The 72,089-nt window shown below is 33.3% G+C and overlaps 1 protein-coding gene across 2 annotated transcripts; it reads right to left on the bottom strand.

Moving 5' to 3' along the window:
- Window positions 1-33,474: 33,474 nt before the first annotated feature.
- Window positions 33,475-71,044, bottom strand: LOC143049681 (uncharacterized). 2 transcript variants are annotated; one of them, XM_076223338.1, is made up of 21 exons: window positions 70,899-71,044; window positions 68,406-68,628; window positions 66,152-68,082; window positions 63,587-63,677; window positions 61,612-61,716; window positions 60,879-60,925; window positions 60,162-60,205; window positions 58,309-58,648; window positions 57,399-57,595; window positions 55,799-56,051; window positions 51,071-51,250; window positions 49,500-49,848; window positions 47,072-47,188; window positions 46,592-46,720; window positions 45,012-45,104; window positions 43,558-43,822; window positions 42,320-42,400; window positions 40,879-40,958; window positions 39,507-39,575; window positions 36,944-37,091; window positions 33,475-36,284 (listed from the first exon to the last, which is right to left on the bottom strand). In XM_076223338.1, the coding sequence occupies exons 1-21, from the start codon at window positions 70,915-70,917 to the stop codon at window positions 36,141-36,143; spliced, it is 4,905 nt and encodes a 1,634-aa protein (XP_076079453.1). In that variant the 5' UTR covers window positions 70,918-71,044; the 3' UTR covers window positions 33,475-36,140. The 2 variants fall into 2 exon arrangements, with proteins under 2 accessions (XP_076079453.1, XP_076079452.1); XM_076223337.1 differs by having other exon boundaries at window positions 66,140-68,082; window positions 70,899-71,042.
- Window positions 71,045-72,089: the final 1,045 nt, after the last annotated feature.

The raw sequence follows: 72,089 nt of genomic DNA, 5'->3' as shown, positions 1-72,089 counted from the left end.
GTGCTCCGGAATGGTAAGCAGATCCTGCTCCACATGCGGCACCCGTCGTGTTGCTTATGTGATAACAAATCCGGTAAATAGTCTAATTTGGTAGGTCACATTCAGGAAAGGGAAGGGGATTGTAGTTACGACGTAAGGAACATATCCGATAAAAAATATGTCTTTTACTATTAAAATCACATCTCATTGAAATTACTGTCAAACAGCACTGTGTATCTCTGATAAACATTAAGATTTTTGTAAATATCATATAATACTGCAGTCAGAATCCTCTAAGTTGGTCGAATATTTCATACATTAGGCATATGATACCTTCGTAAATTACTTTTATTAAATAATGCCTTGAAGGAATTTATTCCACACGATGTATACAAACTATTTTTGGAGTAATCCGCGATATTTATTGAGGGAATCACTACGGACTGATCCTTCGTAGGAACTTCCCATCGTGACAATCTGTCTCGTGCACTTTATTAGGTGCAAAGAGTGATCCGCGCATATTCGGCAGTTGTAATAAAGTAAATTACTATTAACCAACATACCAAACTTAGCGGGAAATTTAAAACGCAAAGTCCCTTCTCAAATGTAAATTCATAAAAAAGGAAACACACCAAACGAAAAGAAAACTACAGTCATATTCCTGACTTGGTGCAGACATTTCCATATGTAGATCATGTTGGATTAAACCTGATTTTATAGCTAGCTATAACTCTCACTAGTATGTCAGTTGCATTGAATGATATCATATTGACAACAATCTGTGAGCAATACAAGCAGTTGTTAGTAGCACTTCTGGTTTAATTTTACAATGCTGTATGCAATCCCTTAAATGTTGGTTGTTAGTAATAGGACACCCTCAATACATATGAAAGTGAATTGAAAATACTTCACTTAATGCTTTGTTTGCGACTGTACAAGAACTCTAAGGCTCACACAATGCACGAGACGTCCTTAAGAATATGAGCGCATACACCCTTAAGCATGTCTACCTATATTTTCTAATTCTAACTCTTTCTTGTTTGTTAACGAATGAAATATTTTAAAACTAATTTTCTTGATGAACATTTTGACAAAGTTTATTAACATTGGGTTCAGGTGTTTCACTTAAGACGACGCTTACGGCAACGGAGAGACGGATGAACGACGATGCCATTCATCTATAGATCAGGGGCCGGTAACAAGAAGCATTCTTATGTCTTACGAACATCTAAAGAGTGTCTTAAGATTTAAGAGTGTAACAAGACCCAACCTCAGACCTATCTTAGAATGATTGACAGCCATTAATGTTTTGAAAAAATGCATGATTTAAGAACGAGTCTTAGGTCTAACTTAAAGCGATCTTACTAATTCTGGTAACACGAAATCATTCTTAAATTTTGGTCAGTTATTAAGTGTTCTTAAAACAAACTTAGCAACTTAGGGATGTACCAAGAACAATTCGCAACAGCTTCTCTTGATATTTTTTATAAGAGTGGTCCCGACTACTCTTAGCTGCACATTCATTTGTTAATCTAACAAGTTGCTTTTTGAAAAAAGACAAAACGTGAACCTTGGAACTTTTTATTCTAATAATTAAAACAACTAGATAAGAATATATATAAGTGTTATCTTGGCCATGTATGTAGAGGATAATATTTTCTATAAATCATAACAATTTTGGCATGTTGAGAGAAGTGTTAAATAAAAGGCTTAAGCAAGGAGAAAAAAGATGTTGTAAGACGTATATATATATATATATATATATAATTTCTTCAGGAATGATAAAAATTCAAAACATGGGGGACACATGTACCTTTTTCCAAAAATTCATAAAATTAATCTAGAAATAAGAAATGAGGCATTGCTGGCCAGCTAGCAGGACATATTGATGTTTGGTACCGACAAATCATCAATAAGTGTAACTCACCCGCGAGAGATACTGACTTGATCTAATTATAAAATTTTAAACCATTATTGAAGAGGCATAACTTTATTGCCCCCACTGCGCTGACTCTGTCCACTATTGTGCCCAACAACTTTTTCTTCCTCTCGTTTTTTTACTGTATCTGTGAATTTTCACAGGAAGAAGATTTAATTCTTTTCAACCTCGTCAACTAGTATCTAATACTTATCAGAATTAAAGTTTGGTTTCATTGGCTTAGCGGGCTCTTCCCCTTTCGATATTTCATTCTGAGCCATGCTGTTTTGAAAAGTGTTTTATTTACAGCAAAGAGAAAATTGTGATTTTTTTTCAATTTTGAACCAAGAGTTCGAATGATTTATGTTGAAATCATCACTTCTTAAATTTACGGACGCCGTTATGAGTTGGATGAACGTTATGGAGTATCCGTTTCATAGATGATATCGGTTATGTCGTAACTACAACCCCATTCCCATGTCACGAATGTGACCTACCGAATTAGACTATTGACTGGCTACGTATAATGAGCAACACGACGGGCGAGCAGGATCCGCTTACCCTTCCGAAGCACCTGAAATCATCCCAAGTTTTTAGTGGGGTTTTCGTGTTGCTGTTTGTGACATTTTTATGTCTATGGTGTCTGTTTTGTTCACGCATAGTGTTCAATATAATGGAATTTGATAAAACTGCCAAACAATGAGAGGTTTAGCGCTAGAAAACCAGGTTCAATCCACCATCTACTGTTGAAAATGCCTGTAACATGTCAGGAATATGATAGTTGTTGTCAATTCGTTTGATGTGCTTTATCATTTGATTTCGCCATTTGATAAGGGACTTTCCATTTTGAATTTTCCTCGGAGTTCAGTATTTTGTGATTTTACTTTTTGTTAGAAGGCTTCAGACCACAATTAATGATGGTCTTCTGTTTTTTCTTTGAAAAGTTGACTATTTATGTGGTCCTATGAGTTGTCTATATATTGAAATAAGTAAAAAGATGTGGAAAAAAATATTGTTAAAAGTGTGTATATATATAAGTACTAATTTGGCCGAAATGAAACAAAGTAGGATAGAACTTAGCTTTCGTCATTTATTCAAGTTGCAAATCCTACCATTGTCATGTTCTTTGGGCTCTCAAAAGAAAAAGCACCGATGGATTGTCCTGGGACAAGAATATTTTAATAGAGTTACAATCAATTTTTTTTTATTCAATTTGACTTTTATTTAAAATGCTTTGTAGCAAAGGGGGATAATATATGAGGTCTGAAGCCAGAATTGGTTTCCTTAATACGTTAAATAGGAAGTTGATTGTTGTCTGCATTTTATCGTTCGTTAAAACGTTTGTATGATTCATTTCAGGCAATTCTAATTTCTTTGAGAGGAACCCAACACGGACACGCCGGATAATTATTAAGAACTCGTAACTTGAAAACTATTACGATTCAACTTAAGGGGGAAATAAGACCGATCTACGAGCAACCTGAGGGAGCTTTGATTTACACTCTTTGAATGATCTTAGGATTATCTTATCTTCCCCTTAATTCAATACTTACGATCTCTCTTAATATAATTTCTTGTTACCGGCCCCAGGTAAGCTCAACACCGGCACTGTCAAGCTAACAATAGCATGACCACTGAATTGAACCAAAAAATAAAGGAAATACACGATACGACAAGCAGGGATTTTTAAAAATGTTAATATAACTTACTTTATTTTATTTTGTGTTTGTTTTTCTATCCCAACTGATGAGAATAAAATTATAAATAAGCTGCGGGTAGGGAAGCCAAGGCTTCAGAACCTAACTACCAAAAATGAGTGTTATTCCCAAGATAAAAAAAAATAGCTTCAAGGAAAGTCGAGAAACTCTACCCGTGTTTAGCTTATTTCCGATTGTGACATTTTGCCTGAATGCAGAGAAGCAGATGTATGCATAACAGGAGATCTTTAATCTGTCGACATACCCGGTTTCTCTCTTTTTTTATACCTTTGAGTTGATGTGATTTCCTCATGTTATATGTTTGTTTGCTTGATTTGCACCTACTTAATAGATTCTTAAGTTTTGAACGTCGATAAATAAAGGCAACAGTAGTATACCGCTGTTCAAAACTCATAAATCCATGGACAAAAAACAAAATCGGGGTAACAAACTAAAACCGAGGGAAACGCATTAAATATAAGAGGAGAACAACGACATAACACCGAAACGTAACACACACAGAAACGGACCAAGCATCAGACAAAACACCACGAGAATAACAAATATAACATGAAAACCAAATACATGAATTTGGGATAGACAAGTACCGTGCCACGTCTTATCTCAATTTCTCAAAAATAAGAGAAAACACAAACGACTCAACGTTAAAATGCAACACACACAGAAACGAACAATAATATAACAATGGCCATCTTCCTGACTTGGTACAGGACACTTTTAAAGGGGAATAAAAGTGGTGGGTTGAACCTGGTTTTATGGCATGCCAAACCTCGCACTTTAATGGCAAAGTTAAATATAACATTGAAATGACAACATAATATTACAGGACTACAATACAGATAAACTATTGCTGCATACATGAAATGACATACAAGTTTCTACGGGAAGTTTTTCTCTTTCTACTGTCCATTTCTCTTCTTTTTATACGACCGCAAAAATTAAAAAAATTTTGCGTCGTCGTCGTCTGTGGCGTCCGAATACCTTTAGTTTTCGCACTCTAACTTTAGTAAAAGTGAATAGAAATCTATGTAATTTTAACACAAGGTTTATGACCACAAAAGGAAGGTTGGGATTGGTTTTGGTCTCAACATTTTAGGAATTAGGGGCCAAAAAGGGCCCAAATAAGCATTTTCTTGGTTTTCGCACTATAACTTTAGTTTAAGTAAATAGAAATCTATGAAATTTTGACATAAGGTTTATGACCACAAAAGAAAGGTTGGGATTGATTTTGGAAGTTTTGGTTCCAACAGTTTAGGAATTAGGGGCCAAAAAAGGGCCCAAATAAGCATTATTCTTGGTTTTCGCACAATAACTTAAGTATAAGTAAATAGAAATCAATGAAATTTAAACACAAGGTTTATGACCACAAAAGAAAGGTTGGGATTAATTTTGGGAGTTGAGGTCCGAACAGTTTAGGAATTAGGGGCCAAAAAGGGTCCCAAATAAGCATTTTTCTTGGTTTTCGCACCATAAATTTAGTATAAGTTAATAGAAATCTATGAAATTTAAACACAAGGTTTATGACCATAAAAGGAAGGTTGGGATTGATTTTGGGAGTTTTGGTCCCAACAGCTTAGGAATAAGGGGCCAAAAAGGGTCCAAAGTTAAACTTTGTTTGATTTCATCAAAAATTAAATAATTCGCGTTCTTTAATATGCCGAATCTAACTGTGTATGTATATTCTTAATTTTTGGTCCTATTTTCAAATTGGTCTACATTAAGGTCCAAAGGGTCCAACATTAAACTTAGTTTGATTTTAACAAAAGTTGAATCGTTGGGGTTCTTTGATATGCTGAATCTAAAAATGTACTTAGATTTTTGATTATTGGCCCAGTTTTCAAGTTGGTCCAAATCGGGCTCCAAAATTAAACTTTGTTTGATTTCATCAAAAATTGAATAATTGGCGTTCTTTGATATGCCAAATCTAACTGTGTATGTAGATTCTTAATTTTTGGTCCCGTTTTCAAATTGGTCTACATTAAGGTCCAAAGGGTCCAAAATAAAACTTAGTTTGATTTTAACAAAAATTGAATCCTTGGGGTTCTTTGATATGCTGAATCTAAAAATGTACTTGATTTTTTGTTATTGGCCCAGTTTTCAAGTTGGCCCAAATCGGGGTCCAAAATTAAACTTTGTTTGATTTCATCAAAAATTGAATAATTGGGGTTCTTTGATATGCCAAATCTAACTGTGTATGTAGATTCTTAATTTTTGGTCCCGTTTTCAAATTGGTCTACATTAAAGTCCAAAGGGTCCAAAATTAAATTAAGTTTGATTTTAACAAAAATTGAATTCTTGGGCTTCTTTGATATGCTGAATCTAAACATGTACTTAGATTTTTTATTATGGGCCCAGTTTTCAAGTTGGTCCAAATCAGGATCCAAAATTATCATATTAAGTATTGTGCAATAGCAAGAAATTTTCAATTGCATAGTATTCGGCAATAGCAAGAAATCTTCAATTGCACAGTATTGTGCAATAGTAAGAAATTTTCAATTGCACAGTATTGCGCATAATAGCAAGTAATCTTCAATTGCACGGTATTGGGTAATGGCAAGTATTTTCAATTGCACAGTATTGCGCAATGGCAAGAAATATCTAATTGTGCAATATTGTGCAATAGCAAGAAATTTTCAATAGTCTTTGAAAATTTGAGTTATCTTTCTTTGTCCAGAATTGTAGTTGAATCAACTTAAATCATTGTTTTATACAATGTACAATGTATATTCACTTTTACTACCAACTGATAAATTAAAACAATCTTTACCATTCAGTGATAACAAGCACTTTTTTACATTTTAATATTTTATGATGTATTTAAATGAGTAGTTATTGTTAGGGGCCATTAGAAATTTAAATTGAGATCAGTTTTGGAATAAGGGAAAGGGGGATGTGAAAAAAATTTATTAATATTCAACAGCATAGTGAATTGCTCAAAGACAAAACAAAAAATTTAAGTTCATTATACCACATTCATTCTGTGTCAGAAACCTATGCTGTGTCAACTATTTAATCACAATCCAAATTTAGAGCTGAATCCAGCTTGAATGTTGTGTCCATACTTGCCCCAACCGTTCAGGGTTCAACCTCTGCGGTCGTATAAAGCTGCGCCCTGTGGAGCATCTGGTTTATTGTGTTTTGTTTTCTCTTCAAATTTCTAATGCACTTCCTTTATACATACAGTTGTTTTATATTTTTCTGAATCCCCATTTCAATAAATCCCCATTTTCAGGTCTTCCAATACTTTGACAACCTTATATATTGTATTGAAATATTGTATGTTTTGCAGCTCTACACGGCATGTGTATGTTGTATCAACACACGCAAGAACAAATACACAAGATTTTGATTAAGTTTGAATATTCAAATAGTTTGATCTCGAGCATCACTGAAAAGATATTAATTGTCGAATGCACATCTTGTGCAGTAAAATAAGTATCGTTTGTGTTATTTTTAGGTTACAAGGAAGTAATTATTTACATAGGCGACAATGGTAGCCTTATTTGATCCTGCCTTTTCACTATCAAAGATCCATTAAAAAAAATTCAAATTCTGAATTATCAACACCTTTGGGTGTAATTGCAATGGTCAAACACATATGGTGCCGCAGCTTTTTTGATAGAAAAATGGCATTTTTTAAGGGTACTCAACGGTTCCGGAATTTTCGAAATAGTATGAATGAAGAACACCCCTTGCTTAATTTGGCACAGAAAATCTTGTTAGTCTTAGAGAGTTTTCTCTAAATTTCTCGCTATTTCTATACCAATGGCCAACACTCATTTCTCACTATTTCAATTTTAATTTCTTATTACCAAGGCAGCAGAAAATAAATTTACTTCTACCTATTATCTTGGATGTAAAATCGAGACGGCGCCAGCGATCTATATTTACTTTCTTTTAACCTAAAACAATCCATATAAAAGCAATCATTTGTAAAAGGTAAAATAAAAAATACTGAACTCCGAGGAAAATTCAAAACGGAAAGTCCCTACTATAATGGTACAATCAAAAGCTCAAACACATCAAACGAATGGACAACTGTCATATTCCTGACTTGGTATATACATCTTGTTATGTAGAAAATTGTGGATTATACCAGGTTTTAAAGCTAGCTTAACCTCTCACTTGTAGGACATAATAGGTAAAATAACCTCATCATAGATACCAGGACTAAATTCTATATATACGCCAGACGCGCGTTTCGTCTACAAAAGACTCATCAGTGACACTCGAATAAAAAAAAAACAAAAAAAAACAAATAAAGTACGAAGTTGAAGAGCATTGAGATCCAAAATTCCTAAAAGTGTTGCCAAATACAGCTAAGGTAATCTATGCCTGAGGTAGAAAAGCCTTAGTATTTCAAAAAATTCAAAATTTTGTAAACAGTTAATTTATAAATATAACAATATCAATGACAATTCATGTCAGCAAAAAAACACAAAAAGTGCTGACTACTGGGCTCGGGGAAATAATGTTATCAAAATTAATCAATTATAGTCTATTTATCACATGAAACGATCTGCGATCTTCACGACATAAATTTTTCCAAATTGACCATCCACTCCTCTACAGCCGATTAATAAATGTCTTTCATTGTCAATACACAATGCACTCGCTATTACTATGTTTAACTTGACAAGAGACTGTAAAGCCAGGAGAATTCCATTTGGATTCAATACATGTAAAGCATTGTTTAGGTTGTCCAGCAGAACGATATTATCTATTGGTGTAATAGCAAATGAATGCGGACAGAATACACCTAAACTAGGTGGTCCTCTGTATGAAAATTTCAAGCGCTCAGTTCTATTTATCGCTAGTAGCCTTCCTGTAAAGTCTAATGTGTCCATATCAGCAACATACAAAACGTTTTCCGAATCAGTTCTGATGAAAGAAGGATAAGTAAACATTTTTCTTCCTTTTGTATCCTTTTCTAAATTAGTTTGGCGTTGATAGTCACTACCAAATATTGTAATTCGCCGCACGGACAGTTCACTTACTGGAAATGCTGGTCCTTGTTCTCGTAAACCAATCACCAATTCGTTATAAATATTTACATGCAGAGCAGTTATTTGCATGGGGTTAGGGTCCATGACAGTTCTAATTTCATCCGAATATGAAATCATACGAAGAGGACTTTCCTTTTCATAAGATATATTAGTAAACATAACCTCGTCATTCATGTTTAAGGTAAAGTTAAACATTGGAAGTGGATAACTTTTTAGTACCTTAAATGATGGTTTCAGTATCTTCCCTTTGATAAATACGCATTCCGTTAGTTTAACGTTGTAGAGAATGTAAACAATATCATCACTTGAACATGCTAAGTAAGAAACTGTCGGTACGGAAGTAGTATAAGAATTGAGAACCGAATTAATTATTTCAGATGGCACTTCGTTCGAATCCACAAGAGTATCCTGAGTATCATTAATGGTAGCTACTTCGTGGCCTTGAGAACATTTCAATTTTCCATGATCTTTTTCTTTGCAGGCCCTACACATAAATCCATCGAATTCCTCACATTTCCATTTAGCCCCTGGTCCGTTACAAACATGACAAGAAACGGGTACTTGTGCTTTTCTCATACTGTCGGATTTGATAGATTTTTCCATGGGCATTTAGGTGATAATCGCATGTTAAATAATTTTCAAATTTATAAAACTCTTTTTCAATCATCACATCCTTGTGAAACTGGAAAATTTTCTTGAACAAAAAATAGTATTTAGTTTTGACAAAAGCTACGATCTTTATCAAAAATCTTAGAAATCAGGAACCAGGAAAATATATCGTCCATAATGAAACTGTACATTACTGTTATTCGTTATAAGTGGGAGGTTAAGCTAGCTATAAAACCAGGTTTTACCCACAATTTTCATCGGAATCCCAGAATTTGGCAGTTGTTTTCACTTGTTCAGTTGATCGACAGCGTTTGATTCTGCCAGTTTCTATGAATTTCACTCATACATTTGCGTGGGAGTTTGATATTTTTATTATATCTATTTTTACTTTATCAATCTATATGAAACATTACAAAAATACATGTATGAGGAAATTTACAAAATTTCATCACACAACTATACTTAATTGATTAGTTAAAATTAGTAATTTTATCTTTAAATGTCAATCAAAGGAAACCGGAAAATTTGTCAAATGAATCGAATGTAAATGAAGATTTTATTATAAGATTACCCAACATATGTTTTTGTGATAATTTAATCACAATCTGGAAAACCAAATACAATGTACATGTATCTGTTTTAAAAATATTGCAGCAGTTCTCTAAATGATTTTATTCTTTATAGTATTATACAATGTTATATCGGAATCAATTGAGGATGAACAGAAAATAATTATGCATTGCCCTAAAATGCTGTAATGAAGAATTAATAATTGAAAATTACTAGTTTGGATGTAACATTTATAATCTAGTATTTAGTTACCAATCTGTGTAACATGAACACTAATGAATTACTTGAAATTACTTCAACAGATACACAAATCTTACATGTAAAATTAATTACTGAACTGAGATGTACAAACAAGCTTACATTTTAATTCTGAGTTGAACCAACAATGTCCGTGTATTTGTTTCACAGTGTAAAATTTTTTAAAAATTGTCAAATCCTACTTGAATTTATAATGAGTTTTATCATATACTAAAAAATAGCGTTTCATTTATACATATTTCCATATAATCAAAATGTTGTTTACCGAAACATATAGCTATTGAAGTAATTTGGATACAAAATTGTTGCATTGTTGGAAATCGCTAAACAAAATGAACAGATTTGTATTCTAAGACAATAACTTCAATGGGTATTACCAGCCCAGTAGTCAACACTTCTGTGTTGACATGGGTTATCATTGATATAGTCATACTTATAAATTAACTGTTTACAATACGTTGATTTTTTTAAATACTGAGGCTTTTCAACCTCAGGAATTGATTACCTATCAGATCTTAGCAGAATTTGGCAAAACATTTAGGAACGTTTGGTCCTCAATGCTTTTCAACTTCGTAGTTTATTTTGACTTTTTAACTTTCTTGATAAGAGCGTCACTGATGATTCTTTTGTGGACGAAACGCGCGTGTGGCACATGTACACATATCTATTGTTAAAGTCAGCATGTCAAATTTCAGATTTGTTTTGGTTATTTGTTTTGCTGTGTTGCAAATTCATCATGTCATTGATACATAAACACTGGATATCTTGATTCGACAAGAAGAGGAAACACGACTCCTTCAGAATTAAATTATGAACCACTTTGTTGAAATACCCATATTTTTAGCAGTGCTATCAAACTATCAATGTGTTATATCTACAAATAATGGCGTGTAACTTTTAAGAGCAAATGAGAAAAACATTTACTTCATCGAACAATAAAAGAGGACGACAGATACCAGATGGACAGTCAAGCTCATAGATTGAAAATAAACTAACAACGCCATGGCTTAAAATAAAAAGACAAACAGAGAAATAATACTACAAAAGACAAAACATAGAAAATTAAAGACTAAAGACTAATCAACCAGAACCCCATTTAAACCTGGGGGTGATCTAAGGTGCTCCGGAAGGGTCAGTATCAGGCGCGTAGCTGCCTATACGCTAACACGCAGTTGCGTGCACATCGATTCGGCATGCAAAAAAAAAAGGCAAAATAAAAATTTATAGATTGAATGTTAAAGGAAACAGCTATGAGGGGGGATAGGAGGGGTCTTGATCCCGAAATCCCGGACTTAAAAAAATGAAATCCCCGAGGTCCCGAATTTAAATAAAGCAAATCCCGACATCCCGAAATCCGAAAAAAAGGATTCCCGGATCCCGAAAGGATCAATCCCGAAATCCCAAGCTTAAAAACACCCGATCCCGGAGTCCCGATAAAGGTCCTATCCCCCCTCACCTATGTTGTCACTTTTTAATTGATGAAATATCATTAAATAACGGCATTAGGTTTCAAAATAAAAGTTTCATTGGAGATTATGACAAAATCGGACAGTAACTTGTATCTTTTACTAGATTTGAATTTGTAATACTCAGTCTAAGACATGTAGTTTTGGAGCACATATTACAGTGCACGGTTCATCAGTTTGGAATGAGATGTACCAATCGGCATTAGAATTATCAGAACCCCTCGATATCGTTCAGTGAAAATATGCCGAGGCGATGTGGTCGACAGACTACCAGAGCCAATCACCCTGCAAACACGCCAAAACAGTATTGGAAAGTCTCATTATTTTTTGCGTTCATAGACAATCTGATATGATAAGGGAACTGGAGAGTGGAGTCGCGTCTAGTATTATCAGAAAATCGCACTTTTTGCGCTGTATCTGCTCCATCGTGTTGTAAGAAATATAACAAACGAAAAAATCTCAACATTATCTGAGACATACGAAACTGACCTGGCATGTGATTTTGACGAATTCAATTGGGAGGTCGCTCGATGCTGAACACGTACGCTGGTTCATAACATCTCGCGAGTGCTACCATGGAGATCTATCAGTGTACTAAGTATGTTGAAAACAAATGTACGATCATCAATGAACGACAGTTACTAGCATTACTGCATTACTGCATATTCATCGGGATTTCAGTGTAAATATTGACAATTAAAGTAATACAGAAGTTAGTTTCTGCCTAGACCCGAAGAGCAGATTTTGGACAATTTTGAGAAATTCTGTATCACAAATATGTGTTGTTTATGTATTACTCTATTCAGAAGATTTATTAATAGTTTTACATTCATAATTTTTTTATAAGTCCTATCTACATATAGCTCCTCTTTTAACAGTCCTATGACCGAAAACCGAAAAAAAACATTTTTCTGCATAAAAGGGTCCCAAAATTTTTTCGCCTCGCTCCGCTCGGCGGTGGTTGCTTGCACATCGTTTCTTTCTAGCTACGCCCCTGAGTATGCTGGAGTTAATAGCAACTTATATGGTTAATTTTTCTCCAGATTCTCGTCTTTTCTATGGGACCAACTCAATCTATGTACACCCCAATTCCGACTTTTTCAAATTTCATATTAGTCGATGTTCCGTCAAACAGTTATATCGGATATGTTCCTTACGTCGTAACTACAATCCCCTTCCCTTTCATGAATATGACCTACCGAATTAGACTATTTACCGGATTTGTAATCACTTAAGCAACACGACGGGTGCCACATGTGGAGCAGGATCTGCTTACCCTTCCGGAGCACCTGAGATCACCCCTAGTTTTTGGTGGGGTTCGTGTTGTTTATTCTTTAGTTTTCTATGTTGTGTCGTGTGTACTATTGTTTTTTCTGTTTGTCTTTTTTAATTTTAGCCATGGCGTTGTCAGTTTGTTTTAGATTTATGAGTTTGACTGTCCCTTTGGTATCTTTCGTCCCTCTTTTATACAAAACAAGATGCTCAAAGAAGCGAGATCATTTTATTTCACATACAGGTATCTATCTATACTACTAAAGGAAGAGACCACTTTCATTACGCTTCAACTCCTCTGAAACCATACAAAATTGGACATATTTGTGATATGACGCATAAAATGTAGTGTTTTTACTTCCATAAATATGTCTTTGAAACAAACCCTTTTTTTTCCTTTGAAAACGCCAATTTTTGAGAAAATATCAAATTCGGAGACCGATATCGATCCTCATCTTATACGATTTCGCTCATGCTTAGACGACGTACTGCCCGCGAAATTTAAAAACTCTGTGTGTTAACACTTCCCCAATTGTGATTTCGCGGGCATCTTCTAGTATTGATTATGTTTTATTCATTAACAATCCCAAAATTTCCTGATTGAATCCATTATCATTTCTTTCTGAACTAGAAATCAAACAAATTACAATTTCTTCTGCCCGATTTTCTATACATTATATTAACCTTCAATTTGACAACATCAGTCATCTCAGTATCAGAAGCTATGACAAACGAGACCAGGTAAATATTTAAATTTAAAATTTTACTCACCTAAGCAGCAATATATCAACTTCGCCCGCGTATGAGGTTTACATTTCTCATACAACATTGAAGAACTTGCAGCTGCTACTCAGACTTTGTAAAACGTCATCGGTGTCTGAACGCAAAATTTATGAGCAAGGGCTTTGTCAAAGAACGTCTCGTGTTTTTTTCTTCAAAAAGTTCATCGAAAAGTACCAAGACTGTGTGGATCAATATTCAGTTTCTACGTCACAATTATATAAAAGAGAATAACAAAAATAACAATATCAAAGGAAAATTCAAAAATGGAAGATAATTATCAAATGGCGAATCCAAAAGCTCAAACACATCAAACGAATGGAAAACAACTGTCCTATTCCTAAACATAAACTGTTATCACAGAGATATGTCTCGCCTTTTTGTAATTTTCATATTGCAAATGTTGAAATCAAAATAGCAATACTTTAACATCTTACACAAGTTATGCAAATATTCTCCAAGTCAATGAAACATGACTAAGTTACATGGCTAAACAATCTCCAATCAACATTGGCCTACCACTAATGGTTCCCCTTGAAATGACCTAATCACATACTAATACATGATAACTAAGAAAAATATCAAAGTCAATAGACCATGACTAAGGGGGCGGAGCCAAATCATCTCCATGGAAATGAGATATGCCAATGCTTATACAACTGCATACCAAATATCATTGACCTACCACTTGTGGTTCCCCATAAACTGACCTAATCACAAACTAATACATATAGAATAATCAACAGTTTCTAAGTCAATAGACCATGACTGAGGGAGCAGGGCCAAATAATCTCCATGGAAATGAGATGTGCCAATACTTATGCAACTGCATACCAAATATGAGTGACCTACCACTTGTGGTTCACCATAAACTATACCTAATCACAAACTAATACATTATTGACGCCGTCGCCGCCGCCAACGCCGGAAACAGCATACATGTACCTATGTCTTGCTTTTTGACTCTGTCAAGGCGAGACAAAAACGTATTTGAAGGGGTTCTTTGATATGCTGAATCTAACCATGTATTTAGATTTTGGATTTTGGGCCCTGTTATATAAAAGGTCCACATAGAGGTTCACAGGGTCCACAACTAACCTTGATTGATTTCATCAAATTATTAATTCTTGGGGTTCTTTGTATGCTGAATCTTATCATGTATTTAAATTTAGGATTTTGTTCCCTGTTATATTAAAGGTCCACATAGAGGTTTACAGGGTCCACAACTAACCTTGATTGATTTCATCAAATTATTAATTATTGGGGTTCTTTGTATGATGAATCTTATCATGTATTTAGATTTTTTAGATAGGTAAATGCCCAATTTCAAAGTTCAGATTTTAGACAACATTCATTCTGTGTAGGAAGCCTATTATGTGTCAAATATTTAATTACAATCCTAATTCATTTATTTCCCCGAGGGTATCACCAGTCCAGTAGTCAGCACTTCTGTGTTGACTTGAGTTATCATTGATATGTTCATTTTTATAAATTAGCTGTTAACAAAACTTTGAATTTTTGAAATATTAAGACTTTTCTACCGCAGGAAGAGATTACCTTAGCTGTACGGTGTCTTCAACCTATGCCAACATTTGATAAAAAAAATATATTCAACCTATGCCTGCAAACAAAATAAAATAGGCGTTGTTATAACAATTATTAATTAATAAAAGGTCAAATACAGTCAGTATATTTAAGCATTAAATATTACTCTTTAAAAATTCATAAACAAAAATAAAGTACTTGCAGAATTGAGTTGAAATTAATATTAAATTAATTTAAAATTGGACTAAATTTTTAAAAGTTACACACTTAAATATAACAATACTTTAGAAAAAAGAGACAAAAAGCTATTTCATTTGTGCAAATTTTTAATTTTTGTTCATTATTTTGTTGTATTTAATATGAAACATACTTCAACAAGCAACACAATATACAAATTTACATACAACAGAAGTTTTTTTTATAAATCAAATTAATTTTGCAATATAAAATTTTAAATTAATATAAAAAAAATAAGATTTTTTGGTTCATTTTTAGGTAGTAACTTTCCAGTGGGACAGTGCACCATTTATTTACTAATAAAACATCCGGTTGCATATGATTTTAGTTTTTAAAAAATCAAGTTCTCAATGTTTGTTTTTATTCATTATATTGACTCCTGAGATAGTTTTGTGAACTGGCCCCAGACACTCAAGGATAACCACTTGACACCAGGGCCTTGTTCAAGATCGTAGCTGCTACGTACGTAGTGCTACGTAGATTTTGACTATTGAACATGTAGCTATAGAATAGCTGCTATATAGATATTGATAGCAGCTACGTAGCCGCTACGTAGCTGCTACGATATTGAACTCAACACAGTTGATTGTGCAGATGCACCATCGTATCTTAAAGTGTGACTTTTTGTCTTATTATCTGTATGTGTTGGAATTCATAGTGAACATTCTAAAAATAGATATTTTACATGAGTCAGTATTTAAGGATGTCTGCTTGTCATGATTTGTATTTTTTGTCAGATTTTCGGAATCCTCTGGTTTTATCCATTTTAATGCCTTAAAAAAAATTCCCCATGGACCCCCATTTTTCTTTTTATAAATCTTTTACATGTATAATAATAAGTCATTTGTGAAAGTCTTATAAAATTTTATTTATTTTTTAATAGTATTTGAGCACTTGAACTGGTCAATGATAAAGCTATGAAAAATCAAGAGAGAACATTTTCCCGCTAAAATTCCAATGGCTAATATCTTGAAAACAAGCGCATGTACCCTTATATTTTTTTTGCTATTTTGATTCCTTAATTTATTCCCTATCAATACATACTAGTTTTATGAAAAGTTATTTATTTTGAAACTAAGCAGCGAACATCCTTAAGAAATGCACGACTTTCAATTGTGTCGTATGTCATTGTATTGGATGGAATCTATTTTATATAAGATTTAATATTTTTATCATATATTTTTATATTATTCATGAGAATGACACTGATAGATATTTATCATGACTAGATGATTGTTCCTTAAATAAAAATTCACAAAACACCTTTTTTCCCCTATTATTTCATTAAATCAATTTCAAACTAATTCCTTTATGAAATAGAGATCCTCGACACACACAATTACCTACATTTTCATTTTCACTAGTACTTGTAAAAGAAATTGTATAATTGAGTATACTTTAACGCTAGCTTTAAACTTGTTGTAGATTGATTAGCCCCTAATTAATTTATGTTTTTTTATAACACTTAATCTGTAACAAATTATTCAACCTATGCCAACATTTTTTCACATAATTTTATACCTAAATTTTAAAATGTTGGCATAGGTTGAATGAACCTGTACTTGGCAAAACTTTTAGGAAATTTTGGTCCTTAATGCTCTTCAACTTCATACTTCATTTGGCCTTTTCAACATTTTTTATTTCAGCGTCACTGATGAGTCTGGTAGACGAAACGCGCGAGTGGCGTAAATATAAAATTTTAATCCTGGTATCTATGATATGAGTTTATTTAGAACTGTATCAAGCTTGAAAGTACTGTCCAAACTTACCCCATTTGTTCAGGTTTCTACCTCTGCGGCGGTCGTATAAAGCTGCGCCCCGCATCAGTGTTTGATACAGGTTAACTGTCACTTTGCCTAGAACCATAAAGAAAAAAAAAAACCAAAGAACTTTTTTGTCATAAACACTGTCAAACATCCAATTTGAAACAAACTATCAACACTGATCTGTTTCCACACTTGAATCTTTTACAATATATATCAAATGAAATTATATTGTATAATGTTTCTTGTTTTTTGCTTATTTTGTGTATGTAACTAATTATAACTGTTGCTAGATTATCATGCACAGCAAAAAAAAACACCACTAAGATCATTTAACAAATGGTAAAATAACAACGAAATACGAACTCCGAGGAAAATTCTAAACGGAAAGTCATTCGAATGACTCAAATGAATAAACCAAAATTTCAAATACACCAAACGAACAGAAAACAACTACTAGTATAGCATATTCCAGACTTGGTACAGACATTTCCTTATGTATAAAATGGTGGATTTTTAGCTAGCTTAACCTTTCACTTGTATGGCAGTCACATAGAATTCCATTTTATGACAATAATGTGTGACCAAAACAAAAGACTAAAATAGGTAAAGATGTCAAAAATGGGGAAACAGCAATAAACATCATCCATCTGATGAGTTGAGCCCTTCTTTGACTGATTCTCATGATGTACTGTTACACCAATGTATTAGGTTAGGGGAGGGTTGAGCGCCAACAAACATGTTTAACCCCGCCATATTCTTTATGCGCATGTCCAAAGTCAGAAGCCTGAAGTTCAGTAGTTGTCGCTGGTTCATATCTGTCATATCTGTTTTTCGTTAAAAAAAATGTTTTAAATAATGCCGTTCGTTTTCTTATTTGAATTGTTTCATATGTTGCATGACTGAGCCTTTTAAAGCCGACTTTACAGTATGGTTTTTTATCACTGTTGAAGGCCGTACGGTTTACTATAATTGCTTTCATTTGAGATTTGGTGGATAGTTAATAAAATTAAGAATGGAACTGGGGAATGTGCCAAAGAGACAACAACCCGACCATAGAACAGACAACAGCAGAAGGTCACCAATAGTTATTCAATGCAGCGAGAAACTCCCGCATCTGGAGGCGTCCTTCAGCAATTGCCAGTAAGCAATTGTCTTACTGGCAATCCTACAACATCTCCTTATTTTTTCTATTGATGTATAATCTTTATCACTATAAACACATTTTAGCTACCCTTGATACAAAGGTGACGATCCTCTGGAGAGGGGGGAACTGGATCGAAGCCCATATCACAAACAATTTTGTCAATGAAGAAAAACAAAATAGCGTATAGATACTCTATTAGAGAAAGCACATAAGCAGAATGCAAAATATGGCAGTAGCACAAAAACAACATTGCAGGATGTATAAATATCGATTCACGCCAAATAATATACTAGTAACCAAACATGGACTCAACACTAAACGTTAAAAATAACCAAAGACAAATTAAAAAAAAACACTATAAAACGAGATTAAGATGTTAAACAACGTCAGTATCTAGAATCTATACCATGTATGATTGGTGAATAAAAAGAGAATAAGTTACTTATAATAACAGACGAGTAACCTAATTTTTAAATGAACCCGTCTGCTATCTTCATGACATGCATTTTTCCATTTTCATCATCCTTTCCTCTACATCCGATTAGCAAAAATCCCTCATTGTCAATGCACACTGCATCGGATGTTTCCATACTGAAATCGCTAAGAAACTGAAACGCAAGAAGAATTCCCTTTTGATTTAAAACAATTAAAACATTGTTTAGATAATCCAACAGTACAATGGTATCTTTGATGTAACAGCCACCGCAGTCGGTCGGAAATGTTCGAAACTAGACGGTCCGCTTTCTAACTCTAGTAGCTTTCCATCCATGGTTACATTCTCCGAATCAACTACATATATAACGTTTTTCGAATCCGTACGGATACGTGCAGGGTAGAAAAACAACTCTCTCCACTTAGTCTCATGTTCAACAGTAACTTTTCGTCGATAGTCACTACCAAATTTCACAATTTGACGCACAGAAAACTCGTGTACTGGAAAAGGTGGACCTTGTTCTCGTAAACCACATATTAATTCATTATCTCCGTTTACATGTAAGGCAAGAAATCGCATCGGTTTGGGGTCCAAAACTGTTTTGATTTCGCATGAAGAAATCAAACGAACGGGACTTTCTTCTTCATGCGATAAATTAGTAAAAAGAACATCGTCGTTTCGGTTAAATGTAAATTCAAACATTGGAAGAGTATGGGTTTCCAGTATCCTAATTGATGCGTTCAGTAATTTTCCCTGAATAAGATTGGTTTCCGGTCGGGTTTGGTAGAGAATGTATACAACATCATCATTTGAGTATAACAAAACAGAATTTTTTGGCACGGAAGTAGTGTACGATTTCAATATAGCTGTTACTACCTCGGATTCAACCTTGTTGGAAGCAGGCGTATCCCTTGAATAATCATTACAATTGAAACTAATTCGAGTGTTTCGTGAATTTTCTCTTTGCATGGACTACTTATAATAACATCACACTCTGCACATCTTCATTTTGCCCCTAGTCCGCCGCAAAAGTGATCGACATGACATTGGTACTTGTACCTTTCCAATACTGACTGATTTAGTCGATTTAGTTATCGTAAATTGGATGGATAATTATGTAGGTTTGTTATCTTTTTACTTCATAATACTAGTATAAGGGTATGAGTCATTGAATGTATACAACTTAAGGGGGTTCGCGGGTCTAAATCATTTATATAGGATTTCTCTATATTTTTCTATAAATGAACTTTATCTTATAGTTAATAGAAAAATAATATAAAACTAGAGGCTCTAAAGAGCCTGTGTCGCTCACCTTGGTCTATGTGAATATTAAACAATGGACACAGATGGATTCATGACAAAATTGTGTTTTGGTGATGGTGATGTGTTTGTAGATCTTACTTTACTAAACATTCTTGCTGCTTACAATTATCTCTATCTATAACAGTACTTTCTGTGGAAAATCTTATTGAAAATCTTCAAATTTTAAGAACATTGTTAAAAATTATCTATGAAGGGCAATAACTCCTTAGGGGGTCAATTGCATATTTTGGTCATACTGACTTATTTTTAGTTCTTACTTTGCAGTACATTATTGCTGTTTACAGTTTATCTCTATCTATAATAATATTCAAGATAATAACAAAACAAGAATGTGTCCTCAGTACACGAATGCCCCACTCGCACTATCATTTTCCATGTTCAGTGGACCGTGAAATTGGGGTAAAAACTCTAATTTGGCATTAAAATTAGAAAGATCATATCATAGGGAACATGTGTATAAGTTTGAAGTCGATTGGACTTCAACTTCATCAAAAACTACCTTGACCAAAAACTTTAACCTGGAGCGGGACAGACAGACGGACGGACGGACGAACGAACAGACGGACGGACGAACGAACGGACGAACGGACGCACAGACCAGAAAACATAATGCCCCTCTACTATCGTAGGTGGGGCATAAAAACAGCAAATTTCCTCAAAATTACCAATTCAGGGGCAGCAACCTAACAACTGATTATCCGATTCATCTGAAAATACCAGGGCAGATAGATCGTGACCTGATCAACAATTTTACTTCCTGTCAGATTTGCTCTTAATGCTTTGGTTTTTGAGTAATAAGCCAAAATCTGCATTTTACCCCCATGTTCTATTTTTAGCAATGGCGGCCATCTTGGTTTGTTGGCCAAGTTACCGGACACATTTTTTTAACTAGATACCCCAATGATGATTATGGCTATTTTTGGTTAAATTTGGCCCAGTAGTTTCAGAGGAGAAGATTTTTCTAAAAGATTACTAAGATTTACGAAAAATGATTAAAAATTGACTATAAAGAGCAATAACTCCTAAAGTGGTCAACTGACCATTTTGGTCATGTTGACTTATTTGTAGATCTTACTTTGCTGAACATTATTGCCATTTACAGTTTATCTCTAACTATAATAATATTCAAGATAATAACCAAAAACAGCAAAATTTCCTTAAATTACCATTTCAGGCGCAGCAACCCAACAACGGAATGTCCAATTCATCTGAAAATTTCAGGGCAGATAATGTTGACCTGATGAACAAATTACCCCATGTCAGATTTCCTCTAAATGCTTTGATTTTTGAGTTATGAGCCAAAAACTGCATTTTACCCCTATGTTCTATTTTTAGCCATGGCGGCCATCTTGGTTGGTTGGCCGGGTCACTGGACACATTTTTTAAACTAGATACCCCAATGATGATTATTGCTAAGTTTGGTTAAATTTGGCCCAGTAGTTCCAGAGGAGAAGATTTTTCTAAAAGATTACTAAGATTTACGAAAAATGGTTAAAAATTGACTATAAAGGGCAATAACTCCTAAAGGGGTCAACTGACCATTTCGATCATGTTGACTTATTTGTAAATCTTACTTTGCTGAACATTATTGCTGTTTACAGTTTATCTCTATCTATAATAATATTCAAGATAATAACCAAAAACAGCAAAATTTCCTTAAAATTACCATTTCAGGGGCAGCAACCCAACAACGAAATGTCCGATTCATCTGAAAATTTCAGGGCAGATAGATCTTGACCTGATGAACAATATTATATCATGTCAGATTTGCTCTAAATGCTTTGGTTTTTGAGTTATCAGCCAAAAACTGCATTTTACCCCTATGTTCTATTTTTAGCCATGGCGGCCATCTTGGTTGGTTGGCCGGGTCACTGGACACAGTTTTTAAACTAGATACCCCAATGATGATTATTGCTAAGTTTGGTTAAATTTGGCCCAGTAGTTCCAGAGGAGAAGATTTTTCTAAAAGATTACTAAGATTTACGAAAAATGGTTAAAAATTGACTATAAAGGGCAATAACTCCTAAAGGGGTCAACTGACCATTTCGATCATGTTGACTTATTTGTAAATCTTACTTTGCTGAACATTATTGCTGTTTACAGTTTATCTCTATCTATAATAATATTCAAGATAATAACCAAAAACAGCAAAATTTCCTTAAAATTACCATTTCAGGGGCAGCAACCCAACAACGAAATGTCCGATTCATCTGAAAATTTCAGGGCAGATAGATCTTGACCTGATGAACAATATTACATCATGTCAGATTTGCTCTAAATGCTTTGGTTTTTGAGTTATCAGCCAAAAACTGCATTTTACCCCTATGTTATATTTTTAGCCATGGCGGCCATCTTGGTTGGTTGGCGGGGTCACGCCACACATTTTTTAAACTAGATACCCCAATGATGATTGTAGCCAAGTTTGGTTTAATTTGGCCCAGTAGTTTCAGAGGAGAAGATTTTTGTAAAAGTTAACGACGACGGACGACGACGGACGACGGACGACGACGACGACGGACGCCGGACGCAAAGTGATGGGAAAAGCTCACTTGGCCCTTCGGGCCAGGTGAGCTAAAAATGGGGTCACCGTTCATTTGCGCTCACAATTTGCCTTCGAAAGAAGCATACATCTTTGTATAAGTGTTTTTTTTTCTGTTGAACTAATAGGAGAAATAAAGGTAATATCGAAATAAAAAAAGAAAGGACTAGGGGCTATAAGGGCCATTTTTGGCCCCACCCCCAAATTTCATTTAATTTGTCATGTTGTGGGTCTATACCATAGACCATCTGAAAATAATCGAATTTTGGGTCTAGCTCGTTTGTTCTGTTGCCTAGCAACCACTAAAATGGCGGAGTTAAACTCATCAAATATGATTATTATACAGCTTTAATATATCTATATTTGAAATTAAACCTGTTTAGCATGTAGTGAACTGTACACTTGTACACTATTTAAATATTACATAATTAATTGCACATTTTTGCCTAATTCACTGTTGTTTCTCCCTAGCAACATATCTGTTCCCATGGCAACCGCGATTTGTTTTTTATTTACAAGATTTAATTTCAAATATATTGAAACAGAAAGGCAATTTAAGATGTAAATTGTAAAAAGAAACGAACTCCAAGGTAAATATTAAGGGGGAAAGCAATATTGAAACACCAACAAACAAAACAAAACACCGGGTATTGCCGATATATACAGAATGTGCATCTGATGCTGGGTTGGGTCTCACTTATCAGCGACTAGAAGAATAATATATTAACAGTTAAGACACATTTAGCGCTAAGAAATCTTAATATTGATTATCTTAAATAAATAGATACAGACACATGCATGAAAGGGTGTTTTCAAAAGTCAGTGTATTTCCATGACAGTAGTTATGTTTCCGGAAGGGATTGGGGTTGAAGGGGGGCACTTCTATTTACACCTTTTTAAGCTTGAATAAGTGAAAAGTTAAGAAAACTATCAGATATATATGATATAACTTTTTTTCCTACGAAATTTATGAAAAGGTATATATTTTTAAAATGTAAAACTGGGTAAGGTGACAAAACAGCGGCACCCCCTATCAATTAAGTATTGAAGTAACCCCCCCCCCTCTAGACTTATGTAAAGGATCTAACGGTTGACTTTTTGAAATTCATCTTATTTTTATTATTTATTTCAGTCGTCCAGACTTATAACCGTATCATTCTATAGAATTACAAAAATGGAACATGCTACTATATCAAATAAATCTGTATTCTTAGATTTTTTCTATATTCATTATACATATAAATATATATATTATTTGTTTTATTGTAGTTTTTGCCATGTGACTAGTTTACTTTTCGCCTTCACTAATCTTAGTGTCGTATGACTTGGTCTTTGATCATCATGACAATATTCATTATATATTCGTCAAAATTATTGAAAACAAGAATGTGTCTTTAGTACATGGATGCCCAAATCGCAAGACTAACAATGGCCAGGAAATCCTAGATTAGGACAGGCCCAAAAAATCGGCAGATTTAAACATGTTATTTTTCCGATCTCAAACCCCCTCTCCCTTTACCTCTAGGCAAAGTAGAAAAATCAACCACACAATACACACAGTAAAATTTACTTCAAAAAAAGTCTGAGTCTGATGTCAGATTCAACTACCTTGACCAAACACTTAAACCTGAAGCAAGACACAAGGACAATCGGACGAACAGACTGACATACGCACGGACGAACAGACGCATAGACCAGAAAACATAATGCCCACAAATGGGGCTTAACAACAAAGCCGGGTCACATTTTGAAATTTACACTTCATTTTTACGCATGATTATGAAACTATTCAAAACATAACCTTTAAAAAGGTAACAGACATGTAGTATGCTTACGGACTTCAGGCTCTTGTTTCTATGCATGGAAAGGTCAATTATCCATATATATATATATACATTTGCAAATTTACAGATCTTACATTGTTGGGTTGATGTTTAGGCGAGTTGTATATACATAATGTACACAGCCATGTATTACCATCACTGCTGGTGATATAATGGATAAATCTGTTGTAGAGTTGTCACCGGCTCAGGCGTACTTATATAATTATATATACATGTTTATACGGATATATGGATAGTCTACCTGATGCCATTTCCGTTTTTTACCATCAAATTTTATAGAACTTGTTCTCTATGCACATTTCCCACAAAGACACATCCAATTGGAATATAGGTAGTTTCATTATCGAAATAAATCTCGTGTTTCTCGCCAATTATGGAAATTTAAGTAAAATACCCCCCCCCCCTTTTCGTTACATAAATCATGGATCTGAACCTAATACCAGAGAGAGAAGATTGCCCCATTCAAAGAACAAATTTCGAATTTATAATTAGCAAAAACATCAGAAATGTACAGATCTTGTTATATTGAAGGTCTATCTAAAATTTCATAATTAAAAAAAATGTCCTCAAAGTTGTTATTGACTGCCTTACCAATGAAGTTCATTGCTGTCGGATTTTTTAAAGAAGTTTAACTAGATAAACTTACGGAAATATAATTAGGAATACACTTTACATTCATAAACAAAAAAAAATAAGTTTCTATAGGCATAAGAAGGTATAAACTAAACTTTGTCAGATGAAAAGGTCCAATTTGGATGGCAAATTTCAGCTTTTTATTGCTCCGCTTGGCTATGAAAAATATAAAATAAACTATCGCACCAACCTTGCACCAAAAAGATTTTTTATCCGAAGTTTGATATGTATGAACTTGTCAAAATGTTAAAATTTCTAATTGGTGCAAGCATGGTGCGGTGGTCAAAATTAAGAAAAACCATCAAATTTTCGGTATTTTTGCTTATTTTCCCAATAATGACGTCATTTGCACCTTCCATTGTGACGTCATTGAACCTTTTTTAGGTAAATAAAAACATTTTTTTTAAATCATTTACTCATATTCTAATAATTTATGGAGAAAAATCTGCTCTGTTAGAACTTTTATTATCTTGTAAATCTGGGGCCATTTTAGGCCATTAAAGCTCCTACTCCTTTATTACAGAAATCGCTCAAATTTTACAATAATTTAGTTTAAGTACAGCATATATCGAAATTATATTAAAAAATATAGGTCACCGATAAGTTAAAAGAGATATTTCAGTTTTTAAGCCAAAAAATGGCATTTTTCCACCAAAGGGAGATAATTTGGAACTTTTTCAATGATGTTTACATTTTAAAAGTCATGTGGGGGCAACACAAATTAATTGTTTTGAATGTTTTTTGTACCATATGATAAAGTAACAACTACAAAAGGTAATAAATAAAATTTGTAATGAAAAACAAATGTTTATTTTTTTCTGAAATTTTTATACCCTCGAGCCTCCTTAACAAAGTAAAATATTTTTATGTAACAAGTCAGGAATTTGACAGTTGTTATCTTTTCGTTTGATGTGTTTGAGCTTTTTATTTTTTTTTAATTTTGCTACTTGATTATGTTATTTTTGTGATTTTACTTTTTTCTAGGTTTACTTTGAAATGAATTTTGGGTTTTGATATCCAATAATTCTTACGACTTTGTTTTGATAAATTGTGAAATTTTGTGATTACTTTGCTCACTTCTTCTCTTGTCGTTTAGTAGATCCGTCCTATATAGGACCACCTCCAATAAACGGAGTAAGATATAAGTTACAATTGTTCTATTCAATATTAATGTTTTTGTTTATGAACAATATTTTACAAAGGGATGACAGCCTTTAATCCCTTTCTCTTGCTACTCGGCAGAGCATTAAGAATAGTATTATTGTTCCCGTGCAATGAAAAACACAATCTACGACTAGGGTGTTCTAGCAGGTTTATCTTCTGAGTATAGTTACAGTAACAACCACGACCACAAACAACGTCACTCAGGTTCAATAAAAATAGTGTATCTACTGTTGTATTGTACATATAGTGGGACATTAAGCACACACAGAATTGTTAGACGATTTTGGTATTCAAGCAAGAATGACATTCGTATAGGCGACAATTTGAAAGTATTACAACGTACGAAATAGTGTTCGAGTGTTTCTGTGTCTTCATAACAGAGCTGGCATGTTGGGTCTACTTGATTCAGGTTTAAGACTGCGCTCGTACTATGTAGTTAGTAGGTTCCAGTCATACTGATAGTCTGGCAACATCTCTAGTTGATGTGGTTACTTAGTTAATGCTTGATGCCATTACAATATATCTTATTATAATACAGAGTTGCAAGGTCTGTTATATAGCCGTTGCCAGTAAGTGTCTTTGGCCTTACACAGGATTTTTTCCATGCATTTTTTTTCAGGTGGATTGTCAAATATACCAGTGTCAGATGGTAATCCATAGACCATTGCCAGTAGTTGCATTTTTTTTTTATTAAACCAGCTGCTTTCGTTAATACCTTTGGTGTATAATTGCCTCTATACTTTCTATTGAATTATTTGATCTGCATGTAGTAGCATACATCCCCAAGGCTTTCTTGTGAATGTTGCTTTCTATAGGACTTGTTCTGGCTAAGATGTATTTTGCTTGATCGAGCGATGATCTTGATATTGATAGTACTTGTTCAAGTTCTTTCTATAGAATGTTTCTTTATATAATGTTTCTTTATAGAATGTTTCTATATGGAATGTTTCTATAGAATGTTTTTATAGAATGTTTCTATTGCATTCAGCCCGTTCCTGTTTCGAAGAAGGATTTCTAAACCAAAAAATTTAACAGAATTGTAAATTCATATACATGTACTTGTAGTAGGTGAAGACAATCGGTTTTAAGCCAAGTTTGCCATGAAACCCTGTTCACATCAGACAATAGGGTGTGCGTCTAGCCTGATCGATGCTCGAATGTATGTAAGTGGATAATGTTTTATTTCTGTTCTGACTATGGGTTATGCCCAAATGTACACATTCTGATTTCTTTCTGATTCAACAAAGAATTGACATACACCTTGCAGAGGTCTGTGCTGAAAACTAGGAGAGAAAAAGGGTCTGTAAATTCTTTATCATATTTGACTGGATTATGGACTTTCCGAATTGATTTTCCTCTACGTTCAGTATTTTTGTGATTTTACTTTTTAGTAGGTATGTCAGTATCCATAGCTTTCTAGTGATACCTCCCTGAAAGAGTTCGCTATTTAAGCTTGAGTGTTCCACTACATCAATGGCGGCTTCGGCATACAAGAGTGATCTGCTCCGCTTACGCAGTAGACATTTCAAGCATTTTTTTTATAGATAAGACGATGATACCTCGATAGTTCTTTGTCTCATGTTTCATGCCTTTTTTTAAAGACTGCAGAGAGGATGTCCAATTTTAAGAGATGAGGGATGTTTTCTTGATCTGATCGTCACTGATGAGTCTTATGACGTTACGCACGGTATTGCGTCGCAAGACGTAACATGTATAATTGACAAATTTAACGCCATATACTAACTTTGACATTTTATTATCAAGAGCGGAGTAAAATAAAATAAATAAATAAATAAATAATCTTTATTTCAAGAGGATGATCCCATTAGTTAAAACTAATCTTCCTGAGAGTCCTCAAAATAATAATAACATATTTATAAGTACATAGAGTATTATAAAGTTATATTATACACAATATACAATTGTATTTAAATAATAATGAAAAAGCATATTAATTTGCACAATTGATGAAAAATTTGTAACATTTTGTTTTAAAAGATACAAGTGTATTACTCATTTTTATTTCATTTGGTAAACTGTTCCATATTTGAGAACCTGAATATGTAAATGTTTTCTTTAAAAAATTAGTTTTTGGTTTTGGAAGATTTAATACTTTTTCATCAGCTGAACGTAAGTTATAATTTTGATTATCAGTAAAATGAAAATTTTCTTGTAAATAGTTAGGAACCATACCATTTAATGATTTAAATACAAGTATTGCCTTTTGGTATTGAATGCGTTTTTCCACATTTAACCAGCGTAAACTATTAAACAATAAACTGGATGATGTCATTATGTCAGCTTCTACTATAACCCTAGCAGATTTCTTTAATAACTTATTAAGTTTATCTATTCCACTTTCACAACAGCTTCCCCATATATTGCAACAATAATCAAATAATGGCAGAATATAAGCATTAAAATAGATAATACGTATCGATCGACTTTTATCAAATAAATACCATAAGCTGAAGAAATGTTTCCAAATTTATTATGTATAAGGCAATTAATTACGTAAGGATAGTTTTTATTTTGTAATCTGTGATTAGTCACAGGGGCGTAGCTAGAAAGAAACGATGTGCAAGCAACCACCGCCGAGCGGAGCGAGGCGAAAAAATTTTGGGACCCTTTTATGCAGAAAAATGTTTTTTTTCGGTTTTCGGTCATAGGACTGTTAAAAGAGGAGCTATATGTAGATAGGACTTATAAAAAAATTATGAATGTAAAACTATTAATAAATCTTCTGAATAGAGTAATACATAAACAACACATATTTGTGATACAGAATTTCTCAAAATTGTCCAAAATCTGCTCTTCGGGTCTAGGCAGAAACTAACTTCTGTATTACTTTAATTGTCAATATTTACACTGAAATCCCGATGAATATGCAGTAATGCTAGTAACTGTCGTTCATTGATGATCGTACATTTGTTTTCAACATACTTAGTACACTGATAGATCTCCATGGTAGCACTCGCGAGATGTTATGAACCAGCGTACGTGTTCAGCATCGAGCGACCTCCCAATTGAATTCGTCAAAATCACATGCCAGGTCAGTTTCGTATGTCTCAGATAATGTTGAGATTTTTTCGTTTGTTCTATTTCTTACAACACGATGGAGCAGATACAGCGCAAAAAGTGCGATTTTCTGATAATACTAGACGCGACTCCACTCTCCAGTTCCCTTATCATATCAGATTGTCTATGAACGCAAAAAATAATGAGACTTTCCAATACTGTTTTGGCGTGTTTGCAGGGTGATTGGCTCTGGTAGTCTGTCGACCACATCGCCTCGGCATATTTTCACTGAACGATATCGAGGGGTTCTGATAATTCTAATGCCGATTGGTACATCTCATTCCAAACTGATGAACCGTGCACTGTAATATGTGCTCCAAAACTACATGTCTTAGACTGAGTATTACAAATTCAAATCTAGTAAAAGATACAAGTTACTGTCCGATTTTGTCATAATCTCCAATGAAACTTTTATTTTGAAACCTAATGCCGTTATTTAATGATATTTCATCAATTAAAAAGTGACAACATAGGTGAGGGGGGATAGGACCTTTATCGGGACTCCGGGATCGGGTGTTTTTAAGCTCGGGATTTCGGGATTGATCCTTTCGGGATCCGGGAATCCTTTTTTTCGGATTTCGGGATGTCGGGATTTGCTTTATTTAAATTCGGGACCTCGGGGATTTCATTTTTTTAAGTCCGGGATTTCGGGATCAAGACCCCTCCTATCCCCCCTCATAGGTGTTTCCTTTAACATTCAATCTATAAATTTTTATTTTGCCTTTTTTTTTTGCATGCCGAATCGATGTGCACGCAACTGCGTGTTAGCGTATAGGCAGCTACGCGCTTCCTAAACTTGAAAATGAATATATGTAATAAAAAGAAAATAATTCCACCAAATTTTTAGTGACTTTTTGTCCCCTCAAATTTGTGACCTTATGTCTTATGACTTTATGTCCTGTGACTTTTTGTCCTATCAAATTTGTGACTTGATGTCCTGTGATTTTCTGTACGTTTATTGTACTATTAAACCACTGTCAAAGGTTAGGGGAGCAGGGGTTGTGATCCCGCTAAAATGTTTAACCCCGCCACAATCTGTATGTACATGCTTGCACAAAGTCAGGAGCCTGTAATTCAGTGGTTGTCGTTTGTTTAAGTGTTACATATTTGTTTAAATAATTTTCGTTCATTTTTTGTAAATAAATAAGCCGTTAGTTTTCTTGTTTTAATTGTTTTACATTGTCATTTCGGGGCCTTTTATAGCTGACTATGCGGTATGGCCTTTGCTCGTTGTTGAAGGCCGTACGGTGACCTATAATTGTTTATTTCTGTGTCATTTGTTCTCTTGTGGTGAATTGTCTCATTGGCTATCATACCACAACTTCTTTTTTATATTTAAAGTACGTGATCTTACTTTAAAGAAAAATTTCCACTGACAAGTTTTTGGTTTGCATTCCAAAATAGCTTTCGTTGTATTCTTTCTGTTATTATGTACATTGTTGCTCCACGTATATATAAAACTGATGTTTAGACGAATTCTATATACAGAATGTATTGTCAGCCTTGTATAACCATCACTGCTGGTGATCCGATGGATAAATCTGTTGTAGAGTTGTCACTGGTTCAGACATACTTTTAAATAGTTATTTCTGTGACTGTATCTTGCATGAATTTTTAAGGTCGATTTTACAATGGATAATTCAGCTGATCTGTAACAATTCCATCTTCATGCCTTATAAACCATGTACTGTATTACGACGCTAGATAAAAACTGACGAGGAAAGGTAACACCCGGCCACCGAAAGCTTTATCATGTGAAGCCTAGGTGGCCGAGCGTGTCGGTTACAGTGCAAGGTGATTTCATACATGTGATTCTTCCGGCGGGAGTTAAAATCTCCCGCTTTTCAGACCCTCTTCCGTCCCTCCCGTTAAAATTTGAAATCTTCCGCTTTTTTGAAAATGTCAATCGCGAAAAAATTTCAGTAGACATTTCTGTTTACAAAATAGATACAGACAGGGAAAAAGTCCGAGAAACTCTAAATTGATATGGGAAAAGTCCAAGAAAATCGGAAGTTTCCTGTAATGGAATTTGTGTCAAAAAGGTAAATAAGAAAATAGCCTGGAGTAATCAATGAAGGTGTTAAGGATTAGACTGTATATACAACAATAAAAGATGATTGGCATTTACCTAGTTATCAACTAGCTAGTTAAATAAACATGTCTGGATGATTAAAAGTGATTCTGACAATGGAACAGTGTTATATAAACATCGACTTTCATAAATTTTGATGCTGTTGAAAACATGGAACAGACTTAGTTTATATTAAACCTCAAAGACAATAAAATCAACTCAAATATGATATGTCTTCTATCTTGTCCAATGGAACACCTAAAAAAGTGTGTTTGTCTTATTATTTCACAAAATGCAAACTGTATGTTATCACCAAATACATGTACCCCAGCATCAAATTAAAGAAGACACAGTATCTAGCCAAAACAAAAAAATGTGAAAGTCCAGTGCCAAGAGTCATGACCATGCTTACTACACTTCATGCAAAGCTGACTATGGTGTCCCTAATTACTTGACCAAAAATATGGAGACAGCTACCCAACAGAAATCTCACAACTTTATCAATTCAACACCTTCTGTTACAAACATGTTCAGTAGGGGTACAAAAGTTGCCTATGTGGTCAAAGCATATTTACTTATTGCCAACAATGTATGATGGCTGATTACTTTATCTTGAACTATATACATGATATAAAATTATGATGAACAAATATTTGAACCCCCCTTATCTTCTATTTTACCAAAGTTGGAGTCTATCTATACAAATCCTTGATTTTACTAAGTAAAAATGGCTATGTAGGTGCTTGAAGGTGTGGAATCATTGTTGTGTTTTAACAAAAAAGGAAGATATGCAGTTTAAACACACACAAAAAAATCTTGCGTATGTCGATAAAAAGGTCGATAAAAAATCTCCAGTTATGAGGCCCAAACTCCAGCTGAAAATTTCCAAATCTCCAGTTGTGGCTTGACAACTCTGTCACATGTATGTGATTTGATGTCACGATATCTAGGTAGTACAAGTTCAAATCCCGGGGATTGCTTTTACAGATCTAACATTGTTGGGTGATGTTCAGTTGAATTATATATATATATATATCAATTTTCGCACCTCATGTTTGCGGTATACTATCTTTTCGGCAAGTTTATTGTTTTCTGTTGCGTTTTGAATTAATAATTAAGATCCATTTAGTTACATCTGGTGATTTGTTTATTTGGCAAATGCCATGGCAGTCAGCAGGGTTTAACAACATCCGTTGATCGCCTGCTTAAGAGACCACCTGTATGAAGCAAAAACCTGTGTTAATTTTAGATCCCTTTGTAGTACATTTAATATGTCTTAAGAGACAACTTTTTTGCTCTTCCTTAAGTGGTCTCTTAAGGCAGGGTTCACTGTATATATATGTACACAGTGGAACTTACAACCTTTATTATATTTCAAAATAGATCGGAAAATAAGAAAAGGAATTCGTGGTTTAAAATTATCAAGTTCTTGCATGATTTCCCAAGAGAATCAGAATAATATGAGCTAGACCCACAAGCTGAGCATGATTTTTAATGGGCCTTTTCACAAACTAACATGGGGAGTTGTCTCATTTGCACTCATACCACATCTTCTTATTTCTTTTTTTCACAAACTAACAGTCTACATGTTGACATGTCAGTATTCGTACTCATTATTCTGACTCTGAGTCAACCAATCTCTGCTCTTACTTCTTAATGCAGGGTGCCTATCAGAGAAGCAGCAAATACATATTTTTAAGTCTTTGGTTTGATCACGTCCGGTTTGTCTAACACATTCAAACAAAACAAACTGAAATCATATTTGATAGCCATGGCTTGTGTAAAAAATTCACAAAAGATTTGAGTTTTGATTCCAGTGGCACTGATGAGTCTAATGTAGATGATAGGCACATCCAGAAATCTTTGATTTTTTTTGTTTTCAACCATACTAAAACTATCACCCTGACCTAATTTGATTAAGAACAGACATTTGGTATAGATGAATGATTGGAGCCCCTACTTAAGTGGTAATAGTCTGAATTAATCTATACAAGTAAATGTGGACAAAACTACAGAGTACTCAAAGTGCTGCAAAACCTCAAATCAATAAACCCTTGATCAACTAAAGAGAACTCCAAGTACTGATAATACATCCAACAGTATAATAGCAAACACAGATCAAACTGAAAAAAACATGTTTAATTTATTTTGACAAATTCACAATACATTTGTATTTGTTTGTGACATTATCATATTTTAATAACAATTATATTACATATTAACAACATGTTATACAATCAAACTCCCACAAAATACCTTGTGTAACAAATATGAAGTGCCAATGTAATAAATATTCGTGTCCTGTCTTTGTGGTATAATGAAACATACTCTCAGTAAAATTTTATTTACAAAATGTGAATGAAATGAAATAAAATACACATTACTCAATGATTGCCTTGTACAAATAGAAGACAGCATCATACAGGGGCAGATCCAGGAATTGGATTTTGGTGATTATGACCATAAGTTTGGGCAAGCAGAGCCAAGGGAATTTTTGGGGGGAATTTTTAGATGAATATTTTTTTTTTAAATGAATGGGTGCATGCCAGCTATACTCCCTAGTCAATCTGACCCTGGCATAACATTCTCAAGATGACTGTCAGAACATTTTGTGTGTGTTAAAATCTCATTGAACGATTGATTCTAAAACTTACAACCTTAAAACATTCAATACTTTTCAGTCTATTCCTAAAGTGATAAGTTGATTCTTTATCATAATTAATAATAAATGCTGAAATGGCTGAGAAGAGTGACTCAAAATCTAAATCATGTAACAAAAGTCAAATAAAGGTATCGGGAACTCCTGAGCAATTTTTGTATGTAAAAGAAACACTTAGAACCTATTTCAATACATGTATAAAAATCCCTAGTTGTGGAGGAAAATTAATAATAACATTTAATATCATACATAGCACTATACTGTGTCTATAAATAACAAAACATCCGGAATAACATAAACTGGAAATAAAAAAAACAATGATTTAAGTACCAGTCTTTAGATAAGTGTACAAGCCACCAAAAATAATACCCAGAACATGGTCTTAGAAAACTGTAAAAAAAATGTGTATCTAATTTTAAAATGCCTAGGTCTTCAGTCATGTTAGTATTGATTAAAAAGGGAGGGTAGATATATGTCAACTCGACAGCAACCAAACAATGCAAATAACTAAGACATATATAAGTTCTAATAATAAGAAGATTAGGTATGATTGCAAATGAGAAAACTCTCAACAAGAGACCAAATGATTTACCATTAACATCAAATGTTCCTTAAACGACTTAAACATTGAGATACTTGTACATTTTAACAACCACTTTTCAAAAAGGTTCTTTGAGTTAACATTACAAAATAGATAAAAATAACCGACTTGAACAAATATCATTGATAAGTTTTTTGAATAACAAAAGTAGAAAATGAACAATAAAATCAGTGTCTGTCTGCTTGATAATCTGTCATAATATTTGTTTATAAGAATTGAGATTTTTTAACCTTGATGTGATTTATGCAGCTGTCTGAAGTCAAGACCCTTGTCTTTGTTATCTGTGTTATTTTACACAAATATCTACTCACTTGGCTATTTTGAAATTATCATATGGTTGAGGCACTTTTCTATGTTTAAAGGACATATGGTGACCTGTAGATGTCTATCATGGTCAATTGTGTTGTTGTGTTCATTTGCTCTCATTTTCCCTTCATTTTTTTTTTACTTTATATAGATATATTATCCTAGTTATCTCACTTTATTTTCATATACTCTTCAGTTACCATATCAAGATAAGAAGGTAAAAACTAAAAACTAAAAATTCATTTTCTGAATTATACAATTTGATGTAAGTTTCTAAATTTGATTACTTCAATGAATCTTATTTTCAACTGGCAAAAAATGATTTACTTTTACACATGTAATAACAAGTACACATTGAATAGCATTCACACATCAGATGAACAATATAATTTGTAACTTGACCTTTCTTGTTCTACCTTTAAACCTGAATTTCCTATCCCCACTTCTTAAATTTTTCAATATTTTAGAGATTTACAATTCATTCTGATGTCAATTAAAATTTCTGATCTCATTTTGCTAGAATGATTAGCACTGCTGGTATATCTTTATTTTAACATAAAATTTAATAGAATTTAAAACTAATTAAAGTGTTTTTTTAAATTATCCAATGTAATGTAAATTTATTTCTTTTTTCTATCATTTCTTGGTATATGTTATGTAGATATAATTTTTTTATCCTTGTACCCATCTATTCGGCAATTAGAATCAGTATTTGTAAATTAATAGATGACAGGGTATCAAAGATGATTACTTATATTTCCCAGGTCAAACTGTTTATTGGTTATCTTCCCTTTTTCCCAAAACAAATGTGTAGTACGTCTTTCGACATTTTGACATTTAATTTGTCCCACTAAGCAGTTTGTGGATGGCATTTATCACTGAACAGTAATCCCTAATCATTTCTATGATCATGTATCACATATCTAGATTCATTCATTGTACCTCAAACTTCTTTTCTCAAACTCAAATCTTCTGTTTAAAAAGTAAAATTCAATATACATTGCTTCAAATTCTTTGACAAGTCAATTTATTTTTCTCATGATCTGTAGAGTATTTCAATTTCTGAACTTGACATTCTATAGTCTATTTCATATTTCATCCTCTTTCACACCATCTATTCTATATTCCTGAATTCAACACCTTTCAATTTCATGACTCTTGCGAACACATAATTCAATGCTTTTGGTGAGTGTCACATAACAGTGGGTTATCTGCCCTTTGTCATGACTTTTGTTTTTCATTGTCATATCTTTCTTTCAATGTCATCACCAGTTCTTTGATATCTTCTCGTTTTCTTGTCACTCGTTCCTCAGTGAACCAGTTTGCTAAGCTTTTCATCGGGAATGAAAAATTAAATATTGGATCCTGAAAAGTGAAATGATGCAATCATATTATTCTGGATTCTGTTAGACTAATATAAAATATTAGGTCAATGTCAGAAATTATCATTCTTTTTTTATATATGAAGCGGAGAAACTAGTGAGGGAAAGGTTTACCAAGCTCTTCAACTGTTTTGTGCCAAATACAAAAGAGTAACTATTTTTTAGACATTAACCTTATTTTGTGTATATTATACTACTGCTAAAAATAACTAATTTTTTAGGTATGAAAAATAAAATGCATTTTCTATCTTTAAACATACCCCAAATTGTGGAGCAAAATGATGTTACATGACTGACATTGCAAAAAACATCACTTTGTTACTATAATCAGAAGATAAAGACAACAGGAAGTGTTTTAGCTCCTGTTTTAATCATGTACCTTGGTCTTTTTTTTTTAAATACTTTTAAATGTATGATAATGTAATGGATTATTTAATAACAAAAACATGCACATGTCAACATATATTTTAACATATTTTTCTTTTCTGAATGTGTTCTTTATTTTTGAGAATTTTTTAAAAGTTAGTGTCTTTGAAGTTTGCACTCAGCCAAAAGCACACCATCCCAGCGGAAGCAAGAAATACTCCTTTTTAATATTTTGTTTCTGTTATAATGTACAAATAATGTAAATTATATAATTACCTCAAAGAAGCTATCTACATATTGTAACACATACACTCCACAGTCGCTGTAATTTGTTTGTTGAGGCACTTTAGGAGAAGCTCCTTTAAATTTTTCCCTGATACTTCCCGTCTGACTTTTCTTGCAGTTCCATTCTACTTGCAAATAACTGTAATGTAAAAATAAAATATAAAATTAATTGAGCTCCACATAAAACTTATAAAGAAATGAGATCTCAAATTGACAGCCATACAATTTTTTCTGTATTTGGAAGGTACTTTCAGGCTTTTCTGACTGGTCTAATTTTCATGCCTATTTTTACAACATATCAAGGGCCATTACTCCTGAATGGCGACAGTGAAAAGCAGCAATATCAAAACTTGACTTCAATTTTGTAATCAGTAACAATATATCAAAGTTTTCTCTGAACAGAAGACAAACCCAGATGCTCAGTTTTATACGACTGCAGAGGTTGAAGCCTGAACAGTTGGGGCAAGAATGGACACAACATTTAAGCTTGATACAGCTCTGAATTTGGATTGTGAATAAACAGTTGACACAACATAGGTTTCTAACACAGAATGAATGTGGTCTAAGAACTTAAACTTTAAAACTGAAAAGTTTTAAATTGGACATTTACCTTTTATGGTCCAATTTCCAAAATCTATATACATGGTTAGATTCAGCATATCAGAGAACCCCAAGAATTCAATTTTTGATGAAATCAAATAATGTTCAATTTCAGACCCTATAGACCTCAATGTGGACCAATTTGATAACAGGGCCTAAATATTAATAAGAGTGCACACACTGAAATGTCTCGCCTTTTTTACTAATCATTGATATTATGTTGATAGTCCTAATTACAACTGCAACATACACTTAACATTAACCAAGATAGCTAAACAAAGACCAATGAACCATGAAAATGAGGTCAAGGTCAGATGAACCATGCCAGGCAGACATGTACCGCTAACAATGCTTCCATACAACAAATATAGTTGACCTATTACTTATAGTTTAAGAAAAACAGACCAAAACACAAAAACTTAACACTGTGCAATGAACTGTGAAATTGAGGTCATGGTCAAATAAAACCTGTGGGACTTACATATAGATCATAAAATATTTCCATACACCAAATATAGTTGACCTTTGGAATATATGAGATAAAAACAAAACTCAAAAACCTAACTTTGACCACTGAACCATGAAAATGAGGTCAAGGTCAGATGACATCTGCCCGCTAGGCATGTACACCTTACAATCATTCCATACAACAAATATGGTAGACTTATGGCATAAAGTATGAGAAAAACAGACCAAAACACAAAACCTTAACTATAACCACTAAACCATGAAAATGAGGTCAAGGTCAGATGACACCTGCCAGTTGGACATGTACACCTTACAGTCCTTCCATACACCGAATACACTAGCCCTATTACTTATAGTATCTGAGATATGGACTTGACCACCAAAACTTAACCTTGTTCACTGATCCATGAAATGAGGTCGAGGTCAAGTGAAAACTGTCTGAAGGGCATGAGGACCTTGCAAGGTACGCACATACCAAATATAGTTATCCTATTACTTATAATAAGAGAGAATTCAACATTACAAAAATTTTGAACTTTATTTTTCAAGTGGTCACTGAACCATGAAAATCAGGTCAAGGAAATTGGACATGTGACTGACAGAAACTTCGTAACATGAGGCATCTATGTACAAAGTATGAAGCATTCAGGTCTTCCACCTTCTAAAATATAAAGCTTTTAAGAAGTTAGCTAACGCCGCCGCCACCGGATCACTATCTCTATGTCGAGTTTTCTGCAACAAAAGTTGCAGGCTCGACAAAAATCTAAATACATGGTTAAATTCAGCATATTGGAGAACCCTGTATATTCAATTTTTGTTGAAATCAAACAAATTTTAATTTGGAACCTGATTTGGACCGACTTTAAACCTGGGCCCATAACCAAAAATCTAAGTACATAATTCAGCATATCAAAGAACCCCAATAATTCTTTTTTTGATGTAATCAAACAAAGTTTAATTTTGGACCCTTTTGGCCCCTAATTCCTAAACTGTTGGGATCAAAACTCCCAAAAATCAATCCCAACCTTCCTCTTGTGGTCATAAACCTTGTGTTAAATTTCATAGATTTCTGTTTACTTATACTTAAGTTATTGTGCGAAACCCAAGAAAAATACTTATTTGGGCCCTATTTGGCCCCTAATTCCTAAACTGTTGGAACCAAAACTTCCAAAATCAATCCCACCCTTCCTTTTATGGTCATAAACCTTGTGTTTAAATTTCATAGATTTCTATTTACTTTTACTAAAATTATAGTGCAAAAACCAAATGTTTTCGGACGACGACAACACCAACGTCATACCAATATATGACCAAAAAATTTTCAATTTATGCGTTATCAATTTTTGCGGTCGTATAATAAAAGTGATTGGTTTGAAAATGTCAATTTATTAACAGGCATATCATAAGGTCCTAAATGTGTACAAAAGGCCAAATCAGAAAATGATGAGTAACAAATAGATATATAAAGATATATTAAATAACTTACTCTTTTAAACTATTTATAATTCTCTGTCTTGACTGACCAGCTAGTGAATCCATTACCATTATACATGGTCTGAAATAAAGATATTTTATTAATGTATTTTACTATTGTTTCTGCAGCCAATTGATCAATTACATCTTTGCACAACAAATGAAACAAATTTTAAATCATCTGGATTGTTCTAGCTTACACCTCCATAATCCACTTCACAACAAAAGCCATATATTTAGCAAACTGAAAAAAAAAGCTTGTTTCATTGATACTGAGACTGTTAACAAAGTGATACTACCACAGAGTTGAATAAACTCCCCTTTTTAACCAATAATGATATATTATCTCCCCTTTATAACCAACATAATTGAATTATCTCCCCTAAATAACATCAAACTCATGGCTTTAGGTCGCAGGTACCAGTTTTGGTGTACCAGAACATGTGTTCCACGCAGAAATTTTGTTATAGTTAAGTATTGAGGTATATAATTGCATCATGTGGACTGAAAAAATAAATGAATGTAAATTCTAGGCTACTGTACTACACAAGTAAGTAGTTGCATACACAGGTTGGGGATTTCCTTCACATATAGGTCCAATCAGATGTCAAAATTGTGGTCTCCTCACTTGACGGCATCCAAAGTGGGGAAAAAATTCAGTTTTATGTAAACAAAAATATCTTGAGATTTTGATGGTAAGGATAGGTTCGAACAAGGCTCTAATTCACTGAATATCCTTTTTTCGGCTTTTAGCAGGATTCTGCAGGTGAGGATCAGATTGGTATCAGAGCATCACATTTTTTGCCTTATTTGCAATGCATTTATAAATTGCACTCATGCACTTCCGATTGTCCATTGGACAATAGCTTTGGTTTGACACAAACGTAATTTTTACTCATCAGGAGTTGAAATACATATTTTTGTATGGAACAAAGTTGAGGACAAAAGGTAAATTTCAAATTCTCTGAAATTTTCGGGCAAATAAGTAGATTTGATTTGATTTTTGGTGTTTTAATGCCACTTTTAAGCACTGCATTTAAGCTATTTCGTGGTGGCAGTTTTTATTGGTGAAGGAGGCAAAGTGCCGGGGAAAAACACAGACCTTCGAAAGGAAAACTGACAATCCTAGTCAATTAAGATTGGAGTCGAGTGCATCCACATGAGCCGGGTTCGAACTAACAACCCCAGTATTGACTGGCTAGTGATTACAGTAGTAACTACTGTACATAGATCACTTGGCCAGCGAGGCCCCCTGAAATAAGTAGAGACATGAACATTCAATGTACAACTTAATATAGCCTTATTATACATGTATAATCCTTTAAACTTAAACCAGCTGTCCACACTGAATGTGACCCTCTGAACTGCCTTTAATGGAAACTTACTGCTGGATTCCTTCTTTGGAATTCTTTATCATTTCTGGGTCTTTTAACTCCTCTTCAGTTAATAATCTGCCCCTAGGTTCCTGTAAAAACAAAAATATTATTAACATAAATAAATTTAAATCTTTATCTATTATATTCATTTGATCTGTGCTATATAATATATTTGTGCTTGAATATAAAAATAAGATGTGGTATGATTGCCAATGAGACAGCGTTCCACAAGAGACCTAATGGCACAGAAATTGACCCTTATAAGTTGAATCATGTAAAATTCATTTCTCATCCAGCTGTCTTGAAAAACTTTGTTAGTGAAATATGAAATATATATAAGAGGAGACACAACATTAAAATGTAACACACACAGCAACGAACTAAGCATTAGACAAAATCTGATTAGAATAACAAATATAAACTCATTCATAACTTTTGTAACTTTGGTGCGACTCAGAGCTTGACATATGTAGGCAATTACAATTGAAAAGTGTATGGTCATCTCTAAATCATAGATGTTTTCTGCTGTTTATACAATGGTTTACTTTTCTACATAGGCTAGAGGTATAGGGGGAGGGTTGAGATCTCACAAACATGTTTAACCCCGCCACATTTTTGCGCCTGTCCCAAGTCAGGAGCCTCTGGCCTTTGTTAGTCTTGTATTATTTTAATCTTAGTTTCTTGTGTACAATTTGGAAATTGGTATGGCGTTCATTATCACTGAACTAGTATATATTTGTTTAGGGGCCAGCTGAAGGACGCCTCAAGGGTCGGGAATTTCTCGCTACATTGAAGACCTGTTGGTGACCTTCTGCTGTTGTTTTTTTCTATGGTCGGGTTGTTGTCTCTTTGGCACATTCCCCATTTCCATTCTCAATTTTATTTGCTTTCTTTTCAACATTTACTCCACATTTTCTTTTATTTATAAAAAGACATTTTTTACTGAAAAAGACAAGTTACTCAAAACTTGAATCCTGTTCAGATTTAGAAAAGGTACAGTTAATGGAATGCCTGCCTTCTAACTTTAACGATATTAAAATAGAATTCAATTTCTAGATGAATTATATTGAAAACTCACAACACTATTCTCTCTCACTCTCTTTTTTTTTCTATCTCTCTCTCTCCGGTGTTCAAACTGCTTTACTCTTTATCTTATATTTGTATATTTAAAAAAAAAAATTTGCTTCTTAACAGAAAGATGTATTGATTATATAATATTTATAGATTTATATGTTATATATTGCTATTATATTTGTGTATATTATGTTGTAATTGGAAGTTATGAATAATAAAAAAAAAAAACTTTAACGAAGGGTGTATAAATATGACAAAACAAAAGGATCATGAAAGGTCGTCAAAACAGAAAGTAGAACTGAGGTCAGATCCTTGTGAGGTAAATGTTGATACAGGATCTGAAATTCAATAAGATTCAGTACAACAATGTACAAACCTGTGAATCAACACCACTGTTGGAACCATTTTCAGCTGTATCCACATTTGTTTCATTGGTGTCCATTGGCTCTTCAGTATCCTATAAGATAGATTATTCTCCTGTACATTTATGTTTTTTAATTGAGGGGTTTTCCAAGAAAAGCTGAAGTTGGGGATGGGTAAAAACACCCAATTTTCTATTGTCAAATAAATTGCTTTGCTGAGTGCAGCCTGATACGACCACAGAGCTTGAACCCTGACCAGCTGGGCAAATTTAGACACAGTATTCAAGCTTGTTACTGTCTGAATTTAGATTGTGATCAAATTTTTGACAAAGTATAGGTGTCTGACACAACATAAATGTCAAGATCTTACAAATGTATTGCACAATACTTAAAGATTTTTCTTGAAATTTTTCAAAATTTGAAATTTGAAATATTTGGGGGAAAAAAATTTGAACCCCCCAAACTTTTTGAATGCCCCCTTTTAGAACTTACCCCCACACTCAATCCCAGAATTTCTTTTGTAGTATGGAACCTTGTAGTACAATTTCAGAGAGATCCATATACTTAAACACAATTTATTGTCTGGAAACTAGAAAAACGCTTATTTTTGGCCCTAAATTTCAAAACTGATGACACCATAACCCCCAAAATAAATCCAAACCTTTTACTTGTGGTATTAAACATTGTGCTATAATTTCAGAGCAATTGAATTACTTATTCACAAGTAATTATCCTGAATGTAGAAAAATGCTTGTTTTGGGCCCCTAATTCCTAAACGGTTAAAACAATAATCCACAAAATCAATCCCAACCTTCCATTTCTGGTATTGAACCCTCTTGAAAAATTTCATAGTGATCCATTTACTTAAACTAAAGTTATTTTCTGGAAACCAAATCTGTTTTCGGATGACGACAACAACGACGCAGACAACATCATACTATTATACAATCCCAAAAAAGCTTTTGCGGTCATATAAAAAGAAGAGAGCTATCTCTTTTAATATTCTGTAATATGCTGCAGGGTCATTCAAATCTTATTGGTTTCAATTCCCATGAAAGTAGATTCATTTGCCATTACATTTAAATCTATATTCATGGTTCAATATTTGCGCCTATTTTACTAAAATGTGTATTTATTGACATAATTATAATTCCTGGATTATCTCCCCTGTCCACTCAATTTACAAAAATTTGGTATCACTATTTTTCTTTTCTTCTCTTCATTTCAAGGGAAGGGAGTAGTATATTTTTACCTGTTCTTCATCCTCTTCCATGGGAGATTCTTGTTTACATTTGATATCATTAGACTTTTCACTACTCTCCTCCTCCTCAGTATTTTGATTTTCCTTGTTATTATTTTCACCTACAGAAGGCTGTTGAGATTCATCAGTGTCTGTCTGAGAGTTTTCTCCCTTTGGTTCAGGGGTTTCCTCCGCTGTAGTCTCTCGACATAAATATCGTACAGTTTTTACTTCTGAATATCCAGGAAAACAAATTATTGCTAAAAACCAATGTGACCTAAAACAAAATCATATAGCAAGTAAGTAAGTAAATTACAAAAATGTATCTATTATTGTGACATGTGTTTTTCACAAAGGCCAAATAAAAATATATGTGTGGTTCCAGTAACCCTACCATCCCTACTTTTTCGGCTTAAAAATAGCCTACTCTAAAGATTTTATTGTCATTTTTCATTAAGCACTGTTAAAGTCAGAATGTTGCTCCCATAGACTCAATGTAAAAAAAACCAACATAAAATAAAAAAAAATCCCTACCTACCTACCTACCCTAGCTTTTTTTCTGATGTAACTGGAACCACACATACTTTTTTATTTGGCCAAAATATAATATAATACAGTGAAAAAATACGCAATAATTAGAACACCTGACCCTTTGGGTCTATAAGTCACTTTAAACATTAATGTTAATGTAGAAAGTCTTATAACAACAACACTTTAGGGACTGCTGCAGAAATTTATTGATCGACATGTTTCGGTGCCTAGGGCAATAAATTTCTGCAGCAGTCCCTAAGTGTTGTTGTTATAAGACTTTCTACATTTTATGTTTTTCATCATAACGACCCTGCATACCCCCAAGTATCCACTTTATGGACTCTACTGTACTACAGACTCACCAGGCGTTGGTTCACTTTCGTTTGTAATTAATGTTAATGATACAACAATCAAAATAATTAGGTTAATGGTAATGCTTAAAACTGAATTACTCCTCTTTAAAAATAAAATATATTAGTCACTCAAACTTTTAGTGAAATTGTAAGTATCTGTGCTTTTGTCAAATTTTCATTTGTACTACTTGCCAATGTTACATTTATCTTTTCATGTCATTTGTTTGTTTTTTATCAACATCTCCGTTATTTTAAGGTGGTACCTAACACTACAGGGAGATAACTCTGTAAAATCAGCTAAATGTTTTAATTACGTTGTGTTGTTAAGGGAATATTAAGTTTCTCAATGATCAAAATAAGTGTTTGTCAAACTGCTATATAACCAGTGTAATTTTTCTGATAAAACGGTTGGTTCAAATTTTTTGAAATTTTTATATTTTTGTAAAAGGGTCAAAGTAAATATTTTGTCAAAATTTTAAGAAAATTAAACGACCCAAATTAATTTTAGGCAAAGTGTTGGGTACCACCGTAATACCAGACAATTGAAGTATGGAATTAACCATAAAACAAGCCACAACATACCTTTCATTTATTGGAACTATTATAAAGTCTTTTTCAAACAAATCTACATGCTTTGTCCATTTCTTCACTCGAGCGTGTCTTCTTTCTGATAAACTGCAATAATTTTACAAATATAAGTCACAATAGTACTTTGTTTAAAAACAACCAATATACCAGATGTAATTTTTAGTGCGTTTAGCTCATTGAAAATTTTCTTTTTTGGTGAAAATAAAGTAGGGACTACACCTTTTTGTTTTTTTTTCAAAATAACAAGGCATTCAAGTTTATTTTAGTATAAAACAAGAATGTGTCCCAAGTACACGAATGCCCCACTCGCACTATCATTTTCTATGTTCAGTGGACCGTGAAATTGGGGTAAAATCTCTAAATTGGCATTAAAATTAGAAAGATCATATCATAGGGAACATGTGTACCAAGTTTGAAGTCGATTGGACTTCAACTTCATCAAAAACTACCTCGACCAAAAACTTTAACCTGAAGCGGGACAGACGGACGAACGAACGAACAGACGGACGAACGGACGCACAGACCAGAAAACATAATGCCCCTCTACTATCGTAGGTGGGACATAAAAAGAGTTCTTAAAGGATTGTTACATTTTATTTGATTATGACATGAACATTTGTGAACTAAAATACTTTGAGTTCTGTATAGAATATATCCTGTATAAATATAATCTTTTAGTTTTCAATTTTAGTGGGTGTCACAAGTTTGGTTCTTCTACATTTTTATTTAATGTATTTGATCTGCAAACCCGGAATTATAGCCTTATCTGTTTCCGAAATTTGATCTGGTTTTAGTATTTTCTTCACTTCCTGTTAACTAATGGCAGCAGCCATTGTTTGTCAACGTTGTTTTTTTTCAAATTATGTTTCAACTTGGATTTACACATTACTTTTTGATGATTTTTGGCATAAAGCTAGCGGTTGAATAAAATAAACATCTCTTGTCATGAATAATAAAGATGTAAATGAATTTTGTGATCATTTGGGAATTTTATTCCTAAAATTGGGAAAAATGTAGGGTTTTTGACGTTGGGAATGGGTCCGAATACCGGACCCTGTGGAATGCTAGAAAAATCCATGTATAGGCAACTGTAGGGTATGGGTTTTTCTCAATGTTGAGGGCGGTATGGATGCCTATATATGCTTACATCCAATTCAGTTTAATATTGGTGGATATTTGTTTCATTGGAAATCATACCACATCTACTTAATTTTATAACAATATCCTACATGATGTGCAAGTGTTAGTCTAACATAAACAATTGTAGGTTCTAAAGAGGTATATAACTGGTTTTTAATGTTCCTTGTTCATTTAGGTTTGTTTCCCTTAAATGTTCATTTAGTCTTTTCCCCCCTCAAATATTCTTTATTAACTTGACATCATAATAAACAGCTTTATGTTTGTTTTCTCCTTTTTAACAGAACTAATTAATTTGCTGAAGGTATGAATTTATATAAAAACATCTCGGAATAGCAGCTTGTAAGCTTTCATGAAATCACATCTTCTAAAGTTTCAGATAAATAGTTCTCAGTTGACATGCCACTTGTAATAAGAATTTTCTCCCCCATACAAACCTCATTTCTATATCCCCATGTTGATCTATACTTCTATTTATTCGTTGTGTCAATCGTTTGAAGAAGAAGGAACTGAAGACATGGGTCCTCTTACGATCTGATTCACTCAGCTTTTCATGGACAAGATATCTGAAATATAATTAACAAGAATAAAGACCTAGTTCTTTTCATACAAATGAAGGTAAATAATTCAGACACATAATGTTTATAGAACCTTTTTAACATTCTAAGTAAAATCTCAACATATGGTCAGATCATATGCTTTCGTACATCATATGAATTTGTACTATGCATGCTCTTTCAAAGAAAATTGTAATGTCACAATGCTTTCTTAATAGCATGAAAACCCATAAAACCCATAAAACGAGGATACAGGTATTAATCTGTTATTATGATTATCTTATCCATCTATCTACATGTCTACATTCATATTCAACAAACAAAAGACATAATGTTTAAAGGTTCTGAATGTATACTTACTTGAGGTAGAAATCAATAATAACATCATTTAGGAACTCTCCATCAGTGAGACAGAAAAGGTCTTCATTAGTCACAGTTATTCCCCCTGTTGCAGGAGGAGGTGGATATGTAATTAACCTGAAACAGTCAATTAGATTTAGCATGTTTAGATATTGATGTGACTGTCATACAACTGAGAGGTTTAGCTACCTTTAAAACCAGGTTTAATCCATCATTTTCTACATAAGAAAATGCCTGAACAAAGTCAGGAACATGACAGTTGTTATCCATTCGTTTGATGTCTTTGAGCTTTTTGCAATTGACAATGGTCTTTCCTTTTTGAATTTTCCTCTGAGTTCAGTGTTTTTGTGATTTTACATTATACTAAAACTTTTTCTTTTCTTTCAAATCTTTTTCCATTTAAAGGAGGTACCAAACACCTTGACTTAAATTAATCTGGCTTGTTTGATTTTCATAAAATTTTTGTTAAAAAAATAATAAACAGCTGTGCCATGAGCGCATGATACGCCCAATGCCTTGTGTGGCAGTTTTATGCAATAATCATAAATAGTTTCTGATAAAGTTTTAAGCAATAACCATATCGTCGCTGTTATGCAAAAACCTCGTATCTCAATTTTTTGTGGAAATCGTTTTATTGATTATTTAGAATTAAATATGTATGTTCCACTGTATGCGAAAATATCTGATCTTCTAACCAATCATTAACCTGAATTCTGACATGTGACGAAAAAGTGTAGTCGGATTGGTGAGACATTTTGTTGTTCGAAAATATCGTATCTCAAAAGAAAAACACACGGCACGGCAGCTGACATCGTAACAGCTACAGTTTACTGAATCAATTTTAGGTTCTCAAAGCTAATAAAGCTTAGAAATAATGTGAAAAGCTTTCAAAATACAATATAGGTGCAAACATTTTTGTTCGTCTTGGTAATTTATTGGTTAGAAGATCAGATATTTTCGCATACAGTGGAACATACACATTTAATTCTAAATAATCGATAAAAAGATTTCAGTTTTTACTGCCTGGTGTAAAATAATCAAAACCTTAGATACGAGGTTTTTGTATAACAGCGACGATATATTGTTTTTGAGATACAGCGGGACATGTGAAACCCCCCCCCCCCTCTTTTTTTTTTACAAAAAACTAAATATCACTGAAATAAATTTTTTAATCAAAACCAAAAAATATAAAGATCTTTAGATTAATATAAAAAAAGAAGTGTGTAAAGTTTTAAGCAATAATCATAAATTGGTTTTGAGATACGGTGTGACATGTAAAAAAAAAACTCCCCCTTTTTTTACAAAATACTCAATAACTCAAAAATAGAATTTTGAATTATCACCAAAAAGTATACAGATCTTCAGATTAATATAACAAAGAAGTGTGTAAAGTTTTAAGCAATAATCATAAATCGTTTTTGAGATACGGTGTGACATGTAAAAAAACTCCCCCTTTTTTACAAAATAATCAATAACTCAAAAATGTAAATTTTGAATCATCATCAAAAAGTATACAGATCTGAAGATTAATATAACTAAAAAGTGTGTAAAGTTTTAAGCAATAATCAAAAATCAGTTTTGATATACAGTGCGACATGTGAAAAAAAACAAATTGTTTTTGAGATACGGTGTGACATGTAAAAAAAAAAACTCCTCTTTTTTACAAAATACTCAATAACTTAAAAATGAAATTTTGAATTATCACCAAAAAGTATACAGATCTTCAGATTAATATAACAAAGATGTGTGAAGTTTTAAGCAATAATCATAAATTGTTTTTGAGATACAGTTTGACATGTAAAAAAAAAAAATCTCCCCCTTTTTTACAAAATACTCCATTACTCAAAAATGAAATTTTGAATCATCACCAAAAAGTATACAAAAAAGATTAATATAACTAAGAAGTGTGTAAAGTTTTACGCATAAAATCAAAAATCGTTTTTGAGATACAGTGCGACATGTGAAAAAAATACACCCCTGTTTTAGTTACAAAGTGCCGTAACTCAAAAAGTTTTAATCCTATTTCCACCAAGAAGTATACATATCATTTGACAATCATAAGAAACAACTATAATAAGTTTCATGAAATTTAGATAAGTCGTTTTCAAGTTACAGTGCGACATGTTTACGCCGGACAGACAGACGGACGCAGGACATTTGTATACCATAATACGTCCCGTCAAAATTTTGACAGGCGTATAAAAAATTTAAAAAACTTGAACCTCACACTTATCATTTCATTGGATTTACATAATATTTACAGTCAAATATTTTCATGCAACTTTCAGATGTGCAAAGTATGCACAAATAACATTCACTAAAATATTCATGTTTACAGAATGCAGTTGTCATAAGCAATTAAGAGTGAGGGATTTAAATATTTTATGGTTCATTTTTTTAATTTAGGAATAACAAAAAGATATCTTACTTTTCAACCGTGCCACTAAACAGTATTCTTGGCGGTGACGGAGATCTTTCTTCACCATCTTCTGCTGGAGTCACTGCCCTTGAATTTGACGGAGTTACTGCCCTTGAGTCTGTACTGTCCTCAGTAGAATTCGATTCTTCTAATGTCTTTTTTTTGGCTATTTCCATAGTTTTTGAACTAATGTTAGGTGCAGTTTTTAGTAACAATTTATGCTGGTCATCTTCATCCAGCTGTACCAAGAACTCACGTTTATTAGAATTCTTGTAGGACTGGAGAACACATCGCAACTGTTTAAATTCTAGCTTACATTGATCGTTCATAAAAAATGTAATATACGTATCTTTATTCACTGAAACATAAGAAAATAGAAAACATATGTAACATCTACATAATACTTCTTAACTACAATACATGTACATGTATGTAGAAGATTACAAGAAGGCAACTTAGATATTGCTCGAGATTTTACCATGGACCATAGATGTTTCATACAATTGCTGTAGAACTGCCTCATTCATTTTTACCCTTATTTTTTTTCTTCTTAACTACAATATGTAGAAGATTACAAGAAGGCAACTTAGATATTGCTCCATTGGATAAAACTTTTTTATATAACACTTGTTTTAAAAATTCCCAACATTCTGTATAAGGCATGTTCTTCTGATAAGGTCAAATGACCATTTCAAATTCCCATTATAGTCTAATGCAATTTAGGTTATTATTTCATAAGTGTACTTCAAAACATTTTGATTGGCTAAAAATGTACTGACAATGGAAATTCATTTAATAATATAACATTCTTTCTATTTTGCTGCACTACTTTGCACTTGCTACATGCATATTATGTAGGCAACCATTGCTCAAGATTTTACCATGGACCATAGATGTTTCATACAACAACTGTAGAACTGCCTCGTTCATTTTTAACCTTATTTTTTTTTGTCTTTAAACTCCTCAATCTTTTTTCAATCATGTTTTTTTATGTAAATTTTTGTTATGTTTTGTTTTTTTCTCCTTTTTCATTTTGCCAGTTTATATTGTTGCTATTGTTTATACTGTTTTTGATTGCATCCTATGATCTTTACTGATTACGCGGAATATTATACAGAAATTTGTGGGTTTCATATAATAACAAGTACCGGTCCATTAAAGTCATTATATAGATGACTGATTGGTGGTTGTTTAACGTCCAATGCCGAGGGGCAAATAGTTCATGCATGTTTAGGAGAACTAACAATAAATACAATAGGTAGGTCTTGTAATTGAGGCCATCCAAATAAGGTCAAGAAAATTTTGAAAAAATAAGGGTATATTGATTGATGAGTCTTTTGTAGACAAAACGTGTGTCTGGCGTATATATAAAATTTTAATCCTGGTATCTATGATGAGTTTATTTGGATAGAGACAGAAATTTTGAACAACCAACGAACCCCTCAGAGTGGTTGAAATGATTCTTATCTTACAAAGAGCATGTCACTATCTCTACAAGATGCATTGATTTAATAACCTGATTTTTAAGGGACATTAAATAAAATATACAGTTGATCAAAAGATCATTTTATTAGTCTTACCTGAACCACCGGGATCAAAATATGCCTTTCCATCCACTTTTTCCTTCATACTTAAACTTTCTCTCACATGTTTACCAGCTTCAATGTTTGTTAATAAAAATATCACATTACATTTCTTTCCATAAAGGCACTGTACAACATCATCTGAATTTATTTTTATATTGTGGAAATCATCTTCTCCTGGAATACAAAAAAAATATTATTTAAAACTCAGAGCTTTTCCGGAAGAAGGTTTTGAATTACCAAATCAGAATTCAGCTTTAGGATGTACACTGGTCTGATGACATGAAAAGAACAATTTAATTTATTGAACATTACATGTTATATGATCAAGCAATTTTTTTAGCCATTGATTTAAGAGCTATAGTAAAAAAGATTTTAAATTTATCAAGTAACACCACTAAGAGGTTAATAAGACATGTAATAGTCAGTCAGATTTCCTATCTACACTTTTAAAATTTTGTTTTATATATGTAGGACTCTAAAGTGTGATGGGGACGCTAAAGTACGATGGTCACGCTAAAGTGTGATGGTATACGCTAAAGTGCGATGGTATACGCTAAAGTGCGATGCCCCCATAAGCTAAAGTGCGATGCCCCCATAAGCTAAAGTGCGATGGTATACGCTAAAGTGTGATGCCCCCATAAGCTAAAGTGCGATGGTCCGCGAAAGTATAGACATAAGAAACCTAGTTTGATAATGACGTTAACAGTCGTTTATACAAACTAAAAATGAACACACGTACTCAAGATAAATTACAAATATTTAACAACCTTTAAACCATATGTTATGTCAATGACTTAAGGGGGCTCCTGGGTATAAATGATTTTTTTTTTCTAATATAGGATTTCGCTATATTTTTTCATAAATGAACTTTATCATATACTTAAAAGAAAAATGAAATAAAAAAATGGGGTCACCGTTCATTTAAGCTAAAATCTGCCTCTAGAAGAAGCATACATTTTTGTTAATGTCCTTTTTTCTGTTGACCTAATAGGAGAAAAAGAGGAAATATCGAAATAAAAAAATAACCTAATATAAGAAATCGCTTAAATTTTACAATTATTTAGTTTATGTACAGCTTATTTGAAAACAATAATAAAAAATATAGGTCACCGATGAGTTAAAAAAGATATTTCAAATTTAAGGCCAAAAAATGGCATTTTTGCACCAAAGGGAGATAATTTGGAGCTTTTTCAATTTTTAAAGTCATCTGGGGCCAAACCAAATAATTTTTTTGGGTTGTTTTTTGTACCATATCATAAAGTAACAACTAATAGTGTAATAAATAAAATTTGTAATGAAAAAATAAAGGTTTAATTTTTTGCTAAAATTTTTGTACCCATGAGCCACCTTAATTAATTTAACCTAACCGTTCTTTGTCGTCTGAAGCAAATGTAAGATAAACTTGTATCCTGCGCAGCAGTCAACCATTTTACTATTTAGATACAAAATAGTATTTGCATAACTATCCTGTATCCTGTTTTATTGGAAGCGAACGGATACATTAAAATTATTATTTATGTTGCAGTTTACTTTGCGGTCCCCGTTGTAATATTGTCACTTTCATTGAAAAGTAAAGTAGGTAAAATAAATATGCATGTGTTCATGCGTATATTTTAGAAATATTGTCGGCTAAAACATTATGTTGTGCATTGTAGGTAAATATAATATGTTTACAATGACGACTGTAAGGGGTGTGTATCATCGCCCTTTAGCGTGAGACACCATCGTACATTAGCGTAGACCATCGCATTTTAGCGTGACCATCGCACTTTAGAGTCCTACATATATATTTGCATTATGGCTCCAAACTTCTTGCATTTAATGCATAACTGCAAAAACAGCCACAACTGACTCAATTGAGATTTTGTCTTTAATGTTCTGATATAATATGGCTTCACTGCAAGCAAGAAACTTGACTCTGAAAACACAAATGATGCACAGGTTTTTAGGTTGGGCAAAAAAAAAATGTAATAAATACTCCAATCTTTCAATTCCATATTTAGTTGCATTAGTTTAGTTTAAACATATTTATTTATAGTGGATTGGGAAACATATTATTGCAACTTATATTAATCCCTTTCCACTTTGTGGTGCAGCAGCATTAGCCTGCTCTGTTTCAAAATCTACAAAGGTGTCTTTTATGAGCAAGAGATATAGCTCTCTCTTAACAAGGGTCAGCCATTTATCGTTCCCTTCCGACAGACTATCATTGTTTCTTCAGGCCAGACTTTTTTTATTATCTGTTTAACGAGATCCGCTGACTCCACCTTTCCCGATTTTAGAATAAAAATAAAAGTAGTGCTTCTTACTTTTATTATTATTTTCCCGCCGACTGTTACGAAATCCTCAGAAAAAAATAAAATGTGTTGTTCACGATACTCGCTTTCAGTCAATTTCGTTATTGGTAACAGGGCTCACACTACTTCAGAATTATAGGGAGAAGTGACTTCTCTTTTTGAAACTGGTAGGGAGAAGTGGTGAGATTTGAAAGAGAAGTGCTCATTCGCGCGGTGCGACACAATGTTTGAATTTTACAATAGTATAAAGGGCCATATGTAAATAATGTTCTTTTTATATTGTTCAATTCATATCTGAGTAAATAAATTACAATTAAAATAACATTTGAAATTAAAAGTTGTTTGAGCTTGTGAGAAACTACCAACTAAATATCTAGCACTAAAAAAAAAAAATATTTTAAAAAATGTAAAGAAATTATAATATATATCAATTACAATTTAATTAAAAATTATCTTGTGTATGACATTCAGTGTTTCTCATAAAAAAATATAAAAGTTATTAAGCTGGGCCATAATATAATATTGATATTAGTATAATAGTCTCAGAGTTAAGCAACTTTAATCAATAGTTTGAAACAATCCATAAAAAATATAGGGAATTATATACACCAATCAATTAGATGTAACCAAAAGTCTCTTAATGCGTGTGGAATGCGTAATTTTTCCCTTTGGGATCAATATTCTTCTGTCAGCTGTTCCATCCGTGCGTCCGTAGTAATTATTGTAAAAGTACGGATTTCGGTCATAGCTGGTCTGGTTCAGAACCGGAGTTTAGAAATCGGTCAATGGCGGACGAATGCAAGAAAATTTACAAAAATAAACGATGTTTGACAAGTTATTTGGAAAGGAACATGACGTTTTTAATGCAATAAATGGATTAAAAATTTACTGGAGGCAACTTTTATCACGTTTAAATGAAGTAACAAACTTATTTTGCCGCCGAAATTGAGGTTGATGTTCGTTTTCGAGTAACAAGCACCGGAAATGCACGAAGTGATAAAAAGTTGTATTTTTATCAAATAACCTGCTACACACTGCGAAGACAATGCTTCAACCTCTTTTTTTAAGATAATGAATCGTTTATGTCTGAATTTCTTTAATTATCAATAAAAAATTGATGTTTCATCAACTTGGTAAAAATTGAAAATGTCCGATATGACGGAAGCGACTGAAAGCGACTATCGTCAAGAACAGGGCGACTTGTTTTCGCTTTTGGGGGTCGGGGAAAGCGAAGTGACGGTCGGGAAGGCGACTTCTTCGCCCAAGTCGCCTGGTAGCGTGAGCCCTGCTTGGTAATATTTAATTTTTACCAAGTCAATGAAACAGCAATTTTCATTTAAAAGTAAAGAAATTCAAGGCATAAACGATATATTTTCTTCTAAAAGATTTTTAAGCTGGTGGCATGCTTTTCATACTTGTTTAATACACGAGAGCGTACATCAAATCATTCTAACTTTCGGCAAAATCAGTTATTACTTCATCAGAACTTGATGAAATTAGCCTAGAGTAAACTTGTCATCCATGTATTGCATTAGAAACATCATATTCCTTTCCAAATAGCGTATCAAACATCGTTTATTTTTGTAAATTTTTCTTCGTCCGACATTTAAATTTGTAGAACTACGGATCGGAATCGGGATTTCATTGGAAACGGACCCACTATGACCGTAATCCGGATTCTTGCGATAATGAGTACAGACGCATGAATGGCACTGCTGACAGACAAAAATTGATCCCAAAAGGGAAAATTACGCATTCCACACGCATTAACATACTTTTGGTTAGATCTTCTTGATTAATGTATATATTTCGATGTATAAGCATTGTTTCAATTTATAGGTTAAAGTTGCTTAACTCTGGGACTATTACACCAGAGACATATATACACATGTGTATATATATGTCTCTGCATACACTAAGAGGTTCCTGACTGGGTGACTGGTATATACATATATAGTGTATATGCAGCGAGGTTGATATATTTGAGTGGTCCCATGGATCTATATTAGTGGAAATACAGAATCAATACATAGTTTTTATGTTTATATTAATAGAAGGGTTAACCAGAGACATATATAAACTATATGTATTTATATTTCTCTGGGTTAATATACTGGTCTGTTCTCATTTCATTGTTCTTGTATTTTGATAAATTCTAAAAAAAAAAAAAAAAAAAAAAAGTCACTTGTAATGGTTTTATTTTTATTTTTAGTGTCGACTGGACCAATTTTGCACTTTTTTTTTTTTTTTATTTCGCCCCCTCGACCCTAATTTTTTACAAATTTTCTCGTTAAACAGATAAAATAAAAAGTCTGGCCTCAAGACCATACTCGCAAATGGTGTCAAAGGATAGCCAAAAATTCAGTCACTGAAATTTCTCCTCTGAGCAGGGATCAAACCAGGAACCTTTGTGTTAGTTGCATACCTTCCATGTTAAAGGAGATATCACTTGTGGTAATAAAGACAGGTTCCACTGCAGTTCCCTTCAAACTACCGACACGAATGCTACGACAATCAAGTGCAAGAGGGTCAAGTGTTCCTGTCACTTCGTCATCCTCTGTCATCTCTGTTGTACCAGACTTCGTATCAATCACAGCAGTCTTAGTAGATACTGTCCGTATTGGTGTCATCCCATCCCCTGAGTTTTGTCTTTTCACTTTCCGTACCGGCTGACCATCCTTGGATTAAAAACAAAATGAAATTAAATATCCTTATAAGGAATGTATGACTGTAAAATGTTACTGGTTCAAATGAGAGTCAACATTTATTTTCTAATTCTAAAGATACTTTTGTTTTGTTTATAGTTATTTGCTTTGTTGGATTGCTGTCTCATTAACTTACACTACACTCCTTTTTTTCTCTCATAAAACATATCAATAAAACAATGAAATCTAAATCTTATTCTCATTGAAGCATCACTTTCCACAAGCTTTAATTTGATTTTCCAGAGAAATTTGAGACACATTATTTCTTTGATCAGATAAGCAAAGGAAAAAACAACCCTGTCACATTATTTATGTATGTGCCTGTCCCAAGTCAGGAGCCTGTAACTCAGTGGTTTTCGTTTGTTTATGTGTTACACATTTGTTTTTGTTCATTTTTTTAACATAAATAAGGCTGTTAGTTTTCTCGTTTTAATTGTTTTACATTGTCTTATCGGGGCCTTTTATAGCTGACTATGTGGTATGGGCTTTGCTCATTGTTGAAGGCCGTACGGTGACCTGTAGTTGTTAATGTCTGTGTCATTTTGGTCTTTTGTGGATAGTTGTCTCATTGGCAATCATACCACATCTTTTTTTTTTATATCCCCCATCTTTCAAATAGTGGTCATGATCAATTAATTGCAAGGTCGTGACTTAAACAAGTTATTTTAGAAAATAGCAGGCATATCATTATTGTACGAATTCTGACAGAGTTATCTCCTCTTGTCATGAATTATGTTTGAATATCACATGTTAGTAATTGCACAAAGAAACATTGTCCGTTATAAGTATGGTTTTTAACAGACATTTTCAAATGCAAATCGGATCATTTCAAATTTAGAACTGTTTGTTGTAATGTTTAGATCTTGTGTGTTGTCAACATGTTTATATTATTATTTGTGACTTTCCATGAAGCTATTACTAGTTTGTTGTATTTTTATGATAAATTTGCTCTGAAGATTTTTTTTAGGGGAATTGATTTAATATTTTCATGTATTTGGGATTATTATAGCAATTTTTCAATGATACCCCATGACAACTGGAACTTATCCTTCAATATCAGTTATAAAATCTACTAATTTTCTCTAATAACTTGTTGGTAAACATGGTAAAGTATTAACACCTCAATGCATTATATTAATTATGCTCTCATACGTAGATATGAGACTTGGTAAATATAAATATCAACCCAGAGACAATAGGAATTCATGCAATTTCTACTCCAAAAATGGTCATATTATATGATAGTCCCAGCTACATGTATTTGCAATATTTTGATTTTATTCGAAATGAATGTATCATAACAAATGATGTATTAATTACCTCATTTTCCATCCTAGCAATTCGATTGGCTTTCCCAAATGTTGGAGATGCTGGACGTTTTAATGGAATAACATTTACTAAATCACTTAGTTCATCAGGCTCATTGTTTTTAACTTCCTGCTTGGAATTCTGGGTGATTTGTTCTGGTTTAGTACTGGTTTCTGGTTCATCTTCATCAGAAGATAACGTAATAGTAACTGTAAACACGGTAAAGAAAAAATGTTATTTTTTTATAGATAATTTTTTTTGAAATATTTTCATGATATAAACAAGTTACTATCATAATGGTCATTAAAAGTTTAAACTACAACAACTTCATGAAAAATTTGAACATTTCTTTACTAAAATCTCCTACCCTGTATGCACAAAGGAGAGGAAAACTCCCCTTCTCTATTTTCCAAGTTCTTTTCTTGAAAATATCTTAATTTAAAAATACCCTATAAAATATTTATCTAAATTTTCACTGTACACATTCCTAGTAAAAGTAAAATCTGCCAGTATTATTACCAATGTTTATTCAACTGATCAGGCGGAGCTTACGTTTCATTTTGCATAAGGACAGTCTATTCAAAAATGTGTGTTATAAGAATGATTGCCGTTATAATTATCATTACTGATTTCTATTCACTATCAATGTAACCAAACAGTGTAATGATTACATATTTTAACCTGATCAATTACCATAACTGGACACTTCATTGATAAATTTATCCCGAAACACCTTTCTATGATGTGCTAATTGTTAAACTTGGCCCAGTCAATTGAAACAAATCAAGTACTAACAGACGTTAATTCCTAGACAAAATGAAAGGTGAAGCTTATTTAAGTCGTCTGCTGGAACATCATGATTTAAATCAAAAGCACAAAAATATTTGAAATAGTAATCCTTGTTTGCAGTGTCTGCTTTTACCTGGGTCTGGAATTGGATTAATCCTCCTTGAATGAACCAGTTTATACTGTTTCCCAGAATTCCTCACTGTACGGCCAGCTTTGATTTGGTCCTGTGTTTGTTTTACTGCATAATTTCCATGTTTTATCGTATATCCACCATACACAGAAGCTTGTTCACTAATTTTTTTGGAATAAAATTGTTTTTTATCTACTACTAACTGTTTGGAGGTGTCAGTCACAGGTAGTAATTTGATGTCTTCAGGGAACATCCGAGAACATCGTTCACATTTAGTTAAATTACTACTTAAAACACCACAATATTTACAGATAGCCACATATTCCTTGCTAAATTTGTCATCCTGTAAAATAGAGAAGAAGATATAAACCCTTCAGTAAATCTATATTCTATATTTTTCAAGCATTCTGAGAGTATTGCATGGCAATGCATAGTCTCTGTACACAAGCTCTTTGCTCATTTTGGGAAAATTTTAGTTGGATTCTGTTTGCTTGTAGATAAGTTTTACAAGCCTGAAAGCAATTTTACAAGCTATGTCTGTGTGACTTGTGGTTAAGCATGAAGACTGTAAGTGTACTCACTTTTGTAAACATGGATTGTTGTTTAAAGATAACATCCAGTTGCAAACATTACATGCATATAAGGACTTAAATAAGTTTATATTTTGTGAATATGAGCCCTGCTTTGTCCTAGATAGACACACTAAGTTAAATGTTAATTGTAATAGTTTACAAGGTTACAGTCTGTAGAATATTTTGTACAAGAACATACAGAAAGTAAACATAAGAAAATGTGGTATGAGTGCCAATTAGACAACTGTCCATCCAAGTCAAAATTTGTAAAAGTAAAACATTATAGGTCAAAGTACAGTCTTTAACACAGAGCCTTGGCTCACACTGAACAACAAGCTATAAAGGGCCCTAAAAATAACTAGTGTAGAAAGACATGTTAAGGTGGTACCTAACACTACAGGGAGATAACTCTATAAAATCAGATAAATGTTTTAATTACGTTGTGTTGTTAAGGGAATATTAAGCTTCCCAAGGATCAACATTAGTGTTTGTCAAACTACTATATTACCAGTGTAATTTTTCTGATAAATTGGTTTGTTCAAATCTTTTGAATTTTTTATATTTCTGTCAAAAAGTCAAAGTAAATACTTTGTAAGAATTGTATGAAAATTAAACGAGACAAATTAATTTTAGTGAAGGTGTTGGGTACCATCTTAAACCAGATTTTTAACATGCTAGTCCACAAGGTAACAATCAGTGGAAGACATTTCATAATTAACGGACACATTTTGATAACTCAGACCCTATTTGCTCTTGCACTGAAATGCTTTGTGCTTAGGGACAAAGCAGCAACTATCAATTTTAATGTCTTTGGTTTTACCATTGTTTACCTAGACATATATCAAACACATAACCCACAGCATTAGAAACAAAACAAGCTATCACAAGACCCCCCCTCCCCCACAGTGTTAGTAAAGTGATGAATAAGAACCAACAGGTGAATGATTTAATTCCAGATGTAACCTTTAAGGTGGTACCTAACACTACAGGGAGATAACTCTGTAAAGTCAGCTAAATGTTTTAATTACATTGTGTTGTAAAAGGAATATTAAGCTTCTCAATGATCAAAATAGGTGTTTGTCAAACTGCTATATAACCAGTGTAATTTTTCTGACAAAACGGTTGGTTAAAACTTTTTGAAATTTTTATATTTTTGTTAAAGGGTAAAAGTAAATACTTTGATAAAATTTTATGAAAATTAAACGGGCCAAATTAAATTTAGTGAAAGTGTTGGGTACCACCTTAAATTAGATCATATGAAAGGTATACACAATATTGACTTACTTCTTTTTTTCCATTGCTAGAATCTTTTGACTGACTAGAATTATCTGAAATAAAACAAAAAAATATTAAACAGGATTTCAGCAAAGTATGATTTTGAGGTCAAAGACCTTTCCATAAGTACTGATTTGGGGATATTTCATAATTCTACATCGATGTCCTGTAGCCTTTTAAATGTTTACTCTGATCAAATATTAATCCCTAGTAAGGGCTGTTCCAGAATTTGATGTATAGTGGGGTATAAGAGGCCCTTTTTTTAAGACCTCAATCACTTATAATAGAAATGTTCAATTAAGTTAGAATTTTTGAAAAATCTGATGGAAAATTGCAATTGTATTTCTCCTTCATATCTGCTTTCAAACTTGTTTACTGACAGGGCTAGAATTCATACTTGGCTAATTAACATAGAATTCAGTTTCATTTTACATGTAGCTGCTTTTTGGGGTAGGTGGACAACATCAAAAAATATAAATTTTGTTTTTTGGTGTAAAAATCTGGTTACTGTGTAACCTGGTTCCAGTGTAACCTGCCTAATCCGACACCGTAGTATTCCAACATCATACTTTAACCAACACATTTTCATGGTTCCATAATATGCTCATTCTTGCAGAAAAGACCAGAGTACTCTAACACCCTGCTTTATTTGACATTTTTTTCTGGCAGCCCAGTGTGTTGGATTATGCAAGTTACACTGTATATATACATTTTTGTGTAAGTTACCATGAGAGGACTCTGTATCTGTTCCTTTGTTTGGATGTAGAGGTGGTCTGAAAGTAAAAATGATAATAAAATTAGCTACTATAAAATGTGTGCATTTAGGAAAGTACAATCAACACTATCATAATACAGAAATGCAAGTTGTATTTTAGAGACCCTTCCATTATTTTCGCAAAAATATAAAAAAAAAAAAAAAAAAAAAAAAAAAAACTTTCTGAATTTACGGTATACATGTATATATTGCTCACATGATTTATTGAAATTATTAAAATAAGTTTAAAATTGACTAACATTCAAGTTCATTTTGTAGAGAGATTGCTTTGTATTTTCAGTGACTTAGTGTTGTGAGAACACTCTTTTTTCCTATAATGATCCCTTTTGATAATTACCAAGCAACTATTTGTTTTGGATTATCTACATCTAGCAAAGACCTCTGCTCAAACAAGAGCTAGTTGATGTCTAGAATTATATCTCACTCTAGAGGAGGAACACTGAAATGACCTAGATGTAAGTAACTATTGGTCACTGTAAGACCTTCAACAAGGAGCAAAACCCATACCACATAGCAAGCAATAAAAAGGTCCAGAAATAACAAAATGAAAAACAATTCAAATGATTCAGCAACAAACAACCACTGAAATACAGGCTCCTGACTGGAGCACATATAGGGCATCTTTTAATGTGGAAAAGTCTGGAGATGGTGATACATATTTCAATGATGTTTAATACACCCTACCTTGCTAAATTTGTAGCCGATGGAGGATCAGTAAATTTCCACTGTCTACCTACACCATTTGGTAATGTTTGTGAATTGGAATCAGAATCGGTCGTATAATTTTCTCTGAAATGCAAAATAAAAACTGTGAAATAACAAATTACACGAATTTTAGTCAGTGGCAAGTAATATATTAAGTTCTTCCTTAAATTTTTTTACAAATTAAATCATTAATTACCAAAATTTAATCAACATGTGCTCACAGTGGTAAGACATGTAGTGCTGTAGGTTTTGTCTGACTGAAAAGAGTTTTGTATGTCTGAAAAAAATCAATAAACTAAGCTTAAAGCAGACCTGCCAACTTTTGAAAATCTCCATGGGGGATTTAGCCCTCGACCAGATTTTTAAGGGTTACAATTTTAGCGACTTTTCTGTGTGCATTGTTTTTTACTCCTAAAATTGTCTAAGTTCTCTTCTTTTTTCTTTTGGTATACTAATGATGAGCTTGATTTCTTTTATTTGCATGATTCTTGTACTATTAAATTATAAAATTGACAAAATAACTGAAGAATAGAGAAAAATAGCATTAAAAATAAAGGATTCAAAGTAGAGACCCCCCCTTTTCCCCGTCCAAAGACCTTCTTATCTATGAACCTTGACTCAAAAGACCTAAAACTACATGTCCTAAAGTTAGAAGGATGAAGACAGATTTTGATTTAGTCTTACTTATGGTCTTATCAGTATCAATGAGAAAATGGATACAATTTGAGTTATCTTTCTTTGTATTCAGAGGTGCTCTTACCAGCGATGGCTTATACAGTAACACAGTAGAAGTGAATACAAATTGGCGTCAATTTTAAATCAACACACACACGACATCTGGTTTCAAAAATGGTTTCAAAAATTAAACGGATTTCAAGATAAACGATGTTTTCTTGAGAGTTCATTACAGTTCTCATCTTTCAATTAATTATGATTTTGTTGTGGAACTACGGCAAATGTTGCAAATTGTGCATGTATGGTAAATTGATTAAAATCGAAAGGCTGTTTGACCAAATTTGTGTATACAAATTAATTTTGAGGACTGTTACGACCCATTAGGTAATCTGATTACATACAACCACTAATTATGACACCTGTTGTGACTGTTGATTAGGGTAGGGTCGTTAACTTGTCATAATATGTCCCCAGGTAAAATTATTGATTTTTAAAAATTGATCAGAAAAACTTCAAAATCAGTAAACAATAATTTTTTCGGGTATATTTTTTGAAAATCAGGATTTTGACTAGTTTAACGATCCTGATATCGGGATTTGGGTTCAGGGATAAAAATCGGGATGATACCGCGAAAATCAGGATAGTTGGCAGGTCTGCTTAAAGTGTTGTTTTTTAAATTACTGTTTTTTTATGATGATATTCATGGTAAAAATTGCAATTCATGCTTTTCCTTCGTCATCACTTAAGGTTTCAAGGGATTACTGGGGATAGCTCCTTGATTATACTTCATATCCATTTGTGTGCACCCAAAAATACAATATTAAGTCACAGAAATGAGACAATGAAACCAACAGACATACAGACAGGAATTGAAGACTGGACCGACAGCAATTGGCAGTCTGATAATTATAATACATCTACCAATATAATTTCCACCTCTAATCGTGAAAATTATCTTTTGTGATTATTTTGCATATGATTCCATTACTTTTTATTTCTCTAATAAACTTTAATCTAGTTCGCTTGTCAACAATGAAGTTGCAAATTTATCAGGCGATGGAATGGTTTTAAATCCTGGCACTGATTTGACCTATGATTTGACCTCTAAAAATCAGGCTGTGGAAAACCATGTTTGACTGACCTTTATTGACTCGGATTGCCAGTTTTATTGTCAAAGGTTGCTGTCTATCCATAGCAACCCTTTTATGTTTATTCTTACCATTTGCTTACCTAACCATATTCAATCATGTGGCATTACTTTTCAATAGTTTGTCCTTACCTAACCATGTTCAATCCAGTGGCATTGCCTTTCAATAGTTTTTCCTTACGACCCCCACCTATCATGGATCCATCCGGTGCTTGCTCTGGTGCTGTAAGACAAATTAAATGTAAGACAAAGGGAAATTTCAATAATAGTGTAGGCAGGCTGGTTAAATAATTCTATTTTTGAAGATTGAGTTTTGTTTTAGTGGAGAGTTGACTCAATTACAAGAATACCACATCCTTTTTAATATAACTGTACAGAAGACTTTAAAAGGAAAAGTTCTGGACTGTTAACTATGCTTAAGATCATGAAGATCATAATATGTGTTTGGGTCAACATGACAATAAATGTTAATTGTAGGTTATTTGTAAATTGATTTTACTGTTTTAAAGTATTTAACATAGACCTTGTAGACTTTATTATGTATATATTCATTTAGGAAAATGGTCTTGACTTTAAAAAAGTTCATTATCATAAATGCATGTTTTTTTATTATTTTTCAAATGTTCTCTACTAACATGACTAACAAGAAAGTGTCCCAATTACACAAATTCCCCATCCACACTATCGTTTTCTACATGTATGTTCCGTGGACCATGAAAATGGGATAAAATCTCTAATTTGGCATTAAAATCAGAAAGATCATACCATAGGGAACATGTTTACTTAGTTTCAAGTTGATTGGACTTCAACTTCATCAAAAAATACCTTGACCAAAAACTTTAACCTGAAACTTGCACTATCATTTCTATGTCCAGTGGACAGGGTTGGCAAAGTATTACCCGCCCGGGAAAACCCAGGTGGGAAAACCCAGGTTTTCCCGGGCTGGGCAATACTCCCTGAAATGGGTATTACTGGGCAATACTGGGCAATATGAGTTTTTAAGCTTATTTCAACACAAAAAAGTAAAGACTTGTGTTAGTTTCATAGTGTTATAGCTAAATATATACATTTTATGCATATTACCATTAAGAGTCATTGTTACAAGTTTGAAAATTCAATTTCATTCTCTACTTCCCTTATTCTATGTAGGCAGAATACAAGATTTGAACATTTTAGGATACCTCATTAATTTGCTAGCATTGTTTCAATAATGCTTACTTTGCAAAAGAATACATTTTATTGCAGTGTGGCTAATTCAAATAGAAATACAATCATATTGCTAAATAAAGTTAATAAACACCCTACAGGGTCATGTCATTAACACTTATAGAAATGAAAAGGCTGATTATTGTTATATAAATATATCTGTATTCTAATCTGAATAATTACTTACTAATTAGCATGATTAGTGATGACTGATGATATTATTTAAAAGAATTTTTTCTTACATGCAATTGTTAATACTTAATATTAGCTATATATATTTGAAGTAAATGAATTCTTTGGCTTTACATGAATGCTAACAGTCTGACCAATCTAGACAGAAGGGTGATTTAATAAATTTTTAGGATAAATATTGAGAAAGGCTTTTTGCTATTTATGTTTGCCTAAAGTGTCTTCTTATACACTTGTCTCAGAGTTGCTTAAATAATACATTTTCAAATGTATACACTTGTATTATAAGTCTCTTAAACAAGTTTCTTTGGTTACATCTTCTGACATCAGACTCGAACTTCTCTTAAACTGAATTTAAATGTGCGTATTGTTATGCGTTTACTTTTCTACATTGGCTAGAGGTATAGGGGGAGGGTTGAGATCTCACAAACATGTTAAACCCCGCCGCATTTTTGCGCCTGTCCCAAGTCAGGAGCCTCTGGCCTTTGTTAGTCTTGTATTATTTCAATTTTAGTTTCTTGTGTACAATTTGGAAATTAGTATGGCGTTCATTATCACTGAACTAGTATATATTTGTTTAGGGGCCAGTTGAAGGACGCCTCCGGGTGCGGGAATTTCTCGCTACATTGAAGACCTGCTGGTGACCTTCTGCTGTTGTTTTTTTTATTTGGTTGGGTTGTTGTCTCTTTGGCACATTCCCCATTTCCATTCTCAATTTTATGATACTGATTTGTAATGTATTGCATTTGTTTTAAATCACTGAATCTTCTTCAAAATTCAGACCAGTATTTCATATTACCCAGTATTGCCCAGTATTACCCAGTAAAACACGGGTTTTCCCAGTATTTCCCGCTGGACTGGGCAATACTCATAAAACCCGGGTTTTTGCCAACCCTGCCAGTAGACCGTGAAATTCGGGTCAAAACTCTAATTTAGCATTGAAATTAAAAAGAGCATATCATAGGGAACATGTATACTAAGTTTCATGTTGATTGGAATTCAACTTCATCAAAAACTACCTTGACCAAAAAACTTTAACCTGAAGGGGGACCAATGGACAGACAGACTGACGGAAAGACGAAAAAACGAACATCCCCTCAGACCAGAAAACATAATGCTCCTCTCCTATCTTAGGTGGGGCATAAAAATGTCCATAAAATGTGAAAGGGTAAAGCAGGAGTGAAATTCAGGGGAAGAAAAGGAGGCAGGTTACACAACCAGATTTATTTTTAGTTTAATGAGTTTGCATTAAAATATCCGGTTGACACGAAAAATGTCTTTAGTACTTACACGACAGCTCACCTGACGGTTCCACAAAATTTTCTCCATTAAATACCATTCTCTTCTGCAGTCCGTTTGGCCCAGACACCATGTATGTTGTCCCTTTAATCAAATCTCCCCCATCCTTACAGCGAACAAACTTCTTATTTATAACCGGGGTTACACATGGTGAACTCCCATTCACCTGCCCCTCGGATAAAGTCGATTCACTTTCCACTGTAGTGTCTAACTTAGTCGGAGATGTAATTAGGTCTATAATATCAGATGACTGATTTGAGGCATTCTGCTGCATTTGCACTTTTGGTGTTGATGACGTACAAGTATTTGAAACAACGTAGGACACATTCCTACCTTGACTGTCTTTTTGAACAATAACATATTGCTGTCCAAGATTTCTACTACTAGCTGCTTTTGTTTGACCCCTCCCACGCCCTCTACTATTAACATATGTTGCACTGCCACGCCCCCTCTGGTTCGTCACAGTCCCTTGATTATTCTTTGTAGAAGGGGAGGTAATTATTGTATAAGTCACATTTTGTGGACTAGACGATCCAGTTGTCTGAGTTATCTTTCCTTGTGCTGAGCTAATAGCTGCTAGAATGTCTTGGGCAGTAGATGCAGACAATACCTTAGAATTGCCACCTATATTCATCACATTTTGATTGATTATCTCACCGTTATTTGTAGATAATGTCGTCACATATGGATTCTGAGCTGGCTTGGATTGTACAGTGTTCGTAACATTTCCTACACTATTATTTGGGGCAATGAAAATCTTGTTGCCTATAATATGCTGTGAAGGTTGAATAACTCTTAGAGCTTGACTACTGGTAGTACTATTGCACACAGTTGTCTGCCCTGAACGAGATTGTACAATATAAGGTATCAACGCAGGTGACGACTGTTGGTTAGGCACTACCATTGCTGTTTGGGGGGTCTGCATCCGAGGAACCATCGTTACGCTTCCAGGAGTTTGGCCCCTTGAGACTAGCACAGTTTTTTGGGGTGCTACTACTTTTAAAACTGAACCAGCTGCCGTCTTCTGCAGCATATTTGTCTGTATCTTGGGTGACTGAACGCTAGCACTTCCTGTCAGTAAAGAAGTCAATCTAGGAGCACCTGAGTGCTGAACATTATTTATTTGATTTTTTGCACTATTCAGTGTAATTGACTGATTGCTCGGCGCCATAAGCTGAATCTGATTAACAGCTTGGGCGTTATTTCCTTGAGAAGTAGTAACATATTTGAATCTCTGAGCCCCAGAAAAAAGTGGAGTCTTTTGTTGAAGAATAGCTTGTATGGTTTCGGTTGTTAGGGTAGCAACACTTGTTGTTCCTCCCTGCATTTTAGGTATCAAGATAACATCAGATGTTTTGATTGGACTTTGTGACATAGCATTCTGTGTAATAACAGATCCCCCAGTCACATGATTTGTCGTCAAGGCAGTGGTAGTGTTAGGTGCAAGTATTGTTGTGGCATTACTTCCTGCAGCTGTTGCCAAGGTAACAGGACTGGAAACAGAATTGACAGGTTGATCATTATTTGCATTTAGATAAACATATTCATCTGAAGCTGGAACATTGTTGTCGTCTGTTGGTAGATGCACCAAAGTACCGTCAGCGGACACTGTCACATTGAAAGTTTTAACTGGACCTTCAGAGGTCAAATCAGAGGTTAAATCAGTGCCTGGATTTACAACCATTCCATCATTTGTTACAAAAGAAACAGTCCCCAGGATGTTTTGAATGTTATTGGTTTCGGCACTGGTGATGTTTTGAATGATATCGCTTTCAGCAATGTTTAGGACATTATTGCCGTTCATGTTTGTAACATTCTGGACATTTCCGTTGTCTAGTAGATTGTTATAATCAACGACTGAAACTTGACTAGCATCACTTACATCTGTATATGACTGAAAGATGTCTTGGGAATTACATCCATCTATATATTCACTGAAAATTTAAAAAAAAAGGCTGATTAAAAGGTTGCATATTTCATTTTCAATTCCATTATACAAGAACATCTTGTTTAGTGGTCCTCAGTTTTGCTTTAAGTTTTTGTTCATTAAATTTCATAAAAGGTTTCAGAGAAAAAGACATCAATTTGAAGGTTTTTAGTTTGACCCCCTTGACATGCTTGAGATGAGCATGCTAAAAGACTAATGACGAAAGATATAAATTTAAAAAAAAATTTAATTGGTCAAGATAAATCATTTCTAATTTCAACCATTCATCATGTTGATTACAGAAGTATTAATTTTTATAAAAAATGTTACCCTGTTGAATATTGGCCAGGAACAAACTGATCCTGGGCTACTTCCTCAACTACAACACTATTGTCTGACCAGCCATCCAGACTTGCAATTGGCTGAGAATCTGGTGTAATGCTGGTGAACATCTGGTTCCCTGATCCACTTGTTGTTGTGTTCTGAGATTCTTGAGAAAAAAAATTGGCCTGGGACCAGCCATGATCTACTTTATTCTCTTGGTCCTGCAAAGCTGAAAAAGTAAACAAAGCTTATAACAGAAATATTAACTGATGTTTCATGTTTACTGTAGAGAAATGGATTACAGCATTTGTAGAATAACAATATTAATTATTATACTTCACGTTAAAATGCCACATTATGATTGGCTAATACGAGGGTGTTAATTTACTCTATCACAATGCTAAGAGGGTGACAATTTTTTTGAATGTTAGTAACATTATGTTACCCTCTCGTCCAGACCAATCAAAAATAAATAATTTAAAGGACAATGAATTGAATTTACATGCAGTAATTAAATACAATATTAATGCTTAATAAGTTCTACGTTTTTGCTCAGATTTTATAATTTGACTGTAATAAAAACATCTTGCTTAACTTTTGCTAATACCCGTAGCGTTGTTATGTATGTGACGTCATAGAAAAAACTTTTAAAATAAAATAAATCTGTTAAAGACAATTATGATAGGATATTAAGTATAATAAAATAAATAACACATAACTGAGAGGGTAATAGAGCAGATTGGTACCCAACGAATGCATTGTCAACCTTAGCTTCACTGCGGTTGACAATGTTTTCTCGGGGTAACAATCTGCTCTATCACCCTCTCAGCTATATGTTATTTATATTGTTATCAAAATAACTTTTAAATTATACATTCATAAATTTACTAAGCAAAGATTGATTCTAGTCAATTTAACATGTTTGGCTATTTTATTGTAGGAGTATAGAAGTGCTCGAAGAGAACTACAACCTTCAGTATGAAAACTGACAAACTTGGTCAAATAAGATTGGAGTCAAGCACACCTGCCATGTTCAGGATTCCAACTCACAACTTTAATTGACTAGGTTTGACAGTTTTCCTACTGAAGGTCGGGGTTAGGCTCAGAGTTGACAGGCTAGTGATACAGTAGTTGGAATTCTAAGAAGTAAGAACACTTGTCAAACATAAAACTTTCTACAGTAGGGTGAGACCAGTAAAAATGAAAGGATAAACATCATGAACATATTATCTTATTTTACGAAACTTTCCTTTCATCATACTGACTGATAATTTCCTTTCTCAGGCGAGTGATTTGAAAAATGATCACAAGAAACTAATATGTCCACATGCAGTTGGCAATAAAATTAAAGGCTATAGGTAAAATAGTGATAAACAGATTATCATTGGTCATCTCAACTGGATTGCTTTTCTCACCCAAGCTATAAAATCAATCTCGTTGAGATAATAAACAACAAACTATAACCATTGGTCTTTTTTATGTATACATGTAGTTATTTGTATAATATCAGACACACAATCAATGCAAGCTTTTTGAACTCACCCGCCAAAAGGCACACATCCATGATTGGGCGATTGGCCTAATGGGCCATTGGGGCATGGTAACATCCATGCCTAGCACATTGATGGAGTACTGAATAATACAGAAAAGCTAATATGTAGTTTGGACAAACAGGTAACAGGTGTATCTGATTGTGGGCATACAAAGAGACAGATCTAATTCCATATACATGTAGACCACTTTCGAGTTATGTCCTTTACCAGAAAAAAATTGTCAATTAAATTTATTTTACACGCCTTTACGACATCATTTACCACATAGCGGGAATCTCCAATATCCCTGCACTATGTACATTCATCAAGCATCTTAATGATCATTATTGGGCAGAATAAACTAGAAATAATGTTTGTTCCGTAAATTGTAGATATCTAATTTGCAAAATAATTTATGCAATATAGCATCATATTGTTCCAACAACTTGCTTAACTTTGAAACGGAAGTGACAATGCCTCCAAACGCACAAATGATATTCACTAAAACCAAAGTTATTGACGGAGATGCATCGAACTTTGAAGTTGACTATTGACAGGCATGTCCAAGTCCAAGCCCAGGGGCTTGTTTAGTGGGTCAGACGAGGTTTTACTGTCAATGGCGGTTGCTATCTTACATAACACAGGATAGCGACAGCCATTGACAGTTGAACCTTGTCTGACCCACCACCCCTGTGGTCCAAGATTGGTTTGACAGTGTTCATGGTGTTGTGTTTAATTTAAGTAAACCATCTTTACGATATTTCAAGGATTGTTTAAAGAATATCTTCTTTTTGTTTCATTTTTTTATTACGTATAGATACGAATAATCTGAAATGAATGTTCGTTTAAATGTTCAAACCCAAACATCACGATATCAAGCAAGGCCTAAAACAACAAAGCCCAAAAATCGGCCAAATCTGTATGTGGAAAGAAAGATCAGTGTTGCTTCTTGTTGGAATGAACTTACCAGTGAGAAAGGACGACATAATTTTACATATTATGCGCTATAATTGTCAAAATAATTCAAAATCTAACGCAAGAGAGTTTACAAGTCTCACACAACATTCAACACCATTTTTCGTGACGTCATTTCCGTGAGCTGCTGGATATTGAAATATAAAATGTCATTTATCTGCGGACTATAAAAAGTGTTAGTTTTTTCAACACATGGACATATTGTATGGTTATCGTAGAGTTGCAATATTTCATTATGAATAAACACATGTATGATTGTGTAAGGGTCAGGAGTGTTTTTACTAAGAAGGGAGATAACACAAATAGTTGTCTTGTATTTTACTGGCGGGAATTTTTTAATTGTTTAAAAAATTGTCTCCCTTTATATCGATGTAGTGGTGGTTTTTTTTTTTTAAACTAACGTAATATCTGTAAAGTTAATCAAAAATTGTTTTCTTCAGCCCAAACGTAAACACAACTATCGAAATACATACACATAAAAAATTAAATATATATATATTATACTTTTGTATTAAACTGAGATAATTTAGGAGAAAATCATCTTTAAAGCATCATAGGAAAAATTCATAATGAAGTCAAAGGAAAAAAGCCACAGGAAAAAGTTCACATGAAATAAATTCACAAAAATAACATGACGGCATTTTGTATATCAGAATTTTTAATGATAAAATACCTATGAATAGAGCTTGCCAAAATATTCCGATGATCATGATGAATATGGGCGTGTTTGGAAGAAGAGAAGTGGTAGACAGAAATATATCTTAGGGAGCTACCATTTGATTTTTATGGGGGAGGGGGGGGGGGGCTAGGATGAAAAATTTTGTCCTGCTTTTTTTTTTTAGTTGTAATCTCTGTCCTGCCTTTTTATTTTTTACTCTATTCGGTCCTGCCTTTTTTTTTACTAGTTTATCCTGACTTTTTTACACAAATTGTCATTCTGCCTTTTTTTTTAATTAAGTTTCTCATCCTGCCTTTTTTTTTACTCAAAACTCCTGTCCTGCCTATTTTTTTCAAATTTCATCCTAGCCCCCCATAAAAATCAAATGGTAGCTCCCTTAGGCAGCAACCATTTGATTTTCGGGGGGGGGGGGGGGGGGGGGGGGGGGCTATGGGTTTTTTTGGAAAAAAAAGTTTGTTTCCAGTTTTTGGAGAAAAAAATAATTTGTTTTTGATTCTGAGAAAA

Source organism: Mytilus galloprovincialis, chromosome 10 (genome assembly GCF_965363235.1).
Source record: "Mytilus galloprovincialis chromosome 10, xbMytGall1.hap1.1, whole genome shotgun sequence".
NCBI lineage: Eukaryota > Metazoa > Mollusca > Bivalvia > Mytilida > Mytilidae > Mytilus > Mytilus galloprovincialis.
Note: the sequence above shows the minus strand (reverse complement) of the source record. Positions and strands in the feature narration are given on the sequence as shown.

Coding starts and splice junctions, on each gene's coding strand:
- LOC143049681 (XM_076223337.1), bottom strand. Junction 61,717..63,586: donor ACTGGATTGAACATGGTTAG/GTAAGGACAAAC, acceptor TTTGCATTTCAG/AGAAAATTATACGACCGATT. Junction 56,052..57,398: donor TTGCTAGGATGGAAAATGAG/GTAATTAATACA, acceptor TTTTAATCCAAG/GATGGTCAGCCGGTACGGAA.